Raw genomic sequence first — 70,017 nt, forward strand, 5'->3', positions numbered from 1 at the left:
CCATCTGATGGGGAACCAGAGGAAGATGGCCTCTGGCTGGGGGTGTGGACCCAGCTGCCCTCCAGGACAGCTAGCCAGGAAGCCTGCTCTCTTTCAGGAAGGTTCTGCAGAGGGCAGAGAGCCTTGCGTGGCCTCGGCCATGACCTGGTTACCCTCCCCAGTCCTGAGTCCATTGGCGGCCACAGTCACCTAGGGAAGGAGGGCTAGCTTCCAGCAGGACAGCATGGTTGGTCCTGGCCCCTGGGAGATGGGACCCACTCACCTGGGGGATGGAGTCAGGTGTGCCCCAGGTGCAGTGCATGTCTAGGGCACCGCTTAGAGAAGAGGATGCCTCAGGCACCCCTGCTGTCCCCGCCTGCTCTGAGCACCCGAAACACCTAGCTCTGGCCCCACGGGGCTCTGCCCCTGCTCCTGCCAGCTACCCAGCCCTGAGGCTGAGTGGCCTTCCATGATGGTCTCTGAGGCTGGGTTTTGATTTCTGCCCCACGCTTCCTGTCTGTACTCTGCTTCTAAGGCCTCTGGGGCTCTCTGACCTTTGCAGGGCCGGGTGTGCTCTACTGGAGTTTGGTACTGGCATCACAGGGTGCGGGGTGGTGTCAGATCAGGCGTCTGGGGTGAGGGTGGCAGAGCCCCTCGGAGGCCCGGGGAGCTGCTGCAGCCTGGATCCAATGGTCAGGGAGGCTTCAAGTCTATCCTCCTTGCCGTGAGCCCTCCCAAACTCTGCATCAGTAACCACAGTAACAGGAACAATAATAACGTCTCCTTATCTGGAGATGGGGTAGCTACAGAGGTGACCAGGTCACAGTGAGGTCATTAGGGTGGGCCTAAGCAACATGACCAGTGTCCTTATAAAAAGGGGAAATCTTGGTACAGAGTCAGAGACGCACAAAGGGAAGACGATGTGAAGAGTCACAGGGAGACGATGGCAGCATGCAAATGACAGAGAGAGGCCTGGAGCAGCTCTTCCCCCACGGCCCCCACCCACACCTTGGTCTTGGACTTCTGGCCCCCAGAGCTGGAGACGGGAAGCTGGTCTTTTCAGCCCCTGTCTGCTGTGCTTTGTTACAGCAGCTCAGCAAGCTCACATGCAACTTTGTTGAGATATAATTCACACATCACAAAATTGCTCATTTAAAGTGTACAATTCAGTGCTTTCGCTTCTGTTCAGAGTTGCGTAACTCTCACCACAATTTAAACTTAGAGCATTTTCTTTGCCCCAAAGGAAAGTCCTGTACCTGTGAAGCAGTCATTCCTCATCTTCTCTGCCCCCAACCCCTGACAACTACTCATCTACTTTCTGTCTCTGCAGATTTGCTTATCATGGACATTTCACACACATGGAATCATACAACATGTGGTCTTTTCTGACTGGCCTCTTTCACTTTGCTGTGTGTTCAGAGTTCACCCATGTGGTCGCGTGTGTCAGTACTTCATTCCTTTCTAAGGCTGCGTAATCTTCCGTTATATGGATAGACCACACTTTGTTTTTTCATTCATACGTTGATGTGTAATCTAATTTTGTTTTAGAAAGACGATCTGAAATATGGCAAAATGTTCACATTTGTTAAATCTGGGTGGTGAGAACATGGAATAGTTATGTTCCTTTATCTTTTTCTGGATGTTTGAAAGACTTCATCATTTTTAAATACTAATCAACAGATTTTAAAAATCTATATTGGAAGAGACAGAGAATGAGCCTCCAGCCATTGAAGGAAAATAATAGTTGCCAACATACCAAAGGAAAAGATGGGCACCACTAAGAAAAAAGAGAGGGGCCAGCCCTGTGGCTGAGTGGTTAAGTTTGTGTGCTCCGCTGCAGGCGGCCCAGGGTTTCACTGGTCCCAATCCTGGGGGCGGACATGGTACCACTCATCAAGCCACGCTGAGGCAGCGTCCCACATGCCACAACTAGAAGCACCCGCAACTAAGAATACACAACTATGTACCGGGGCCTTTGGGGAGAAAAAGGAAAAAGGTAAAATCTTTAAAAAAAAAAAGAAAAAGAAAAAAGAGAAAGGGCTCTTGAAGCTTCTTTCCCAACTTCCTGCTCCCCTGCCGACCCTGATGCCAGGGGGACCAGGAGGCTACTTACCAGCCTTGGATGTGAGCCCGACAGGGATGAGGACCACGTCTGCCCTGTCCTCAGCTGCCTTCCCAGCAGGGCCTAGCCCAGGGTCAGCACTCAGAGAAAGTTTGGACTATTTCCTGAGAATGGTGGGCCTGGCCACTGTGGGAAGGGGCCAGTCAGGCTCCCTCGGCCCTGCCCGGGTCCCTAGCCACTGCAGCCTTCCCCTGTCCCCACCTGAGGGCTCATTCCAGCCAGACTTTGATAACCTGCCTTGTGCATCGACAGGGAGCTCACTCCCTTATGAGGTGGTCATCCAACGGGCAACCACCAGGGATGGACGCTCCAGGATCTCCTCCTGCTGGAGAGATAGTCTGGCGGCAAACCCCAAAAGAGCTCAGAGGCCAAATATGTTTGGGGACCATATGTGATCTAACGCATCAGCACCATGTACTGAGCCCCAGGTGTGTGGCAGGCATGGCCCTGGGCTTTATGCTGCATGCCATCCTCCCACAGCTCCAAGTGGAGGACTCTGATTACTCCTGTTTGAAAGATGGTGCTCAGAGGGGCAAAGTCCTGACCAAGGTCCCATGGCTGGTGAGAGGCACTCTCAGGGCTCAGGTTTATTCTGCACCCACGCTCTCCCGTTAACTCACAGCACCAGCAGCAGACAACGGCCCTGGGACTCCCTGGCTCAGCTGATAATGGGATCCCGGCCCCCCTAATCCATGGGAGCAGCCTGCGGGGCCCATCCTGGGCAGTGCAGCTCTGGGCCTCCCACACCAGCTCCATCTGTCAGCCCTGCTCGCTTGTGGAAGCTTTTGCTGGGCGTCTGTGGCCAGGCGCTGAAACAAAGCTTCTCTTCTACGTTTCCTTGAGCCCATTTGGAGTTCATCCCGCTTGCGTCCCACAGCAGGAACGTCTACATTTTCACCCACGGGGATGCCTTGCCTAGCACGAAGGCTGTGACGGCGGAAGTTGCGCAGTGGATGAAACGCAGCCTCAGGCCTGGAGGAGAAGCCAGTTCAGGTCTCCTGTGGGCTGGAGGTGGTGGGGAGGGCAGTGGTCTTGCTCATCTCAGTCTAAGGCAAGGGCTGTGCCTGTCCCACCCCCACGGTGACTGAGCCCAGAAACATCTCAGCGGGTCCCATCCTTCAGGGAGAAGGAACAATTGTGTTTCTTAAGAGTGAGTTTCAGAGAGAGCCAAGATGGGGGTGGGAGGGAGGCCAGACCCATGCTTCCCTCCCACGAGACTGGCATTCTTTCCTCAAAACGTTGCAAACTAAGACCGTGTGGCCTCCCTGCTGTGGCCTCGTGCTCCACGGCATCGCCAAACTGCTGGAAGGGCAGGCGCCCTGGCCGCCCGTGGACTGAACAGTCGCCGGCCAAACCGCCCTGAGTGCATGCAGCTGAGCGGGTGGGCCCTCCCACTGCATCTGAGTCCCAAGAATGTTGTCATCTGGCCACCCACAGCCTTATCAGCTTGGCCTTTCTCAGGATTGCTGGGACAAAGGGCATGGGTGTTTTCAGGACTCTAGGGGATTCTGGGAATGCATCTTTACCTCCCCAAAATGCCCCCACTCAGGGCTGGGCAGGACCCTCATCCACCTCCTCAGTGAAGGGGAAACTGAGGCCCAGAGGGGACCGGGACTTGCCTGAGATCGTGACACTTCGTTATGTTACCCCGTTCTTTTTTTTTTTTTTCTGCTTTTTTTGAGGAAGATTAGCCCTGAGCTAACATCTGCTGCCAATCCTCCTCCTTTTGCTGAGGAAGACTGGCCCTGAGCTCACATCCATGACCATCTTCCTCTACTTTATATGTGGGACACAGCATGGCTTGACAACCAGTGCCATGTCCACACCTGGGATCCGAACTGGTGAACCCCGGGCCACCGAAGCAGAACGTGTGCACTTTAACCGCTGCACCACCGGGCCGGCCCCGTTACCCTGTTCTTGACCTTCTCCCTGGGAGAGAGTGTGCCCCAGACCACTGGGGGCCACGTCAGGGGTCACGGCCCCTCGGAAGCCCAGTCACTGCAGCAGAGGCAAGTGGCAATGGGGCTTCAGCGGGAGGCCCCAGGTGAAGTTGACAGGGCGCTGGGCGAGGAGCTGGCCGGCTTCAGCCCCTGCTCGCCCAGACTTGCCAGAAGGATCTCTAAGGATCATCTCATTCCAGTTTAGGTGCCTGGAGGCCAGAGGGATCAAACAGGCAGTCAAGGCCGCCAGAATGAGACAGGAAGCAGGAGGAGGTGAGGTCAGCTGCGGGGTTCAGGTCCGAGGTCATCCTGTGGGCCCTGTGGGTGGATTCAGGGCCCTGAGGAGCCCCTGAGCAGAGGAGGGCCCCATCCGACTTCGTTCCTTCCTCTGCCCTCCAGTTCGCTGACTGCCCAGTTGCTGGCTCGCTGTCCTCCAGCGTTCTTGCTTCCTGGCCAGGGACACGAGCACGTTCAACAAACAAGACCTGTGAGGGCACAGGGTGGCTGTGAGACAGGGCCCCCGTGTTTCTTGCCCCAGAAACACGACCACCGGGCAGGCGTGGTCAATCCCCTTCCTTCTGTTTTCCTCTCTCTTCTTGCCCAGCATTTCTTCCCAACAGACCCAAAGGCTCTCACTGAAATGATAGGTGCCCCGGCAGCCACCCAAGGCCTGTGAGGTGGTGGGAAGACGACAGCCGTGCATCAGCTGTACCCGTCCAGGTACCATTTGAGGGAAGAAGTCCCTTCCCCTCTCTGAGCCTGTTTCCTCACACGTAAAGAGGGCAGAGGGCAATGGTGGGTGGTGAAAAGGTCACGGCAGAAAGCTGTGTGAGGCTCCATTCATGTCCACGCCCTCCCCAGGGCCCATGTCGAAGAACAAAGCCCAGCAACTGCCTATCTCCCTTCAGTTGGGCTCCCAAGTCCTGACTGCACAGGAGTCTATTGAGAACACAAATTCAGTTCTGGTCACCTTCCTGCTCAACGCGCTGCCAATGGCTTCTCAGCCCACCCAGAACTACATTTGGTTGGCCCCCATGGCTTCCTGGCCCCAAAGCTCACACCTGCTTCCCTCTGTGGCTTGATCTCTCTCCTCTACCAGTCTCCTTTTTGGGGTCTCAAAATGCCTGCTCTTTCCTGCCTCAGGGCCTTTGCACTTGCTGTCCTCCTACCCAAACCAGTCTTCGCAGGCTGCCCTCTCTGAGCCATCTGCCACACCCACCCCCCAAACTTGCCCATCTGTGCTTGGCCCTCAGAGCTTCCTGCTCGTTCCCTGCCCAGCACTCAAGGCTTTGAGGACTGGCACATGGGCTCCATGCCTGGCCCCCTACTAGCCTTGGCACCCTGTCAGACCAGGCAGCAGATCTCCACTGCCCATCACTGAGTCCTCAGCCCAGCCCTGGTGTTTGGCATGTGGGAGGTGTTCAGTGGTGACAGAAATTCTGGAGTTCATTCTGGACTTTTAGAGGAGCTGAGCACTATCCCAAGGTGTGGCACCAGGGCAGATCTGGGGTCAGCCTTGTCCAGGCAGGGGCCTGGGACTGGAATGCCTCTGCGGCCCTCTTCTGGTCTATGTGCCCCTGAGTGAGTGGGCAGGGTCCCGGGGGTCTCGCACCCAGCCAGACAGGCTCCCCAGCCAGTTGGGCAGGATTGCCATGGGAAGCACTCAGCCCGCAGAATGGCCCATCCTGACACTCGTGGGCCGGGTCCCTGGTAAAAGGCTTTTGAGCTCTGGGCCCAGGCCTGGCTGAGCCTCTCCCTGGCCTCACTCCCTCAGGCTCCCTGGCCTTCTCTGCAGGAACCACACCCCTGTAACATCCACCAGAGGCCTCCCACTGGCAGGCCCTCTGCCCGGGCTAGGGGGCAAGCAGTGAGCTGAGTGGGAAGGTTGGGATTCCTGGAATTTACAGGTCAGGCGCATCAAACTACATTGACTGGCTGGAGTGTGGGAGCAGGGGAGCATTAGTACTCTTGCAAGGGCTCCACTTTAGTTAGGGTGCCCCCAGCCCAAAACGAGACTCAGCACAGGTGGCTTCCATGGAGGTAAGCAGAAAACCTCCAGAGGTGACTGGGGAGGTGAGACGGGGAAGCGGAGGGACCCAGATGGGCTGCATTGGTGGGCAGGCCTCCATGGTGGGCACCTGAGGCCCCCTCCCCTGAAGAACTCACCCTACAGCCATCCCAGGCCCACCGCCAGCCAGCCAGGGCATGGAGCCGCCAGCTCCCACCAGGCGTGGGCCTTGGGCTGCTCTGAGATTGGGGTGACAAGGTTAATTCTGCAGTCCCCCCCTGGGGTGCCATGTATCACAGAGAAACACCTTCCCGGGTGAGGCCTGGGGTGGGCTCTGTGACAGCTTCTGCTACAATCTTTAAGGCCCTTTCCAAGGCCATCTGAGGAGTGGCGGTTTCTACGATAAGGCACACCTCTCCCCCCACTACAACATGCACACGTAAGACTTCCGAGGGACATGCAATTATCCCCAAGAATTCTCAGAATAAAAGCAGCCTCTCTGGCCGGGGCAGCCAGCAACAGCGGCACCCTCACTTGGCCTCTTCCCGCCTGACTTTGCAGCTTCTGGGCCTTCACACGCCATTCCCTCTGCCTAGAGTGCACTTCGACCTGTTGTTTCCGCTCTTGCCTGGTCTTGGTCAGGGCATGGTCCCCCCAGCCCTCCCCACTGGGCAGTCTCCTGCCAGCACCTTGCTCCCCGCTCGGCAGTTATCAGGGCTGTGCTTCAGATGGGGTTGGGTTCTTGCTTGTTGAGTGGCCCTGTCTGCACACTGTAGTGCCCAGCTGCTCAGGAATGCTTGCTGCAAGAGTGAATGAATGCTCAGCAGAGATCCAGAACTGGAGTCCAGGCCTGCAGCATCTCTAACTCAGTGTGTAACCTGGATGAGCATTTCCTCTGCACAGTGTCTGCTGTCCATGGAGGTGTCGGTCCCCAGGCTCCCTGAGGGCCCTGTGGGCTCAGATCTTTGGGGTTCTGGGACAGAATTATCAAGGGAGAATTGCTGTCCACAATCCCAGAACTGGAAGCACCAGCAAAGCCTTAGACCAATGACTGCCATTGCCCTCCCAACGAAGAGAGAGGGACCCCTGGCCTGGATCTAAGACGGCGCAGAGGAGGCTGCACGTGCTGGGAAGGCTTACTAGTCGCCTTGGCCTGAAAGTGGGAGAGCTGCAGAGAAAGCAGGGAGTCCAGGCTGGAGGAAGGAGAACACCCCACTCAGACCCTCCCCCTGGAACCTCGACCTGGTGGGGGAGGGCATATCCATCAAGATTCCTTAAATGACTGAAATCCATGCTGCTAAGTTAAGCCAAAACAAAACATGCAAAGAATGCACTGAGAGTACATAGGCTAGCTCACAGGAGCCAAAGAATAAGTGAAGAGTCAGACACTGGAAAAGACTGGTCTGGCCATGAGCTTTAGGTAACAGAACTCATGGGCAGCCTTTGGGATGAACATACTTTCTCTGCTTCCATCTTTGCGTCATTCCGCTCCAGACTCAAATTTCTTTAATATGTAAAGAGTTCCTACAAGTCACTAAGACAAATCAAATTGCAATAAAAAATGAGCAAGAATACAAACGAATAGTCCACAGAACAGGAAATACAGACGACTCTTAAACTTATGAAAAGATGTTTAGTCTTATTCACAACAGAAGTGCAAAAGGAAACTACAGTCCAATACCATTTTTTACCTATCAGATTGCCAATGATTCAAAACTTCGATAATACTGTGCTGGAGTGGGTATGGGAGATGAGTCCTCTCAACGTTACCAGTGGAAGTGTAAACTGGTAAAGTTGATATAAGAATTTTTTAAATATGCACATGCCTTGACCTAAAAACTCACTCCTAGGAATTCATACTTCCCGAGATATTTGCATGTGTACAAACGACACTAACACAAGGATATTTATTACAATTTTTTTTTGCAATAGCAGAAGATTGAACACAACTTAAATACTCATCAATAGAGGACAATAAACTCCATAATAACATATCCACTCAGTGAACACTGCAGCTGTTAAAAAAAAGGGATGAGGCAGTTTTATACGCTTTGGTCTGGAATGATCTCCAGACCAACTATTAAGTGAAGAGAGCAAGCTGGAGGACAGAGCATTACGTGTGCACGTGGCTGTGTCAAAGCCTCAGTCTCCTGTCCCCTAACTCAGGACACTCCCCTTCGGCCTGGAGCAGGTTCCCACGCACCCCTGCTTTGGCTTCCAACTGTCTGCACCTGAAATTCCTTGGAGCGGACGGTCCTCAGGCTACTGGAGCTACTGTTCCTCCTTGCAGAGAGCTAGAAGTGTCCCCCCAGATGGCCTTAACTGGCAACTGCCAGTTAACTTAACTGGGAGAGTGTGAAAGCTCAACATCCTAGCTCAGTCTGGGAAACGCTGGCATGCGGCTCAGTGCCCTGCGGGGTCGGCGAGCTCCCCGTGGTAGGACTCTGCCTGGGCTCAGAGCCTTGCCTGGCTGCTTGCCTTCTCGGTGTGCTGCCCCCGCTTCCTCACCGCTCCCCCTGGGGGCACTTGCTGAATGGTCAGGCCACATAAATCAGGGCCTACTCCTGGGGAATGTGACCAAGACACCTCCTGTCTTCAACTGCTCCCTCTCTCCTGCCTTCCCACATGCACGAGGGCTAATGTGCTCGATGTCTCCTCGCAGGGGGGCTGTGAATAATATTAGTAAAAATACTAGCGCAGTAACGTTAAGAAAAATAGCTAACACGTGCTGAGCAGTTTTCAGGCGCCAGGCCTGGGTTAAGTGCTGCACCTGCCGTCTCCTGCCAACCCTCCAACAGCCTTTATGACATGGGTGTTAGGACTGTTCTCGGCCTACAGGCGGGGAAACTGAGGATCCCAGAGCTAGGGGACTTGCCCCAGGTCCCGGTTAGGAAACGGCAAGTGGTTTTGAAGTCTGGCTCCACTGCCAAACTCATCTCCACTATGACATTGAAAATAACCCAACAGGGTGAGCAGGAGAGCTCCGTGTGTGAGAAAAATCTGCATTTTCAAAGCAGAGAAAGACCAGGAGATTCTCTGCTTTGCGGCATTCCCTTCATACACACACACCCCAGTCTCAGAAGCAAATCCTAGGATGACAGTTAAGCCATTCAAGGTCGGCAGAGCCCCTGGAGCAGCCACGTCTGCAGAGGTGGGAAGGGAGCCACTGAGAGAGGTGCGCTCAGTCCCACTGCAGTGAGCTGTGGCCTCCCGATTTCCCAGGACCTTGGGTGTGGGAAAGAGCAGGCAGACCGTCGGCAAATTCACATACTTTTACCAGCCAGACTACATGCATTTCAACTCTGCTTCTTCTCCATGAACCAAATGCCACCTAGAACTGCAGGACCCCACCCCTAGCCCTGAACCTCAGTGTCCTGATGCCAGGCGGTGAGTCAGCCCCAGGAGGAAGGAGGATTCCTGGAAGCCAATCCCACACTGGGGTGACTAGAAACAACTTACCTGTACACCTGTGCACTAGACACCTATATGCCATAGGAAGCACCTATGAGCCACGTAAGTACAGCCCATTCAGCCCAAAGGAAGCCTAGCCCAGCTCACCTCCCCACAGCACCCATCCATCCTCCAACGCGCGTGGCCACTCCACCCGCCACACCCGGAGGAGTGTCACAGAAGGGAAGACAGACTGCACAGAGACGGTGGGCTTAGCCCACTGTGGTTAAATATCTCACTTGTGCAAAGTTTTATACAGCACCTGCCCACGTGAACACGTGGCTGGAGGTCTTGGCAGGCCGGCACCCCTGCTGAGGAAGGAGCCACAGGTCAGGCCTTTTTACACAAATCCCAGTCTTGATTCTTGACCCTCCCTTACCACCCTGGCCACAAGACAGACCAGCCAAAGGTGTCCAGCAGTTGGTGGGACCAGCTTCCTAGGGGGCGCCCTGGCCTGGGAGCTCTGCCGGAGAGGACCCTCCCTATTGGACGAATGACCCACTCGCCACCCTCCTTCCTGTGGCATGGGGCTTGAGTTTGAGTCCCACCAAAGACAGCTGGAAAAACAAAGCCCACCTCAGAGGAAGCCGAGGACCCAGGGAGATGTGGAGAAATCAAGAAAACTGCAGGGGTCAGCCCCATGGCCGAGTGGTTAAGTTCACACACTCTGCTTCGGTGGCGCGAACTGCTTTCACCGGTTCGGATCCTGGGTGCGGACATGGCACCGCTCATCAGGCCACACTGAGGCGGCGTCCCACATGCCACAACTAGAAGGACAAGTGAAATATGCAACTATGTACTGGGTAGATTTGGAAGAAAAAGCAGGAAAAATAAAAAAGATTGGCAGCAGTTGTTAGCTCAGGTGACAATCTTTTTAAAAAAAAAGAAAAATGTAGTTGTATTTTGGCAGGGGACCCTAAAGTGATGTCAGCTCCTGATAGGGCCAGGGGATGGGTCACCCTGAACTTGACCCTCTTTCTCCTGGAGGCCCTGCCATGTGGCTCCTAGGAGGAATCTGGACCCTGAGCATCGGCTCTGAGCATCCCTGTGATAAGGCACCTGAGTGCACCTGAGCTGCCACCTGCAACCAGTTGGCTCCGGCACCCAGAGGATCTGAATAGATGTCCCTTGCACTTTCCACTTATTTCACTGCTTTTCTACATCCGGGGTCTTGTATTTAACCCCAGAACTTATGAGTAAATCAGTGGCTTTTGTCACATGGACTGATAACAAATCTCACTAGATTGTCAATTGCAGAAGAGTGAGGACTAGTCTTGTGCCCGCTGGCTCCCCATCTAGAAGAGCGGCTGACAGTAAGAGGCTTCAGGTGGAGGAAGGACAGTGACCGTTTGTTGGGCCCTTTGCAAAAGGCACGGGTACACCCTTAATGTGGATCATCTCCTTCAGCTCGCAGGACAGCCCCATTTTCCAGACGAGTAAATAAAGACTCAGAAAGGAGAACATGCTTGTCCAGCATCACGAGCAAGCAGTGAGGCTGGAATTTGAACCTGTCTGTTAGACTAAATACCTCCTCAGAAAAGGTCAGAAAAGGGAGCTGCCCGAGCCTGCATTTGGGAACCTGGCCGGGAGGGCCAGAGTGGGAGCTGGGGCCAGGCCTCCCTTGCTCTGCCGTGCGAAGCGTTCTCATGGGCCTCTCCTCCCTTCAGCTTTTCTTCTCTGCCCCCACTCTCCTTCCTGGGGGCACAGAGGAGTGAGCAGAAAAGCATGCTGGAGGGCACAGTGTGCACAGAGGGCCCCCAAACCTGTGCCCCATATGGAGAGCAGCTCCCTGCAAGCTGAGTGTCTGCCAGCCAAGAAGTGATGTGGGCATCCAGGGAAGAGACTGAGGGAGGAAGGAAGGAGCCGCTCCTCTTCAAAGGGGCACCTGCCCTCAGTTCCTGAGGGACCCTCAGTGTTTCTGTCCATGGAGACCAGTCCCAAACACGCTGGAGCGCAGGCCTTCCTCAGACCCGGGGCCATCCTCAGAGAAGCCAAGAGGACAACCTGTTCATCCCTCGCCGTGGGGCAGGACTTCTGGCCAGCCATCTCTTAGAGCCTCTGAATTACTGAGCATCGAATATAAATATAAAAAACAAAGTAACTTGTGTTCTTTATAGCAGATTTAAAAACACAGAAAAGTATAACAGAATGATAAGATAACCCTCCACTTAGGAATAAACACTTTTCCCCCCACATTTTACGACAAATTTTGAACATCCAAAGCAGTTGGCAGAATCCCACAAAGACCTCCCAGGCTCTCACCTTGTGACGCTGCATTCGCGAGCCCTCCGGTCTTCAGACACCTCTCTCCATCCCCCCCCACCTCGGCCTCTAGCCGTCCTTCCATTTCCCTTATGTTTTCATGCATTTCAAACTAAGTTGAAGACAATTTTAGCATGAATACTATTAATTAGTGTAAAATAACTTTTTAAAAAGCTTTTAGTATAGAAATGTTCAAATACACGAAAGTGGAGAAAAATAGAATAACTATACGAGAGCATGCATCTCTTAGCCTCACCAACTGTCAACATTTTTCCAATCTTGTTTCATCTATCCCTCACCTTTTTTTATGAAAAATCACGAGTTTTCTAAAAGTAAGTTTTACTTTAAATTGTGAAAGTAACACACACTTGGAATCATCGGGATAATAATTGTCAGGCCTTTGATGGATGCTAAACTATGAGTAAAAGCTTGGTGGGGAATAGGATATTCACACAGAACATCACTCAGAAATTACTTACTAATGACATGGGGCCGACCCGGTGGTGCAGCAGTTAAGTGTGCACGTTCCGCACCTTCTGCTTCAGCCAGGGTTCGCCGGTTTGGATCCCAGGTGCGGACACGGCACCGCTTGGCAAGCCACTGCTTGGCTTTATATGTGGCAGGGGTCCCACATATAAAGTAGAGGAAGATGGGCACAGATGTTAGCTTAGGGCCAGTCTTCCTCAGCAAAAAGAAGAGGATTGGCAGCCGTTAGCTCAGGGCTAATCTTTCTCAAAAAAAAAAATTTACTTATTAATGACAGAGGGAACAATTACCTCCACACTGGAGGACCTGGCAGACACTACCCTAACCAAGAGGTCAAGGTCAACAACACCAGTGATGAGAGAAGCCGACTTTGGGTGACTCCTGATAGGATGCACAAGGACAGACACAGTGTCACTGCTGTGAGATCCCAAACCCGCACAGCATGGAGCTAATCACGCGAAAACATCAGACGAACCGAAAGCAGAGACAATATACAAAGCAACCGTCTACACACGTTAAAAAAATCAAGGTCATGAAAAACAAAGACAGGCTGAGGAATCGTTCCAGGGTGGAAGGAAAAGAGAGATGTGACGCCTGAAGGCAGTGCGAGGTCCTGGTTTGGGTGGTGGATCAGGGGGAAAGTAACACAGAGGATGCTGTTGGGACACATGGCAAAGTTTGAATACGGTCTGAGTTTGACCACCATAGAGAATGCCCTTGATCCTAGGATCTTAGGAGATCACACTGAAGTAATTGCGGGTGAAGGGCATGAGGTCTGCAGTCTATGCACGGATGGCTCAGAAGGCAACTTCCCATACATGTACATACGATGTATCACTATGTATAACCAGAGCATATTATATATAACATAACTTAAAAACATTTTTTTTAGGAAGACTAGCCCTGAGCTAACATCTGCCACCAATCCTCCCCTTTTTGCTGAGGAAGACTGGCCCTGAGCTAGCATCTGTGCCCATCTTCCTCTACTTTATACGTGGGACACCTGCCACAGCATGGCTTGCCAAGTGGTGCCATGTCCACACCCGGGATCCGAACCGGTGAACCCTGGGCCACCGAAGCGGAACATGCGAACTTAACTGCTGCACCACTGGGCCAGGCCTATATATAACTTATAATGTGCAATATATAATATATTATTATACCATGCATTATTACAAAGAGTGAGGGAGAAAACAAAGGTCATAAAATGTTAACAACGGGTGACTCTAGGTGAAGGCTATAAGAACGTTATTTTTTAATGCTTGTAAATTTTCTGTAGGTTTGAAATTATTTCAGGATAGAACATTTAAAGGTAACGTGTGCACACAGCAGAGGTTCCAGCTGCTCACACGGCACGCGCAGGGAGGCAGGGGCCCCACCACCCAGGCCCCAGGCCCTTGTCCGCTCACGGAGGCAGCCTCATCAACCCGCTCATGGGCAATCTTGGCATCTTTTCCAAAATACGCATAGTTCTGTATCCTGCCCTTTTTGTGTAACATCATCTCATGAGCATTTTCCTGTGTTACAAAAATTTCCTCAAAAATACCACTTTTAATGGCTCTCTAGCAGCCTGCCCAAGGTTTCTTTGGGTATTCCCCTCTGTCAGAATGTGTATATTTTTCTGCCTTTTCACCACTGTGAATAATGCTGCAGTGAACAACTTTAAATGCTCATCTCTGCTGCAGCTCTGACCAGTCTCTTCAGGAAGATTCTGAGGAGGGAGACCCGGGGGAGTCTTCTAAAGGCATTCTGCAGGTCCCGCCACGCGTGGCCAGGATTCCAGAATGCTCTGCCGGCGGGAGAGCCCCAGTGCAGGGCGCCTGCTCGGCAGCTCCCGGCACGCTCGGAGCTATTAGAAATCATTCAAACATTTGCCAGTTCAAGACGTCCCTCATGGCTCTCATTGTCTGCTTTGATTACGGATATTCCCAGCTTTGTTTTTCCCTTTGGTGCAATGTCTGTTTGCCTCCTTTGCCCATTGTTCTCAGTCTGTCCCTGTGTTTTCCTTGTCAGTTTGTGGTGGCTGTGAGGACCCACAGGGGCCCATGCTCATGAAGAGCTGCCGCAGCAGAGGGGCAGCATCCAGCTTGTGCGGGCAAGGGCGCCACAGCACCGCCTGGGTCAAGGTCTGGTTCTGCTGCCTGCTGGCTCTGCCACCCTGGCTGGGCTGCTCACCCTCAGCGTGCCTCAATTTCCCCTCTGTGAAAGGGGTTGTTGTGAGGGTTTCGGGAGCTCCTGCATGTGAAGTACTCAGACTGTGTCCTGCACACACCAAACACTCCATGAAACTTGCCATTATTTGTACATGAACAAATTGAGCCCTTCGTCCCTTTTGCTGCCAGTGGCTACCTTCCCCTGTCTGGAAGCTCTGCGATGTGGCTAACCCTGCAGGCTCCCCAGGGAGCCGGGCGGGGAGCCGAGGCTAGTGTTCACTGAGTGCTGTCTTGGAAACAATGTCTACCACTTGAAAACGTTCTCAGAGCCGTAAAGATAGGCCTGGTTGGCCCCAAACCAAAACCCAAATTAGACCCAAGGAAGATGTCGCAACTTCCTTTGAGAGATGGCTCCCAGCGATGCCTCCCAGCGTCCCAGGCTTGGGTGGGAGTGTCTTGCTTGAGGGCTAATCCAATTTCTTCCTGCTCTCCTAGCTTCTCCCCAGTCTCCTTGGGTGGAGGTGGCAGGCACTTTACCCCCAAAGAAAGCCCTCCCAGGGTTTGGCAGGTTCGATTCACCTCGGTGCCAGGTGAGGCCCTGAGAGGGCAAGACTGGGGCCTCTCAGCTTCAGCCCACGCCCTGCTTTCATTCCCTTCTTGTGACTCAACAGGGGAGGGACCCTGGTGCCACTCACCCCATCTTCTCAACCTGCCCCTCATCTCTGGATTCCTGGGGCTTCCTCTGCTCTGTATGGAGGAGCTGGGGCAACCTGAGCCAGAAGTGGGCGTCAGGTTGGGGTGGTTTGAAGAGGCCACAACTGCCTGGCATTGGCCTCCTGGCCTCTGGAGAACAGGCTGAGCTTGCAGCCGCATCTCAGCCCAACCTCTGTGCCGCATCACCTGACCTCCAGGGTGACCCCCTTGTGGGCATGTAGGCAACTCCACCCACTGCTCCATACACACGTCTGCCGCCCCTGCTTGAGAATCAGCTAGCTGTGTGATGTTTTAGAAACTTTTCCCGTGTTTGGAAAACATGCAGAGAAGGGCACCACACCACCACACCGTCACAGGAGAAAGCATTTCTTACACCACTGCTCTGTGCAGAGCAGGGGTCCCGACGCTGAGGCCCCAGCCCCCCAGAGAGGACGCCAACAGAATGCCATCAGCCTCGGCACCCAGCCTGTAAAACCACATGCCTCAGGCCTTCTGGGTGACAGTGCCCAGAGCTCAGGCCTGGCGTTGCCGCCGTGGACAGGACTGTCCAACTCCTGGCTGAGCTGGAAGAAGACCTCCCTCAGCTGGAGGCAACCTGGCCCTGCGGGGACTTGGCTCCCAGGAAGCACTGCCCATCAGGCTGCAGAGGGACAGAGGAGAGCACCGTGCCCTCGCAGAGCTCGGAGGAGGCCGCAGAGGGACAGAGGAGGACACCGCGCCCTCGCAGAGCTTGGAGCAGGGCTCAGAATGCGCGGGAAGGGGTCTGGCATCCAGGCGAAACAGGTGCTTATGTCCACGCAAACGATGCCACCACATTCTACAACCACCGTAAACAAGCCCTCCGCACAGCAGCCTGGACAGAGTGTGCTGTGTTCACACCAGGAGACACCACGCAGCAAAGAAAAAGAGCGAATCCTCCCTCACGCGGCAACTTGGACGAATGTCACAAAGTGGGACAAGAGCATGCAGACACACAAAGAGTGCCAACTGCATGACTCCATTTACACGCAGGTCGCAAACAGGTCAAACTAATCAATGGTGATGGAATCAGGGTAGTGGCTTCCTGGGGGGTTGTTGGCTGGGAGGAGGCGTGAGGGAGCCTTCCGGGCTGCTGGGAATGTTTTAGATTCTCATCTGGGCTGTGGCTACTGCGGGGTACACGTTTGTAAAAAGGCAACACGTTGTACCCTAAGTTTGTGCACTTTGCTGTAAACTATACCTCAATTAAAAAAGGAGAGAAAGGAGGAAGGTGAGACCTGTGAGAATCTGTTGCTGCCGATCCTCGAGCGTTGATTCATTCGGTCCTCCCAGAGCCCAACGAGGTTCAAATTGGAACTCTCCCTGCCAGTGAAACAGATTGCCGGCTCACCCCGGGGCAGAATTTGGGGGCAGAGTTCCTGAGTCAGGAGGTCTGGGGCAGGACCCAGGAATTTGCGTTTCTAACACTTCTGTCGATCAGTCTATCCACAGGCAGCACCGAGGCTCCTGGCGCAGGCAGGGTGCTCTGAGAACCAACTGCTGGTCTGTGCCTCAGAACAGAAGGCAGGAAGGGGGACACGCTACCGTGGTACCATGGGATCTCTCCAAATTGGGAAGGACCCAGGCAAATTCAGGAGGAGTTTCCCTTGAAGGATTAATAAGATCCGAATATGCCAAGTGAGCAGGAGCTGGGGGGTCCAGGGAGGGAAGACAGAGCTAGCCGAGGCAAGGAGGCAGCCGAGTGAGCAGACAGCGTCCAGTGCCCGGGTGCAGAGTGGTGAAGAGGACATTGGGTTTCTGCTTGTGGGGGTTTCTTTTGAGTGATAAAGCCTGAAACTAGGAGGAAGCTGAGGACTCCTCTGGAAACATCCACATACACACCCACTGGGGGTTTACATTTCAGTCAGAAGGTATAGCAAGTCACCTGTGGTTGTTTACCTGTGACAACCTATCCATGGCCCATGAAGGGGACACTGGAGCCTGGTCACAACACGTGCTGTTTCACTGGTTGGGTACCAGATGAAAGCATGCATGTGCACTGAGGGGTCATGTGGGGTGACAGCCTGGACGAAGAGGACCCTAGCAGTTCCCTGTAACCTGTGGGAGCTGGGCAGGTGGGCTGAGGCCGAGGGCAGCTGTGGGTAATGTGGGGAGCAGATTTGGGGGCAGCTGGGGTAGGGATGTGGGGGCCTGCACCTGCTGGTAGGTGGGAGGATGAGCTCATTATAAAGGGCTGCCCAGGACCACCTTCCTCCAGGTGTACCAGCTTCTCTCACAGGCTTCCCCGGAATGTTGTCTTTTCAACTTAGTCTTAGAGCTCTCATCCTGAGACACTATATTCATAACTCATTAAAAGTCACTTGTAGAATTAACATGTCATCCAGTAATTCCACTGCTGGGCATACACATAGATTCTCCAAACAACCAAAAGCAGGGATTCAAACAGATATTTGTACCCTTGTGTTCACAGCAGCATTATCCCAATAGCCAAAAGGTAGAAATCACCCAAGCGTCATCGACAGGTGAGTGGATAGACAAAATGTGACATGTGCCTACAATGGAACGTTATTCAGCCTTCAAAAGGGAACACCGACACCTGCAACAACGTGGGTGAACCTTGAGGACATCATGCTGAGTGAAACGAGCCAGACACAAGGAGACAAACTCTGTGGGATTCCACATATATGAGGTCCCTGGAATAGGTAAATTCATAGGGACAGAAAGTGGAAGGGTGGCTGCCAGGGGCCGGCAGATGGGGGATGGGGAGTTAGTGTTCACTGGGTACAGAGTTTCAGTTTGAAAAGATGAAAAATTTCTGGAGACAGATGGTGGTGATAGTTGTACAATAATGTGAACGTACTTAATGCCACTGAACCATACACTTAAAATGGTTAAAATGGTCAATTTTACATTATACATATTTTATCAATAGAAAAAGTCATCATACCCAAAGGGAGTTCCTCCATCTGCTTCCCCCACCCCCAACTAACCTCCCCTGCTGAGGTGGGGGCCTGCGGCCTGATCCGATCTTTCTCCAGCCGCTATTTGTTGGACAATGTCCTGTTCTGGACAAAGAGATGGGATCCCCATATTCAGGGTCCAGGTGCGTGGAACAGCAGTGGCGTGAGCAGAGGGAAGTCCATTTCTCCCGCATGCAGCCTGCAGGTAGGCAGTGCAGGGCTGGCGTGGCGACTCTGCTCCTCGCAGTCTTTCAGGGACCCGGGCTCCTCTCTGGCTCTCCCTATTTCTCTCACCCACGTGGCTCAAGGTGTTTTACCACCACATCCTGTCCTCAGCAGTGGAGGGAAGAATGAGCATGTTTCCTTCCTTTAAGACACTGTCCCTGGGTCTCTGTATTAGAAGGGGAGTGCGACTGCTGCTTGCTGTGTTGTCTGTCCCCTGCATCCCCCAACAAGATGCCAGCTGCACCCATCTCGCCGTGGAGGTGGGCTGCTCAGATCACCTTTCCAGAGAAGCTGACAGCCTCCAGCTGCAGTGCCTTCGGGAACTTCGGCTATGACAGGCTTTGCCCTGGAGCACCCAGCAGACTGGCCGAGGCTCCCTGCCCACCTCCTGCCCACCTCCTCTGTGGGCTGGCGCCTCTCCATGCTTGCTCATGCTCCCTGTCCACTTATTACAGACATTTTCCATCACATTTCTTGCACGTGTAACTCTGTCTTGTTGCTGGCTTCCCGAAGGACCTAAACTGACACCTTTGCTCAAGGTCGCATCCCCAGCACATAGGAGAGTGCTGAGCACACAGTAGGTACTCAATAAAATCTCCCAAGTGACCCAAGAAAATGCAGTAGGAACTCAATAAATGTGTGTTGACCTGAGCAGACTGCAAAGCAGCCAGGACCCAGCCATCTTCCTTCATCTGAGTGGAGTTCCTCTGTCACATTAGCTGGGGCCCTTTGCCAATGAAAACAGGAATGGAAAGTTAGAACCAGATTGGCTCCAGCCACCGGGCCCCCTTCCTGCCACCTGCAGGGCGGGGTCATCCTGAGCCCCAGAGGGCCCAGAGGGAAACATCTGCTCCTGGCCATGCAAACCACCCTGGTATGGGCACCTCGAGAGTCCCGGTCCCAGGAGCCGGGGACAATAAGGACGCTGCCAGGGCTGCCTCCCTGGGACGAGGGCCCAGGGCAGAGAAGGTCCCCCTGGCTTCCTGGCCACAAAGCCGATTGGACTGGATGGGGTTTGTTGGTGGTGACCCTTTTTTCCCTACAGTAGCTCCCCTGTGGACATATTTTCGAGGCCCCTCATGCCACCTACTTCCCCTGCTGCTGGCAGGAGCAAGGAGAACAGCCTCCTAATGGCCTGTGTGTTTATCAGAGGGCCACAGAGTCTGTTGCAGGAGCTTACCTCACGTCTTCTCTGGTCTCCTGGTCTGTGAGAGCTGTGGTGGCATGTGACGAGCTTGGTCTGTAGGTGGTGGCATGTGACAAGTTTGGTCTGTAGGTGACGCACCGCACGAGGCTCAGTAACGGGCAGTGGAGGGGCCAGTGAGGAGCTGCAAGTGGCTCAGGCCACAGGGACAGACAGAAGGAAGTTTGGTCTGAGAAGGCAAGAAGGAGGCACCAGCAGCTATAGATGGTTCCAGGTCATTCCAGAATCATCTGGATGACTGGATGATTCCCTTCCGGTAGAAATGAGGACCTTGTTGGCTCTCTTCTCACCTTTGCTCCCTGGGGTCGCCTCTCTAGAAGGCATCGTCTCAGCCCAGATTCTGGGGTGGAGCACTGAGGGCAGAGCCCCAGGAAGGGACTGTGCAGGTGGGCACCCTGCTCAGGGGCTGGCAGGGCCCTGGCCCCTGGAAGGTGAGGTGGTGATCACCCCGTCATAGCTGACATCCCATTTACAGAGAATCTCGGTGGAGGGAGTGGGAGGGGAGCCTGGGTTTCCTGGTGATGTAGACGGCTGGGCAGGTGAAGGGGCTGCATGGTGAAAGACTGTGGAAGGCAGCTGCAGAGCCTTGAAGACAGAGCATGGCATCCCTGGGGGCCTGCCGTGAAGGCTGAACAGCTGCAGCTGCTCCCCTGGCATGGCCAGCGTGTGGCTGATCCACGGGGTGGTAGCTGTGGGCCCTCACGGCCCTCCACATCGCGGTCAGTACCCACAGGCAGTGAGGGTGCCCGGAGCCTGGTCAGGGAGGTTCAGACAGGCGCCCCTGGAGTCCTGGGCTCTCTGAGCTGGAAGGGGCAGTCCCTCTCCCTGACAGAGGACAGAGGCCCCCTTACCTGGAGGCCAGAGGTCATGCCAGGCCTCCCAGGCCTTGTGTAAGCATCGTCCTCCTCACCTCGGCTGGTCTCCCCCCGCTCTTCTAGAATAATGACCAGGGTCAGATCCCAGCACAATGCCAGACAGAAATCCTGCAAACAGATTAAACCCCGAGAACACAAACCATCAGGACCCAGGGAAACGGGGCGGGTGGACCCACAAGGACTGGCACAGGGTAGGTGGTGATGAGGGCTGGTGACACGGCTGTGCTGGCCCAGGCTCCCTACTGAGGTCCTGGCCCACAGAGGGTGGTCTTCAGTGAGCTAGGTGGAGGTGAAGCGTGGCTGGTCAGTGTGCAGAGAGGGTCAGCTGTCCTCTGGAGACCAGAGCTGACACCGTGGAGCTGGGCCCCTCGAGTCAGCGAAGGCGACTGCAACCCCAGTGGTGGGGACTGGCAGCTCCAGCCACTGAGGCAGGGACAGCTTCTCCAACTAGCTCGCTGGCCACAGGCAGGACCACAGCCCAGGAGTGGGGAGTCACATCCTGCCACCGGGGACCTCGCTGCCCGTGGCTCCCTGCGGCTGTTTGGGTGATGGTGCTGAGAGGCGGGTGGTCCACATGCCAGTCAGCAGGCATGAGGGATGGAGGCCCAGGGCCTGTGGGGGCCACCACTCAACTCACAGCCCCACAGAGCTTCTGCCTCCCCGTCTTTACCTGGTCCCCCTGCCTCTGGGATCACCTTCCAGGAGCTACAGCCTCCCTCAGACTCCGCCTCGAAGAGTCAGAGGCAAACACACTTCGTTAAACTTATTGCTAAGTCACTACCTGCACAACACGCATTTCTCTCTAATTCAGAGTGGCTGGTGCCAGGAGTCATCACTGCATCCTCGGCTGTGCCCGGGATGCTGCAGACCCTTCGCCGAGCTCTCCTGCAGGGCTGGGATGAGGCCCCAAAATCCTCCCCACAGGCAGCAGATGGCCACCCCAACATGACCTGGCTCGGCAAAAAATGAGGGAGCCTGAACACGGGGGAAAAGTGCAGAATTAGCACGGAGCATGAGGACAAAGTCACAGACACCTGGGGAGATAGCACATCCTCAGAGAGGGCTTAAGAGGTCAGACGATTTGGGCCCTTCAGAAAATGCCTCAAACCAAGTCTCAGGGCAGCGTCCTGCAAACAGCACTGTCCCCCCTTTTTGGGGTGAAGATGGGGCTGTTCCAGCACCAGGCCCTCACCGTGGGTTCTTGTCTGTAGCTGCATCCCATCTCCCCACAGCTCGGAGGCTAAAACCACACACGCCAATCATCACTGAATGTCACAGCCGGGCTCCCACTGGGGTCAGGGTGACCGGTCTCCACGGGGCTCTCCCCGGGGTTGGGTGGGCGGCCGCAGCTGGCTCTTCTCACTCTTGCAGGCTTGGCTTGTGGCTGGTGGTGGCAGGATGACATGGGGAGGAAGGAGTGGCCCATAACTAGGTAACGTGAATGATAATAGAGTTCCCTATGGGACCGCTGCACTTCTTGAGGATTGATCCTCTGACACTCCTGCTGAGGCCCTTAGTCACCTAAGGACTCCTTTTGGTAAAGGCCAGGAGGAGCAGGAGTCCCTTTTCTTCAGAGCTGAACCCCTGCAGCCTCTCATTTCTCTATCAAGCAGTTTGTTCAGACTTTACAGATGCAATTCTTTCCAATTTTAAAGCCAAATTAAAAAGGTCAGCCTTCCCCATTCACTCCAAAGTTCCTCAAGGCTGCTCTGGCCTAGCAAATTCCTCCTAGGTTCCTCTTACCGAGGGTATGTACCGGTACCCCTTAAGACAAATAGTCTTAAGACCTTAACGAGCTCATGTAAGCTCTTGGACTGTCAACATAAAATCAGGAGGTCTGGGTTTCAGGAGAATTCACCAGGGTCACCTGAAGAATGCAGTGATCCAGGGGGGCTCAATGGGCCCCTATTGGTACCAAATGCTGGTTCAGTGTAGATTTCCAGTGGTCTCCCTTGGGTTTCTTTGACATCCTGCCACGACTATGCCAGGAAATGTTGACGAAAATAATCCGTAACCAATCTATAAATGAAAATTTGGGTGAGTTTATTCTGAGCTAAAATGTGAGGACCATGGTTCAGGGCCTTTCTTCCCAGTGGAAGGAAGGGCACCAAAGAAGTGGGGTGTACAGAGCGGTTATATACCCCCAAACAGGATGTTTCACATGTGATTGAAATGTCCCTTTTACAATGGTCACGAGACTGCTCTGTCGGCACAGCGATTGATGGACACAGCAGGTAGGTCTGCTGTCTCAGTGGACACAGCAGAATGGCAGGTCTGTTGTTTTGAGCTGAGTGGTCACAGGTGAGCTGGGTGGTCAAAGATGAGCACAACAATCAGCTCCTAGCCTAAGGAAAGATGCTTATCCTTAAGGAAACGCCAGTGTTGGGGGAAGTTGCACCTTTATCTTAAGGGCATTTGTTCTTGCCATAGGAAATGTTTAAAGCAGATATGCAATGCATGCTTGATGACCGTGTCAGGCCCCTGTGGAGAAAGAAAGTCAGGCCGATTAGGTTTACACCAAATGGCTTCCTCATATACTCCAATATATCCTATTGCTCGCCATTTCCATTTGTCAGGCCACATGTGACTATTGAGTACTTGAAGGGCGGCATTGTCATTGGTTTTTATGGGTACTGATTTTTAATGTTACTGAGGTACTAGACTTTTAATTTTATTTAATTAGAATTAATTTTAATGTAAAAAGGCATTTGCCACTCCATATTGGACAACACATCTCTAAGAAGTGACCTGGAGAGAGGTTGCACAAGTAGGGGGACCTGCAACCCTCCCCCGGTGCCCAATGAGTGCTCTGTGTCTCTACCCCCTAGAGTAGATGGCGTAGTTGGCAATAACAGGAACAGATGATTGAAAGTTATAAATGATTTGATGCGAGCCATTCCATACTTGGGATTGGTAATCAGAGAAGACATCCTGAAGGAAATTCCACTGTAGGTGAATCCTGGCATATGAGTATGAAACACATGGTAAAGGAGAAGGGGAGGAATGTGCTTCTAGACAGGGAAGAAATCATTTGAGAGGGAATTTACAAATTTACCCATGGTCTTGCCAAGTGATGGCCCATGCTCCCCCTCACCATCATAAGATGGCCTGGTGCAATTTCAGTCCTCTGTGCCCAGAGGTATAAATTTGATTTAATTTGTTACACTCTTGTAACGTGATCATGGCCTTGGATTATGTAGCAAAGTGTCCTAATTTTTCAGATATGCAAACTGAAATGGGGTGAAATATCAGGATGTCTACTTGACTTTAATATTCCAGTGAAAATATGGGAGAAAGCATGGGTGGCAGGTCTGAATAATTTACACATTGGATGAAACATGGTTTAACTGGATGAAGTTTACATTGTTAAATCAGGTCATGGATGTTTCCAATATTGTTCTCCTTTTCTACCTGTTTCAAAAATTTTATTTAAAAAAGTAAAACACATTCACATGTATTCTCCATTTTATTGACTTCCAGGGTACTTTGCCAACAGAAGTGATGCCTTGACTGAGAATTCGAGTGAGTCTCAAGGAAGTCCTAGCCCAGGTGGGGCTTGTGCTTCATATCTCAATGCTGTGCCTCATCAAAGGGCACCTTGCACACAGGGTCTTGGCTGATGATGAAAGGTGGCCAGACCATGTGAAGGACTGCTGAGCACAGTGGGCAACAGCAGAAGCCCTGGGAGAATAGCAGGAGGTGGCTCAGCCCAACATTTGTCTCCCCAGACCTCCCCTTCTGGGCCATCGTCCTCATCTGCTTGGCAGGACTCCTGGTGCTCATCACATGCCTGAACTGCTGTCTCCTAGTAAGCAGGGAAGTGTCACTTGTCTTCTTAAACTATTGGATTGTAAGAGTCCTTTGGATATTATAAACATATGTGCTTTGCTAAGGATCTGTTGTGCAGATAGTGTCTCCCATTGACCAGCTGGTGTTCATAGCTCCTTTAGAGCTTGAACCAGTTGTGAAATTGTCATCTGCCCAACTCTGAGTGACTGACTCCCCTGTCCCACATGTTTCCATCAACCCAAAGGATCATGTTCAAAAATAAATAATTCAGAAACGTATTAACCCACACAAATCCCTGATGGCCGGATTTTGGTCAAACACTCATACAACAGATACCCATTCCTCAAGATCGGAAGTGATGCCACATCACCGTGTTCTCAGCTTAATTTCTCTTCTCCTACCCAGCCATTCCTGCAATCTGTGGTCTGTGATCTCAGTAATTCCCTTGGAGCCGTCCAAAATTTCTTACTGCTCATCATATGTGTCTTGTAAAATTTCAACCCCAGAAGATCCTGATTATCAGCCAGGCCTTAGCTGCTGCCAATCTTATGATCTTATGACAAAACAGGATTTTTTTGGTACCAGTGTAAATGCAAAATCAGCTGCATCAACTGGGAAGCATCCCTAATGCCTGGAAATTCTAATTTCTTTTATGGATTGGCATATTTATGCCTTGATTTTCCACAAAGCCTGTTTTCAATGTTCCCCACATTTCTTTTTCCTTCATACATATTCAGGGTCCCTTAACTTGCCTGATATTTCACAGAGAAATTGCTGTCTCTTCTCCTTCCCTTTTGACATGAACCAGTAAGAAAAGGTCATCTACCTTATGTGTTTCTGTGGCCTCACCTGCAAACACCTCCTCAGAAAACCCCATGCTCCATCTGCCCTCACCATTCTATGGGTTGTTCCCTTGTAAGGCCACACTGACTCCTTTCTTACTAGACCAATAGGGGCTTTTCATCATTCATCTGACATGCTTGTTCAGTGGGAAACTTTGATAAGCTTGGAGCTCCTTAGATAAGTGAATCTTATGTTACCTCTGTGAGCATTATAGTATCTCAACACAGATACTGCAGATGAGAAAATATACAACTGACGAATGAAGACTGTGCTCTAAATGGATTAGTAGATCCCAATTAAAACAAAAAAGAATGTGAACTATTTCATTGTTAATTTTTATATAGATTGCATGGACAAATGGTAATAGCTTGGTTATAATGGGTTTAAATATACTATTAAAATTAGTTTCACCTGTTTATTTTTACTTTTTTAAATGTGGCTACTAAAAAAAATTAAATTCCATAAGACAGATTGAGAAATTCTACTGTTGTACAGCACTGTTCAAGCCATGAGAATAAAGCCCAGAGAACGTGGTTAGGGACAATTTTTCCAAGGAAAGGAGTCGATCTGAATGCATGGCAAGATGCAGAAAACAGTCTCATACACACACACACACAAACACACACACACACACATAGAAAACAAGACCAACGTCATCATAGAGTTGCACTACTCTTCTCAAGTGGCAAGAGGTTGCAGTCCTACATTGTCCTAAGTGGACGAACCTCAGGAAAGCAGCCAGGAGTCAAGAGAATTTACCAACCAGGAAGATCTAACACCAGAGAGTAAAGATCAGGATCTTTCGAGAGGTTCCCAGCGGTGGATTCTGTTAGTGATTCAATACATTAGGGAGAACTTTGTAAGAAGCGTTGTTACAGAACTCACCTTTCCTTTCCTATGTAAAAATATACAAGTTTTGTAAAGAATAATAGCTCCTGCCAATCAATGAAAAGATGCTAGAACACGAATATCACTCTTGTAAATCACTCCTGGATTAGTGAGCCAGTCAGGGAACAGATGAACGTGGATTGAGCTGGACCTCATTAGGCTGATTCTGACTTGAAGACCATCCTATGGATCGTCTTGTGCCAGGACCTCTGAAACATGCTGCCCCCGCCACTCTTTCGCCACCAAGGTCCACCAACCAGACAAGTCCTTGCTGAAAAATGCCCTGGCTGACCACACCTGGAGGACTCTCCCCAAATCCCACTCCTTCACGGTGCTCTTCCACCTGCCACCGGCCAGGGAGACATTCCCTCCAAGGCTCACACTGTGTGTGCCCAGCTCTGGGGATGGCACTTCTCCCTCAAGTGAAGAAAAGGATCAGAGTGAAGAGCCTGTGGGCTGCAGCCATTAGGACAAGGCCTGGGGTTTGCTGCCAGAGAGAAGAGAACCTGTAGTGGGTGTGGGTCCCAGGGTTCAAGAAGCCCCCGTGATTCCTGGATAGAATCCCAGAAGATGATGCAGGACAGAGGAGGGATGCTTGGGTGTGATTGTGCCTGGGAATGTCCATAGGGAGGTGGATGTGCCATTGGTAATGCCTTCAACAGTGTTGTTCATTCATCGATACGTGCTGTCTCAGGGAGTGCTGTCTACCTCCTTCCAGCCCCTAGTCTCCCGTCTGGAGCAAACAGATAGCGTCAGAAGAACATTTGCATTTCATTCATAATGTATGCGTACAGGGCATGCAATGTGCTGGATGTTGCAAGCGTTTTGAATCATTAACTCCTTTAATACTCTCCGTATTCTCACAAATTAGGTACGCTTATCATTCTTGCCGACAACAGATGAAGAAAGGGAGGCACCGATGAGGTGAATAACTTGCCCTCTACCAATATCAAGGAAGTGATTGAGCTGGAATTTGAACATAAGTTGTGGCTCCATATTCTCTGCTCTCAACCATGTTCTTTGCTCCCTATGACTTCACACCATGAAGACGTTGGCTCAGTGTATCCATTTTCTTGTTATACCCAGTAGCCCCACTCTTTGATCTCTGTCTGAAAAAGATGCTATTTGCATCAAAACTCTTGCACATACACAACCAAAATGACTTCTCCCCATATCCCATGTCCTGGAAAATACATGGAGAACATTTCAAAACATTTCTTGCCCAGTCTGGGAGTGCTTCTGGGAAATCCCACTGTTCCTCTAAGAAGCCAAGGGCAGGCTGGGAGCTGGGTGTGAGGGGAAAGGTGAGCTCAGGAGTTCCCATGGGATTACAAAGTGGATGGGAGGCCTCAGCAGGAACTGACTTCAGGATCTGGTGGTGTTTCAAGCTGGGTGCTAATTTTCTGGCTTTGGGTGTAGGGGCTGGTGCCGCATTCCAGGGAGAGGCCAGTCTCCCTGAGTTCTTGGGGAAACCAGACCCTTGAAAGCAAGGGAATGAGAATTTCCTTTCACAATGGACTTGGGAGGGGAAACATTCAGCCCAGAAGAGACAGTCATGATCCTGAGGAAACCGGAAGAAGCTGCCTCCTCGTCCGCCAAGCAGAAAGCCCTCCTTCATGGACTCACTTTATCCAGATGAGACCAAGAAGGAGGACATGATGATATGCCCTTGCAGGTGGGAGACCTGTGACAGTGGAGCCTGTGCCTGGGAGGCTCTGAAAGGCCTCACAGAAGTGACATTTGCTGTGAGCAGAGTGACAGATGAGAGGCACGCCGGCCTGTGTCTGGGAACAGTTTGAGAGTCAGGGAGAAGGCACCGCTGGTGCAGAGACTCACAGGAAGAAGTGAGTGTGACCAGAGAAGGGCAGAGGGTGGGGGTGTGGCGAGAAGGAGCCTGAGAAGGGAGTGGAGGGCAGATGGGGGCACGGCAGGGCCATGTGGTGGGAACTGGTAGGCTGTGCTTTTTGCCATCGCTCTCTGACGACATTGCTCCAAGAGGTTGCACCCAAAAAGTACAAATCCTTAACATCTCACAAATTCTGTGTGCCAGGAAGAGGGCACGGCTCGGCTGGGTGCTTCTGCCTCAAGGTCTCTCTGAAGCAGGGCCTGTGTCTCTACTGGGGCTCGACTTGGGGAGGGTTTGGTCCCAAGTTCAGTCACATGCGTGTTGATGGGTTTTGTTTGGACTGAAAATCTGAGATCCTGCGTGTCTGTTGGCCGATCATTCCCTCCATTCTCTCCTATGGAGCCTCTTCATAGGGCAACTGAAAACATGCACACTTGCTCCCCCAGTTCCAGAGAATTAAGAGGCAGAGAGAGAGACAGAAAGATGGAAACAGGAGGAGGGAAAGAGGGAGGGGGCTGGAGAAAATGAGTAAGAAGGAAGGGCCAGGCTTTTTATTCTTAACCCTGGGTTGCGTGCCATCCCATCACCTTGGCTGCATTCTGTTCAGAAGCCAGTTTCTGACCACTGTGTGTTCCACAAGGACGCGCACAGCAGAAGACAGTGAGCACCAGGAGCCATGGTGGAGGCTGCCCACCACATAGGCCGACACGAGGCACTTGGGTCTGATTCTGTCAAACAGGAGACCGTGCAAGGTTTCATGCCAGTGAATGGAAGTATCTGAATTTCCCCTAATTTCCACCTCTTAAAGGTGCAGACCTGGGAATGAGGCCCAGAGGGGCAGTGACTTTCTCAAGGTCACACAGCTGGAACCCAGTCCTGTTTTGAGGGGTACTCCACACTACATCCCACCCCTTCTTGTCATTCTTTCATCTCTAAGTGTGTGCATCAGACACATGCAAACCAGACCACAGGTGTTGTCGCTATTGTCTCTTCTACACCTGAGGACGTCCTGAGGGAGCTATTTCTTGCCTCGCCCCCATCGTGCAGGTTGGGTGATTGAGGAGGCCCTGGGAGGCCCATGGGCATTTCCAGGACACAGAGCTTGTAGGAAAAAAGAGGTCGGAACTCAGCTGCATGTCCTCAAGCTGGAACCTTGGTTCCATCACAAGGTCCTGTGTTGGGATCTGTGCTGGCTATTTGTGTACAGTTCTGGAGGTGACATGGGCAAGGAGGGTGAGCAGCCAAGATCCCAGAGAGGTTTTTGGTGGGTGTGATTGAAGGAAGGGGCCCAGGTAAGGGAAACTTGAGGAAGTGACCTCACTTCCTTGGAGACAGACCCCAACACAACTTAGCACACTGGTCTCCAGGCGCCCACAATCTAGACATAGCATCCTATCGAGCCCACTTGAGTGGCGACACTGAAGACAAGAGGATGTTCTCCTGCTGTCTCCCGAGTTGTGGAGGCTCTGGCTTCAGGAAGGCCAAGAAAAAGAGCCTTTTCAGTCACTATAGACACTGACTTGCCCCTCACCTGCACCACCTCTGTCCAATTGGCAGGAGGAGGACTCAGGTAACACAGGGAAAGCCAACAGGGTTAGGCCACAACTGGATGCCACCCGCACAACAATTTGAGCCTCCTTGTGTGTCGGAGGGGAGTGAGAGAGGGACGGCGGTGCTGAGCGGGGACCCACCCTGGGCAGGAGCCATTTGCTCGGTGTTGGAAGCCTGGCAGTGTGTCGTGTTCCCAGCCTAGGTGGTGGCCAGCAGGATGGGAGAGTGGGTGCTGGGAACCAAGCTCCTCTACCCATAGGTTAGTCCCGAGCCCTCCAGGTGTCATCTCATTCCCTCCCTGGCTAGAGGTCTAGGCAGATGCTGCTCGGTACCTGATCTGTGCGGGGGTTTCCTCCTGTGGCCAAGTCGAGGCAGGTGCCTGAGACATCCCGGCCCGGCTCTCGGGCACTGTCTTTGCAGAGCTGCACGCAGGAGGTGGTGGAAGATCTGGCGGATGGCTTCGGGTACTCCATCTCCCTGGACAGGGACCAGCTGCACCGCGCCATCATCAATAACCAGGGCAGCTCTGAGGTGAGAGTGGGCACGGAGGGGTCTTCCCACCCAGGCCCCTGAGATGACCAGGGCAGGCCCAGAATCCAACCTCAAATTGCCGTTCTCCTGGGACCCTAACAGGGCTGTCCCCCATGAATGTCCCACAGTCCCATTCCCAAAGGAATCTGGACTTCCGCTCCTCCCCATCAGCTGCATAGGAGGGTAGGAGGGCACTCTTTGCATTTTCCTAGGAAGATTAGAGAAAACGTTGCTGTCGTTGTCGCTTCCCAATAGGCCCTGAGTATCTTTGAATTTTGCCTTTTTTTGAAAATGAAACCTTGATAACGAGGGTCTCCAAACTCCCTTTAATGTAAAAGAAATAACCATCAGCGTGTTTGGAAGTCAAAGGGATTCTCAGAACGTGTCACTGCCCTGTACACTGTTTCCAGACCTGGGAGGGGTGAGGTGGCCACATAACATTTCCCTCCGGGTCAGGGTCTGATGAAGCCTCAGGCAGTTAGAGGGGATGTCCCTCAGCCCTCACTTTGGGCGGTTCTCAGTTCTGAGCCACAGGACCTAGAGAAGCCACTTGGCATGCCAAAGCCTCTGTTCTCCTCTCTAGAGAGGGGTGTCTGTTGAGGATTCACTGGGCTGGTGCTCTTCACAGAGGGAGCTCTGTTGTCCCTCAGCAAGCAAATGGCCTTGAGGGAGATCAATGTGGAATCCTTCGCAGGACCAAAGTCAGATTGTACTTTGAGAGCGCAGAACTTTGCTGAGTTGGGACCCCTGGCTCTCCTGTCGCAGATGTCTGGAAGGGCTAGGAGTTCCTGGGTCAGCTGCAGACCCCGATAACACTGGTGGTTCGCAGTGGTGACCCTGACTCTGTGTCCCTCCTCGTCCCACCCAGAGTGAAGATGAGTCCACTCTGTCTGTCACTGAGGCCTGCAGGATGCGTGGCCTCCAGGCAGGCATGATGCAGAGGCTCTCAGAGACTGTGCTGCCAGCCTTCCCCAGCAGAGTCCTCTGCAGTGTCATCACCTCCCTCTGCAGCTACTCAGGCTCCAGCACAGCCCACCAGGTGCTGGACCAGCTGTTTCCCAGGTGACTGCCCACCTCCTCCTCAGCACAGTGGTGACTCTGCCCACTGCCAGCTGTGTGTCTTGCCTTGGGAATGTCACCGCATCTCTCTGAGCCTGAGTTGGCTCCTCTGAAAGGTGGGGTGGCAGAGGATGAACTTGCTAGGCTTCTCCCAGGGATGAATGGGATCAGCCCTCCAGGTGCTGCCCTGGTGCCCGGCTCTGCAGAGAGGGTGGTGGGCCATGCTGTGGTTGTTGGTGGTGATTATTTCTCTGTCCCCCACGGAAAGTAGTCTTCCTCTCCCTTCACTGGCTTGTGGCTTTTTGAGTTTGGAAAAGCACCTGGAGAGCACCCTGTCAAGGAGTTTGAGATGCCATCCAGCTGGTCCTGGTGCTTGTCCTTGGTGTAGCCACTTAGGGATCTCTAGGGCCACAGAGGGGACCCGGCCCACTCAGACACCCGGGGTGGTTCTGGTTGGAGATCATTCAACAATGTCTATGAAGGACCTACTCTGAGCAGGACTTCTGGACACACTAAGTGTCACTCAGTGACTGAAGCAGACAGCCTCCCTGGCCCTCCCCTCTAATCTGAGAGTCAGACAGTCACACTTGACATCATTCACAGGTCCCATCTACCCTCCATCCCGGGCGATGCCCTCATCCCCTTTGGGACACATGGAGGCAGCTTGGCCCAATGCGTGCGGGATGCTGGAGGACAGGACCACCTCCCAAAGTGAGTGGTCTTTGGGTCGAGAAGGACGGCCTCCTGTCTCTAGCAAACAGGGTGCAGGGAGAGGATGGAGGCTGTGGCCGGGTCAGGCCTGGGAGAACCCTGCATCTCACCCATCTTGTGATTCCCATGGGAGGGCTGAGTTCTGGTGGCTTCCACTCCGGCAGGACTGGACTCAAAGAGAGCTGTGCATGGGTCCCAGGCCCCTTGAGAATTGGAAGGGAGGCTGGGCTGCGTTGTTCACTAGAGACCCACTCCCAGCAGAGTCCCAGCCCCTCCTGCCTCCCTTTCTCCACATCCACCCCTTGTGAGCACCACCGCCAGGTCCATAGTAGGAGGTGTGTGAGCAAGCTGCTCCCAAGTCTGCTGGAGTCTTCATTCCAGTGGCCCACATTCATGCAGGGCTTGGGTGGGCTGTGTCCAGACCCTTGGGGAGGAGAGTATCGGTGGGAACAAGAGACTCTCACAGACTCTGTGTTCAGCCTGCTGGATGAGCAGGCCTGCCACAGCCAGGACAGCCAGCCAGGGCTCAGGGCTGGGATGGGGCCCTCCTCTGGAGGGGGAGGGTCTGGCACAGGGGCACAGATGCTAACATGAGTGCCTTGGGAGGGCAGTGTTTAAGGAAAGGCCAGGCCACTGACTCTCTGGCCCATCTGCCTCCACGCAGTGCTATCTATTTCCTGCTGGGAACCTGGCTGGGCCAAGGGCAGGATTGCAGGGAGCCCCTGCGGTTTCCCTCTTGGACCCTGCAGCTGGCCACTCTGCACGTCAGCTTTGGTGGCTCCCACGTGGAGGGCCATGCCTACCTTCTGCCAGGCCACCTGGAGCATCTCAAGGCCATTGAGGCCGAACGGAAAGGTGAGGGGACTGGAGTCTGGGAAGACTGTCTGTGTTGAGGTTCATGGGCTAGCGTTCCCTTAGAGGCAGTGGAGCCCTTCCTATCTTTGGAAAGGCATAGAAACTGTCAGGTGTGTGGGTGAAACTTTCTCTTTATCCTCCTCCAGAGCAAGCTCCAAAGCTCCTGCCACTTCCAGAGCCAGAGCCAGTGCCATCCCCCGGGCTGGAGCCAGCTGCACCTCCAGTCTCACCACGTGTGGTAGAGCTGGAGCCAGCAGCCCCTGAGTCAGCCACTCCAGGACCAGAGCAAGGGCCATCATTAAAGGCAGCTTCAGAGCCCAGCTGCCCCTGGGCCGTGACCACCGAGGACCAGCTGCGGGAGGAGAAGCCGAACATCTTGGACTTCCCTCCCCAGCTGGTGGCAGAGCAGCTGACGAGGATGGCTGCGGTGAGCAGAGGAGCTCGCGGGGTGGGTGGCCCCTGCCTTCCCGGTGCCATGAGCCGCCCCACACCTGCCATTCCCTGCTCGGGATTCCGATGATCTGGGTCCAAATCCCTGCTCCCTCCCTTATCAACACTGTGACCTGGGCAGCTTTCTTTCTCCCCAAGCCTTCGCTGTCCCCTAGCGAACAGGGGACGGTAGAGACGGACACTCAGCACCTGCTGTACAGGGTGGCTGTGCCGATGAATGAGGTGGGAGAGAGTGGAAGGTGGGCAGAGTCTGGCCCTTTGGTGGGGGATGGGCACTCACTGAAGTGCTGCCAGGTCCTTGGGTGGATCCCCCATCTGCGCAGGTGGCCCGGACAGCCTCAGCACTTACCAGGAAGGTGATGTGTATTGACTCCAGTGGAGACAGTCAAACAAAGCTGGGGGTTGTCCCTGCCTCGGGGGGAATGTGCATGGGAATGGGGAGTGGGACCCGAGGGGCACTGGGATGGGTGGATGATGGCCCTTCTGGTGGGCATGTGTGGGCTGCCTTCTGGAGCTTGGAGGAAGTGAGACAGGGCTGGGAGCAAATGTCCCCTCCCTTCCCCACAGTCCTGAGTCCGGGGTCATCCTGGACTGGGTGCATTCAGTGGACACAGACAAAACCCAGGGACTCCCACAAGCCTCAGGCCACATGCTCTGCTTCCTGAGCTCCAGTTCTGATCTCACCCTGCTGGTCCTATGGGGGACTGTGGACGCCGAGCTGGGGTGCGGCAGGACCGGGTGACACTCCGAATCTTCTGCAGGAGCTGTTCAAGACGTTGGTGCCCGCCCACTGCCTCGGCTCCATCTGGTCCGAGCGCGACAACAGGGAACGAGACTACCTGGCACCCACCGTCCGTGACACTGTGATGCACGACAACACCGTGGCCAATTGCATCCTCGTCACCTGCCTTGGGGACGCGAGCATGACAGCACAGGACAGGGCCAGGGTGGTTGAGCTGTGGATCAGGGTGGCTGAGGTAAGCCTTGGCACGCCCTGTCTGGATGCGTGAGAATTGCCTCTTGTTTCTCTGCTCTCAGGATTGAAGTCTGGGGTCTTAGTCCCTGGACTGTCCCTTGACCCTCATGCCAGGGCCACGTTGACCTTGACTTGAGGTCCCAGTGGGGACAAGCTCACTTCCTCCCTTGTGCTGAGCTACAAATCCTTGCGCCTGGCAGTGTTACTCGTCGGGTGGCAGGTGTGCCCTCCCTGGCTTCCCTGGACATGTGTCTCCTCCAGGACAGGGGAAGTCCATGAGGGGACAGAAACCAGAGGCAGCAGAGCTTCAGCTCCCCCTCACAGCTCCATCTCTTCGCTTCCCCAGGAGTGCCGATGCCTCGGGAACTTCTGTTCCCTCCACACAATCCTTTCTGCCCTGCAGAGCCCTGCCATTGCCCGTCTCCAAGACACCTGGGGACAAGTTTCCAGGTGGGTAGTGGGTGGTCTGCTCTCCAGCCAAGCACCATGAGGGTGAGGTGGCCCAGGCAGCCTGATTTGGGCCGGCATGTCCCCCAAAGTCAGCTGAGACCACCTGGGAGACAGCGAATGCCGGGCACAGGGACTGACCTGGGTGCTGGGTCTCTGAGTCTCTCAGTGCCCTTCGGCCAGCAGTTCCGTCCCAGGGATTCATTTCCTTCCAGACCAGATCCTGGCTTGAGCCCAGGTGGAGATTCTCAGGTGTTTCCTTTGCAGCAACAGAAGCCTCTATGCAGCTGAAACCAACACTGTTCCAAAGAGATCTGTTTGGGACATCTGGGAATGGAGGCCCCAAGGGACAAGAGGAGAGGCCCCTCCGCAGTCCCATGGGGACCTTAGAGCTCAGAGCACCCCAGAGAAATCCCTCATCCAGGTCCCAGGCAGTTTGGATCTGCTGGGTTCTCAAATAAATGGGACTTGCCTTCAAGCATCCCACAGTTTTTCTTGCTTGCTTTCTTTCTTTCTTTCTTTCCCCACCCCGCAGGGAGAGTTCTCGAACCTGGAAGAAGTGGGTCAGGAGAGAGAAACGCGTGAGCAGGGAGCTGCTGGTGCAGGTAACCTGGAGGCTGGAGATCTGGAAGGAGGCCAGAAGGAGAGGGGAGGGGGGCATCCCGAGGGGATCCTAGGAGGTGAGGCTATGGCAAGGCTCGGCCCAGGCTGGGGGTCAGAGAGCCCCGTGAGGGTGGGGCAGGCCGGGGCCACTCGGCCAGGTCCCCCAAGACACCCTGCCCTCCCCCTCCCTGTCTGTTCAGCTGGGGTCTGGACACACCCCTGGAGTCCAGAGGTCGGGGCCTTGGTCAGATTTGGAGCCAGGGCTGGGGTGAAGGCAGCGGGGACAGGGCCTGTAGCTGGCACGGGGAGCGGCCTCTCCCAGTGGGTCCTTGAGCCAGTCACTGCCCCTCTGGGGGCCTCCGTCTCCTCCTCTGGGAAGTGGAGGGAAATGATCAGCGGTGCAGGCCTCCCAGCGGGGTGCTACCATCCAAGGGAGGACAGGAACGGGAGGAGATTTGTGCCGGCTCCTCCTCGAGAGGTGAGGGGAGAGCAGTGATGACACGCAGATGACTCTGAGTCCTCAGGAGACTCCTGGAAGCAGGTGACGTTCTCCTCACACTTTTCAGCTGAGGAAAGAGGGCCAGGGAGGCCTGGGCAGGCCCAAGGTCACACAGGACTGAGTCCTGGAGCCAGGACTGGTCTAGAATCAGAGCACCCTGGAGGTGGGAGCAGCAGAGGCAGCAGGGGACTGGAGCCGATGGCCAGGGTCTGAGATCAGGGGCCTTGGGGGACATGCGGAGGGGAGTATGGGCGCACTGACCCTGTCCTCGGCCCCGACAGGAGGCGACCTCCGTGTTAAAGACTGCAGAGAGGGCCCGCCAGGGAGCCCAGGAGAGGCAGCGGCAGCAGGTGAGGGTGACTGTGGGGGAGGGGCCCAGGAGTCAGAGGAGAGGGGGCTCCCCCTCCCAGCTGGAGACCTCCCTCAGGAGAGGGGCCTTCCTCCTCAGGCGAATCTGCTGTGGCTGCCAAGCATGACGGGCCTGCAGTGGCAGTGAGCAGGAGGAGGCCTGGAAGGGCTGGCAGCAGGGCAGATTTGGGGTGGGGAAGGGCAGGGGCCACTGCCCCTGGGAGGGGCCAACAGCCAGCCCTGGGACTTGACTGATGGAGTTTGGTGTTCCTGGACGGAAGCGGGGGAGGGAATTGTGTGTGTTGGGGTGTCCCGACGATCCTAGGCTGCTCTGTGTGGGAGCGTGGGGTGGGCAGCAGGCTGGGCTGAGGGGTTTCAGGGGAAGGTTCATGGGGGCACCTGAGAGCGGGAGCTCATCACCATGCCCATCCCGATGGCGGCACAGGGTGTCGTCCCCTCCCTGGTGACGTTCTTCCGTTCCCTGGAGCTGCTGGACGCTACGATGGAGGATTATGTGGAGGTGAGTGAGCCTGGAGGTGGGTCCGGGGGCTCAGGCTCCTGAGGGTGGGGAGGAGAGAGTCCTGTCCTGAGCCCTGAGCTCTCTGCATTTGGCAAAGGTCCTCTCAGCAGGGCCTCCAGCCTCGTGTGGGAGTTAGGGTGTCAGGCCCATCTCCCCAGTGGGTGATGCAGGCTCTGCATAAGCCACCGTCCAGGTTCCCTGGGCTGCTGAGGCTCAGAGCTGCCTGACTGTGTGGCCGCAGGAGGTGGTGTCTGAGCTGGACTCAGCCTCTCCCTCTGGCCCTGCCAGTGAGGGAAGAGAAGTCGGGCCCCTCCCAGTCAGGAAGCACATCAGAGGCTGAGCTGTCCCTTCCTGCCTGAGGCCTCAGTCTCCCCACGTGTCATCAGAGAGGGTTGGGTCACAAGGTCTGTTGCCTCAGTTGCTCTGCGCCCCCTGCTCTGGAGCCCAGAGACTGGCCCAGGTCCAAGTCCGGGCTCTGGATGGGCCTGCCCACTGGCAGTAGTGCAACATTGCAAGAGGTGTGGACGGGGGCTAGTGCTGGCCCAAGGGGGCTGTTTCTGATGGACTGCGGCTGTCTGCTTTCCAGGGCAATGTGCTCAACTGTCGGAAATGGAATGAGGTAAGCGGCTGCGGCCTCCCGGTGGGGAGGGTGGGGGTTGGAAATCAGAGACCCCCCCGCAGTGGGCAGGACCCCCTCTGGCCCAATCCCCATTTGGATTGGGACATTTATTTGCACAGTTCGATATACAGAGCTAGGGATCCTATGGCATTGGCGGGTGGGGGAAGGGCTGGCATCAAAGACTCCTTCCTGGAGGAGGAGCTATTTTGGGCCAAGTGTGAGAGCAGGCAAGCCCTGACTGGAATCGCAGGGAGGGAGGGTTCCCAAGTGGGCAAAGGCCCCAGACTGGCCCCTTGCCCCCTTCCTCACCCCCTCCACGAGCCCTGCAGGGTCCCCCACTCAGGCCCTGTGGGCATCCTGTGCTTGCTCTGTCCTAGCAATTCAAACTGATGGACGAGATCGAGCTGCTCCAGGAGGCTGCAAATCTGTACACCGTGCAGCCCGACGAGCACTTTGGGGCCTGGTTCCAGGCCGTGGAGCCCCTGAGCAAGGAGGAGAGGTGAGTCGGGTCAGGAGTTGGGGGAGGGCAGGGCAGCCTCTCTCTGCTGACCAGCTCCAGAGCCCATGGCCGTTGCTCCATGGTCAGCCCCTGATCCGATTGCATGGCGACCCCTGGGGCCCTTCGACCCCAGCTGCTGGCAGGCTCCAGGATGCACATGTGATGTGTGGCTCCTGAGAGCTCCCAGCTCCGCTCTGTCCTGTAGCTACAGCCTGTCCTGCCAGCTGGAGCCCCGATACCACTGGGTCAGAAAGATTCGACTCTTCTTCAAAGGCAAGAAGAACCGCTCAGGCCAGAGTGAGTGTCCAGACCGGCAGTGGCTGAAACCATGGGCTCAGGAAACATTCAGGCTGAGCGTGGGCCTGGGGAGGCAGACAGCTGGCCCTGGGTTCCAGCTCCACTGCTGAGCAGTCCCGTCCTGGGCGATTGCACTCACGTTTCTGGGACTGGTTTCCTCCTCTGTGAAGTGGGTGATGCTAAATATCAGCCCCTGTGTCAGGGACAGATGGGGTGCTCTTGGCTGACTGAGCACTGAGCACAGGGCTGGAGCACAGAGCGCAGTGGGGGCCGGGATGGGGTGTGCACTGTGGTTCCAGGGCAGGTCGCTCAGGAAATGCCTCTCTTTCTCCAGACACCAGACCCCCAACCAAGGGCCCAGTGGTGGTGGTCGATGACCCTCCTGAGACCAGCTGAGCTACAGCGGGGACACAGCATTGACACTCAGGGTGCACAGGGCCACCTCCCCTGATTCTGATGAGGAGAACTTTGTGATCCGTTTCTTGGGGTCCCCTGTTGGCCACGAGAGAAGGCACCAACCCCTCTTCCCCCTCCCCCCTTTTGCCCAGCACCTATTTCCCTATTTGGCGGGGCCATATTTTGTTGTCAATGGTAAATGCTCCGTTTGAGTATTATATTAAATTGTTGCTTCTTTCTAATCCTGGGAGTGGAGGTGTGAGTCTTTCGCTCGCAGCACTCATGGAAACCAGATCCAGAAACTCACATTCCTCCTCGAATTTAGAAATCTCCCAGAGTGAGCGGCTCAGTTTATGTGGAGAAGGGAGAAGTGCCAGTCCCCTCCCTGGCTACTGAAGGACTTGCCCAAGTGCCCCTCCCGCCGAGGACAGGATCATTGCAGTGTGGTTCACCCTGTCCAGGAGCAGAGATGGCCCCTCCGACCTCTTGGGACTAAGCGGTTGGAGGCGTTTTCTCAGCCAGAGCCACAACCACTAAGCTGGGTGTGTCTGTCAAAGTAGCACGTGCCTGTCCCTAGCACACGTCCTGCCCAGGACAGTGGCTGCCTTTTGACACTCTGCCGGAAGAGGGAACATTTTCCCGGTTTCTCTTGCACACAGATTAGGACCTTGTTTTCTGATTCAGTCTCCGCAATGGCTTCAGCTCTAAGTGGGGAAAATACCGTCAAAAGCTCAAAACGTGCACATAGAGAGGATGAGGCCAGAGGAAGGTCCTGTGGACATGGACCATGGGCAGGCAGGACTCTTCCTTCTCGGGCCCACTAGGGGCTCCCTGTTCACCTCTGACCTAGACTGGATCCCCCTGGGCTTCTGGTCCCTGACTCCGAATACCATTTCCTGCTTGTTGCCTGTCCAAGGGGAAAGCTGTGGGATGCAGCTTTTAGGGCCTCAGCCAGGTCTCCCTCCATAAACCTAGTGCTGCCTGTGAGCTAGGATTTTCAGCATCTCTGCACTTTTGCATACAATTTTATCTTGGGGCAGAAATTCCCTAGATGCCCCCAGCCTTTCTATTCATCATCCTGACCAGGAATGACCCTACAGTCTCCCTGCTGCCGAGGGTGACTTCTGCGCCTGTGTGCTTCCCAGGCCCGTGGTGTCAGACAGTCCCAAATTTACACAATCTGGAGTATTTTTAGTGATTTTCCTAAAGTCGTTGCTGTGCCTGAGCCCAGCAAGTGTGCAGACCCTCGGCTGGCTGTGTTCTTTTCCACAGTCTTGTGCTGTGGTTCTGTCATGGGGATGTGTGCCTTTCCTGTTGGGAGCTTTGAAAGAGGAGGCCTAAGAAGGGTGTGAGTTGGGGGTCCTGCGGGGAATGTCAGTAACCTGATGATCTGTGGATGTGCGTGGACACAGCCTTACCAAGGGAAATGCTGAAATGCTTCCCATCTGGGTGCTAAACAGACACTGCTCTGAGCTCAACAGGAGCACCGGGTCCAGAAGCAGGAGCGAAAGCGTGACCACCCACCCTTTGCAATGTCGTCCCTTGGAAAGAGCCTGAAAGACAAGGGCTGGGTGAAGCGCTTGGCACTTCTGAGTTATCCCCTCCTTCCTGGTGGCTGCAAGTGTCACTCAGACACAGGCAGGCTGGGCTCTGCCAGGGAGGCCGTCTCAGCACAGCGGGAAGCTGAGGATCAATCCTGGTCCCTGGCAGCCCAGGTCTTTGCTGATGCGGCACAGCCACCCAGCAAAGAGACTTGCCAGAGGAAGGTGGGGAAGGCTGTCCAGTCCCTCGGAGGAGAAAGAGTCATGGCAGGTCCCAGGGCTAGCCCAGGGCTGGGATGAAGGCATGGGTGTCCCAAGAGAGTCTCCTCCGGGACTGGGGTGCTCCTGAGAGCCGACCCAGCAGGTAGCAATATTTAGTTTGTTGTGGGAGTACAGCTGTGGACACAGGAGGCACCATTCATCCCATCTTTGGGTTTCCAAATTGGAAGTAGGTTGTGGAAGTCCACGAGGAAAGAAATTAGCAAATCTGGATGAAATGTTTCTTGTTCAAGGCACACAGAAGTTACCAAAACTGGCTTCCTAGAAGCTGACTTAGGGGAAGAGAAAGTAACAATGTGAGTCCCTTGAAATGCCTCAGGTGAATATGGTCTTGACAGGAAATGCTCAAAATGTTTGAGGAACTGGTAAGTTGGGTGCCATTTAAACTATTCCAGGTCTAAGGTGGGGATGGATGCTTGCATCTTGGCTTCCACTGCAAGCGAAAACAAGGCCACGTTGGGATTCAACTCAGTCTTTCCAAAGTGGTCGATGAGACGGCGTTTGTACTCCTCACTCACGGACCTCGAGAACATCTTGCCGTGTGGTCCATGCACAGATGCATCTTCCATTTATGGGAGCTAACAAAAAATCTGTCCAGTTGACAGCCATACCATCCAGCCTAAAGCCGTCTCCCCCTACTCACAGTGCCCTGAACACCTGTCTTGCTGATTTGGACACGATTTGCCTCATCACAGTGAGAGAGCCATGCCAGGGGGTTCTAGAGCCCCGGGAACCATGTTCACACCCCCTCTATCTGCCAAGAAAGGAGCATCTCTGGACGGGTAACCTGAGTCCAGAACCCTGCCTTTCCCTAGGCTTGGTTTAGGATTTGTCCCTGAATGGCATGACTCGCCCATTCTCCTGAATGCTGCCCCCTGGCTTAGGTGTGTCTGGAAGAATTACCAGCATAGACTGGCCTTTCTTTCACCCTTGAGGAGACCAACGAGGACGCCCCTCGACTCGCCAAGCTGCCCCTGGGTTTCGATGTCTACCAGGCCTGTCCCTGTGATGCCAAGACCTTGGAGAGCACACTGTTCTGGCTCTCTGGAGGGAATCGGACTCTCCCTAACTACAAGCGCCCGACTACAGCAAATCCGTGGCCACTGTTACAGGAACAACTTCAGCACTGTCAGCCGAGGTCGGAACCCTTCTGGAGCTCTCCAGAAGCCCCCAGGTAAGAGGGTCTGAATGCTGGAGAGAGAGATTCTGGTCTTCCCCCATGCCTTTCTCTCAGCCAATCACAGGGAAAGGCAGAGCTCTACATAAGTCCTCCCAGGGACATCCTCCCATGGGGAGATTGTTAACTGGGTTGGGAAGGAAGACCACGGTGAAGGAGAAGTGCCGTTGAAACATTGAGACTCAGCCCAGACTCATGCTCAAGGCCAAGGCATCCACCCCACAGCTCCTGGGAATATTGGCTGAGGACAGCTCACAGCTCTGTCCCTCACAGGACATTCCCACAGTGTAGGAAAGTGCCTAATCCGAGGATGCAGCCCTCCCCAGGGACAGCCAGGGGCCCATGTCTGGCAGATAAGAGAGTAAGAAGCCTGGTTCCCTTGTCTCAATTTGGGACAACACCAAAGGGCCGTCCCAGCTCCAGAGATCCCTGAGGGTTGGCTGAGACCCAGTGGCAGCAGGCTTGGGCTTCAGCTTCTCCTGCGACCATCTCTGCTTTGCTACCTTCCCATAGGGATATCTCTCCAGAACACTTCCATACACTTTCCACATGCAATACTCCCCATCAGACTCAGAGTCTCTTGGCAGGGCCCTGATATGTGACAAGCAGCCGTCAGCAGACACGACTTCTGACCATAGCAACATGAGATTCACGAAATTCTGCTTTGGGAGAATCACCTTTTAGACAATCTGAGAGGGTAGGTCATCGTAATCTTCAGGACAACCTTAGGTAATGCTCTGGTAAGAAATTAAATGCAATGATTAAGAAATCCATGACTCAAGATGTATTTCTCCTCAGATTTACATCAAACATTGGTCGCCGGGGTGAAGGGAACCCTGCTTCCCAAGTCTCGTTGGGCAAGGCTGATGGAGACCCCATGACCTTGTTGCTACACCATCTGAAACTCACGCCTTCTTCCATTGCCACTGAAGGACACAAAGAGCACCTGGGGCCTTACACACCCTCCTTTCTCCTTTGGCCTAAAAGTGATGCCTTGGGCAGAAGTAGCCACACATCCATTCGAAAACCAAGAGGGCTAGGAAACCTAGTCTTGTGTGTGCCAGAATGAAAGGAGAACTGGATGCAGTCTGCCACGCTCTTTCTCTACACCAAAGCAGACAGTCGCTCTCCCCGTCACATACAGTGTTCCCTCGCCCTGTTTCCCCAGGAGGACATCCGAAGACCCACTGAACTCAGGATCTCTAGAAGATCCTTAGGCTAACAGATCCAAGTGTTCAGTGGCCACACATGACAAACACTACAGAACTTTCAGGGTTGGATCAGAGTATCCCCTAAAGAAACTATCACCATCGATTGCAGTCAGCATCCCCCAGAAATGCTGGGGAGGGGGAGAACATGATTTCCCTAGTTGTCACGTCATAATATTCCAAATGGTAAGTTTTCTGCCAAAAGTCCCAGGGCATACAAAGAGACAAAGAAGGATGGCTCCTACCTAGGAAAAATCTAAGAACACATGGGGTCCCTGAGGAAGCCCTCAGGGGCGAGCACACAAAGCTTTCTCTGGTTGTTGCTGTTCACATTCCTGTGTCGAGCCTCTGTCTTCCTAAGCAGCAATATGCTGAAAACCTCTGTTTTAGGGTCAAGACAGAGTCAGAGGTCGTGGATGCCGGAAATGGATTTGTCTCTTTTCTTCTGTCTTTGTCCGGGACTGTACCTACTGCCTCATCTCGATTTACAGGGAAAACCTGGGAAACCTACCCAAACAAGTGTGTTTTGGTTCCTGCAGGCAGAATACGGAAAATACTGCAGTTATTTTGGGTGACGAAACTCAACTTCGTGGAGCCACTTTCCACCTCAAGGTGAATTTTGCTTAGAAAAAATTAAACATAGAGTTATCAATGATCTAGCATGTTCATTTGAGATTTTCTGGCATGGAGGGCTGTGGCATCTGATCCGAAGGTCCGACTGTGGACCACATTTCCCAAAGGCCAAGGGGCAGAGACACGCAGCTTCTCTGTTTCCAGTAAAAAAAGACTCCATTTCCCAGCAGGCAGCGGGCGGGAGGGGCGCGGCTCCAGGAGTTTGTGAGCAGGCAGTTGGCCAGCCTGGGCTCCGCCCCCACGGGTCGTCCTGTTGGCCACGCCTCCTCACACGCTCTGCTCCCGAGGGGGCACAGCCTCTCCGCTCACACTGCTCCTCGCGCTCCTGCTGTCTCCCCTCCCAGGGCGGCTCGACTGCCCCGCCTCCTCTGTGGCCACGCCCCCTGCTCGCCACGCCCCCCTCGCCCCGCCTCCCCGCTCTGCCTGTCACTCAGAGTTATGCTCTCTGGCCTTCCCCTGTGAGGCTGCAGGCTGCAGCCCCGGCTCCTCTGTCTCCGCGCCTCCCCGCTCGCCCCGCCTCCTCACTCGCTCCGCCCCCCGCCCCTGAGCCAATGGGGAAGCCCCAGACGTCCGCGTCAGGCGTGGCGGTGCCACCGTGTGGAGCCGGTGAAAGGGGCTGCAGGTTCAGACCGGCGTGAGGGGCGTGCCTGACGCGGAGAGCCGGCAAGCTGGGGCCTCGCGGGCGTCCGCGACGATCCGGTTCCCCTCAGCCCAGTGCGCGCGGGGCTGTCCCGTCCAGGCCTCGTCCCTCCTGGGCGGGAGCGGCCGGTCCAACGCGCGCCGCGTCGGGCGCTCGGCCGGCGGAGGACGGTCTGTGCCGCCCTGGCCCGCGAGGCCCCCGGGGTCCGTGCGTCGCTTCCGCGGGGAGCTCGGGCGGGAGCGCTTTGACGGGGCTCCGCGGAGACGAGGAGGCCCTCGGAGGACGGCGGGCAGGGCCGCAGCGGGGCGGGAGGGCCGCTCCGAGGGGAGACGCGCCCTGAGCCCGGGCACGGATCCCCGACAGCCTTCCGGGCGGCGGCGCGGCCCTGGCCCGCCGTGTCCGCTGAGGCCTGCGGGGCGCTGTCCTCGAGGGCCGGGGCGCGGGGCTCGCGGGCTGCACAGGGCTCCTCGGGGCCTCCGTCCCCTCCGTCCCCTCCGTCCCCGCTCCCCAGCGATGGCGGGGCCGTCCTGGCGGCTGTCTGAGGCTCAGAGAGGCAGCCTGCTGAGCTCCCCGCTCTCAGGGGCTCGAGGGAGGGACAGCCGGCTGAGTCCGGGCGGAGGGAGCGGGAGGCCGCCTGCTTCTCTACCTGCCTCCCCGCGACTCACCTGGTTGTGTCTCGCCTGGTGTGGACGCCTCCAGTCTCCCCACAGCTCCCTGTCCTGGAACGACCGGGATGCCCTGCTTGGCTGTGGGAGGGCGGTGGGTTGGGGGACAGTGGAAGAGCCTCCTGAGTTCTTGTTCTTGTTCTCTGTTTTACTGGGATCGCCTGTAGAGGCTGAAATTTGCAAGCGTCGGAGGAAACACAGGGCAGCATTTCTTTGTAGGAGTTCAGAGCGACAGCCCCTTGCTTTTGAGGCCATGCTGAGCAGGATGGTTTGGGGAAGGATTTGGTCTATGATCATAAAGCAGTTGCAGAGGGAAGCAGAGTTATTTCCTGTCACCATTGGGTCCTGCTGCTGTTTATGCTGTTGCAACTGGCGTGTCGTGATTGGCATTAAGTTTCTGAGTAGACGAGGCGATGTTCCTCTGCTCCCTGGAGAAGGGAAGGTGTCTCGGGAGGTCGCTTAAAGGCTTTCTCTGCAGAAGGGGCCGCAGGTGGTGTTCTCTGCCTCCTGACGGTGCCGCTCAGATTCTGGGTCGGCACCGTGACCAAACTTTTGGACTTAATAACAGGTCACCATGTGAAGCACTCCTGTCACTTCAGCGCTAGCATCTGCGTGAACGATCTGCACGGATATTTACAGGGTAACGGCTTGCTGTTGTGTTCAGCGCTGCAGCAGTTGTGAAGCCAATGAGATGATGCAGGGCTGTGTCAAGCGTAGAACCTGGCTGACAGCAAGTGAGAAAGGGCCCAGGAGGGGCCATTTGACCTTCGTAGAGGCGTGACTTCCAACACGATGACTCGTCCACGGAGGAAGGTGGATCGGTGCTCTCAGGCTGTTCTGTGATGACATCTAGGTGAGCACGGCATTTTCACAAGTGCTGAGGGGACGTGTGATGGTGTGAGGGAGCCTTTTTGTTGGTAGTTACTTTGGGGGCATCACTAGGGAAAATAAGTTAGAGAGAATGTAGTAACACCAAGTCCTGCCAGTACAGACTGATTCTGGAAGGAAACTCAGGAATCAAGCTTCTTTCTCTGTTCTGTTTTTCCAGTGTCTGTGCTTCATCACGGGGTCTTCATTCCTCAATAGTATTTCCGTCTTTCATGGTTTATTCTTTGTCTCCCATTTTGGGAATGTCTGTTTATCCTCCTTCAATAGTTTGTTTTTGCAGTCATTAAAAAAATCTTTTTTTTCCCAGCAATTGATGTATGGTAGGCACTAAATCTTATTCTGGATATTAAGTAATGACTAAGACACTGTTTATTCTCACAAGGCACTCATTGGCTAAACATGATGGGAGATGTAAAAAACTGTAATATCCAGAGGTGACATTGAACTCTGGTGAAGTCTATCCAAAGAAGTTGACTCTTCAGTGAGAGTCTAGTGAAAGCTTCACAGACAAGCTTGTGACTGTGCTCAGCCTTGAACAAGGTGTTGGAATTCTCCCAGGTGATCGAGAGGTGGGAGCACTCCAGGATGAGCCGGGAGAGGAGGACGTTTAGGGGGTAATTAGACTGGAAGTTGTGTGTATAAAATTGCAATACGACATTGTAATGCAGATTATTCCTATTTGACCAATACTGCATAGCAGAGGGTGGGAAATGAGCCTGGTCAGAGAGAACACAGTCAGGTTAAGAAAGAGCCTTATATTTTGGCCACAGGATTGTGGTTTGATTCTGAAATTAGTGGACGGTAAGTGCAGGTTTCCTGCGAGGGGACAGCCATGATCAGGTCTGCTCTGTGGAAAAGTCACCCAGGTCAATGTGAGGAACAGACTGTTGCTGCTTTCAAAGTGTGAGAGAGACTGAGGGACGGAAACAGCACGGGAACCCTGGGAGTGGAAGGAGAGGAGCGGGTCTCTGAGGGGTGAAAAATAATGTATCCCAAAATTCCAATTAATTTTTCCATTAAGTAGTGAATTTTTACTAGAAACAATGCCAGAAATGTTATATTCATTATTTAAATCTCCCAGAAACTATGAATTTGGTATCATTATCCTATTTCATGAAGAATGTGACTGTAGTGACAGTGCTTGTGCAGGGCACATAATGGAGTCTGGAGACATGTTCAGAACTCATGGTTTCCAGGTATTTTGCATTTCGCTAGTACTCTGATTTTTAATTCACTTTATTTTTTGAACAGTTGTACAGTTACAAAAACTTGCTGTGATAGTACAGAGAGTTTCCCTCAGCTCCGCTCGCAGTTTCTGCTCTTATGAACACATCCTGTCTGCTATCCTACACTACATTTAGTCCTTTCTGCCTAGCCTCCCCTGGCTGTGACAGGTTCTTGGGCTTTCCTTGTTCTTGAAGAACTTGGTAGTTTTAGGGAGTAATGGTGAGGTGTTTCGTAAAATGTTCTCCAACAGAATTTGTTTTATTCTCATGATTAGATTGGGATTATGGATTTGGGACAAGAAGATCAGAGAGGTAAATTGCCATTTTCATCTCATCATTTCAAGGGTCCATGCTCTCCCTGTGACTTCCCCCCATTGATGTTAATGTTGGTCACCTGGCTGAGGCAGCGTTTGTCAGATGTCTCCCCTGCACAGTCACTCTGTCCCCTCTGTCCACACTGTGCCCTTTGTAGGGACTTTTGTCTGTGCAGCCCGTGCCTAAGAAGCGGAGAGTTAGCCTCGACCTCCTTTAGAGCAGAATGTCCGAGTGAATCATTGGTATTCTCCCGCACAGGAGATTTGTGTCTTTTCATTTCCTTATTATTCAGTTATTTACATTGTTACAGTATTGATATTCATACATTCTCCGGATTATAATCCAACAACTTTATTTATTTTGTTTCTCAGGTTGTTCCAGCTTTGGCGATTGAGAGCTCCTTCAGTTAGTCGATGTGTCCCTTTGGTGTCCCCCCAGCATTCTTGGCTTTTTTTGAGTAGCATTTCATGACTTTCTTATGTTGAATGACACTTTAGTCTCATTTTCTTACATTTCCTTCTCGAATCCTAGAATTGGTTATTTCTACAAGGAACCCTGTTTCCTTTTGTTGGACTGTGGTATTAGAATTAAGACCTGGGTACCAGGTGTGTTTGCAGCTGTCAGGGCATTAGGTTCTTTCAGCGGACATAGCAGGGAAATATATCTGTGTGTAGTAGCCTGTGTGTATTCAAACACCTATAAATATATCTATACACAGCCTTCTGTGTCTATGTTCAGCTAAAGTAAGTTCATACTGATGTCTCCAACTCTATCACCACGTGGATCATTCTAGCCTCTTCTCCTTGCTTATCTGTAAACTCCTACTCCAAATAATAACCTTGTGCCCACTGTTCACTGTCCATTTACTTATCTGCTCATTTTCAGTCCACATGGATAGAAGTATCAGCATTGTTAACAATACCCCCCGGGTCACAACTTTATCAGCTACAATACAGTGCGTCTGCACAGTTTCTTTCATCTTCAGTTTTACAGACTCGACTCACTTCCCAAATTACATATTTCTGCACCTTTTCACCCACTCCCTTCATTCAGACTGTTTCATACATTTGTAATACAGTTAGATTTTTTCCACAGTTTTCATTCACTTTGGGAATTTTCTTGGACACATACGTGGCTTTTTGCTTGCACACATTGTTTCACTCTCTGTGCTATAAAATTCAGAGTTTTGATAACTATCTAAGGTTTTTTCCATATTTACAGTATTATGCAGAAGAGTTTCACTGCACTAAAAAATCCCTTGTGCTTTATCCATTCGACTCTCCTTCCTCTTCCATGAAGACCGTGCTACTACTGACATTTTATTGTCTCTATACATTTGCCTTTTCTAGAATGACATAAAATTGGTGTTCTACAATAGCCTCTTCAGATCGCTTCTTTCACTTAGAAATAAGCGTTAAAATTCATTCATGTCTTTTTGTGACTTAATGCTTTGTTTCCTTTTATCACTAAATAATAATAATCCATTTTATAGCCGTACCCCGGTTCTTTCTCCACTCACCTATTGAAGAACATCTTGGTCATTTCCAGTGCTTAGAAAGTATAAATAAAGCTACTATCTATATTAGCCCACAGGTGTTTTGTAAACCTATTTCCAAATTACTTGGGTAAATACCTAAGAATGCAGTTGCTGGATTGTGTGGTAAGACTATGCTCATCTTTGTAAGAAACTGCCAAACTGTCTTCTGTTATGGCTGTACCATTTTGCTTTCCAGATCGCAATGAATGAGAGTTTGCTTTGCCCCACATCCTCACGTGCAGTTGGTATTGTCAGTTTCCTGCATTTATCAGTTCTAATAGGTGTGTAGAAGTGTCTCATTGAGGTTTTATTTGAAATTCCCGAATGACCTGTGGCGGTGGTTGTCTGTCCTCAGGCTCGTTTGCCATCTGTATGTCTTCTTTGGTGAGGGATATATTCAGGTCTTTTGCCCATTTTTCAATAAGGTTGTTTATTTTTTTGTTGTGGTTGACTTTTTTTTTTTGAAGATTTTATTTTTTCCTTTTTCTCCCCAAAGCCCCCCAGCACATAGTTGCATATTTCTCATTGTGGGTTCTTCTAGTTGTGGCACGTGGGACACTGCCTCAGCGTGGCTTGATGAGCAGTGCCATGTCTGCACCCAGGATTCGAACCAGCAAAACACTGGGATGCCTGCAGCAGAGCGCGCGGACGTAACCACTCAGCCACAGGGCCAGCCCCCTGTTGTGGTTGACTTTTAAGAATTCTTTACATATATCTTGGACATATTTTCTTTATCATATATCTGTTTTGCGAATATCGTCTGCCAGTCTGTAATTTGTCCTTTGACTCATCGATTTTGCCTTCCACAAAGCAGGAGTTTTTAATTTAATAAAGTCTAACTTGGGGCCAGCCCGCTGGCACAGTGGTGAAGTTCACGCACTCCACTTCGGCAGCCTGGGGTTCACAGGTTCGGATCCTGGGTGTAGACCTACACACAGCTTGTCAAGCCATGCCGTGACAGCATCCCACAGGACAAATAGAGGAAAATCGGCACAGATGTTAGCTCAGGGTCAACCTTCCTTACCAAAATAATAAATAAAGTCTAACATCAGTTTTTTTTCATAGATTACATTTTCAGTTTGTATCTTAATAACATAATTCCAGATTCGAGTCCACTTAGAGTTTGTTGCATAATCTTTTTAGAAGTTGTATTGTTTTGCATTACATTTAGGTCTCTGTTCCATTTTCTAAAAGTTTGTGAAAGTGTAAATTCTAATCTATGTTCATTTTTGTAAGAGCTTTAATGAGGTGCAATTGATAGAAAAAGAACCTGACATTTCTAATATGTACTATTTGATGACTTGCCCCCCCATATCAACTGACAGATATGTATAAATTTCTCCTTTAGCCTGTGACAGGGTGGATCACATTGATTTGATTTTGGAATGCTGATACAACCTTGCATACCTGAATAAATTTCCTCTTTGTCCTGGTGTATGATTGTTTTACATTGTTGGCTTCAGTTTTCTAATATTTGTAGAAGACAGTAACTGCTCATTTCTGAGACTTGCTGTTCTCAAGTTTTCCCTACTTTTAAACCCTAGTTTTGCTTTTAGGGTACTGCTGGGCTCATAAGATGAGTTGGAAAGTGTTGTCTCTGGTTATATTTTCTGGAACAGATTGTTGGGAGCACTAGGTTTATGGAGGGAGACCTGGCTGAGGCCCTAAAAGCTGCATCCCACAGCTTTCCCCTTGGACAGGCAACAAGCAGGAAATGGTATTCGGAGTCAGGGACCAGAAGCCCAGGGGGATCCAGTCTAGGTCAGAGGTGAACAGGGAGCCCCTAGTGGGCCCGAGAAGGAAGAGTCCTGCCTGCCCATGGTCCATGTCCACAGGACCTTCCTCTGGCCTCATCCTCTCTATGTGCACGTTTTGAGCTTTTGACGGTATTTTCCCCACTTAGAGCTGAAGCCATTGCGGAGACTGAATCAGAAAACAAGGTCCTAATCTGTGTGCAAGAGAAACCGGGAAAATGTTCCCTCTTCCGGCAGAGTGTCAAAAGGCAGCCACTGTCCTGGGCAGGACGTGTGCTAGGGACAGGCACGTGCTACTTTGACAGACACACCCAGCTTAGTGGTTGTGGCTCTGGCTGAGAAAACGCCTCCAACCGCTTAGTCCCAAGAGGTCGGAGGGGCCATCTCTGCTCCTGGACAGGGTGAACCACACTGCAATGATCCTGTCCTCGGCGGGAGGGGCACTTGGGCAAGTCCTTCAGTAGCCAGGGAGGGGACTGGCACTTCTCCCTTCTCCACATAAACTGAGCCGCTCACTCTGGGAGATTTCTAAATTCGAGGAGGAATGTGAGTTTCTGGATCTGGTTTCCATGAGTGCTGCGAGCGAAAGACTCACACCTCCACTCCCAGGATTAGAAAGAAGCAACAATTTAATATAATACTCAAACGGAGCATTTACCATTGACAACAAAATATGGCCCCGCCAAATAGGGAAATAGGTGCTGGGCAAAAGGGGGGAGGGGGAAGAGGGGTTGGTGCCTTCTCTCGTGGCCAACAGGGGACCCCAAGAAACGGATCACAAAGTTCTCCTCATCAGAATCAGGGGAGGTGGCCCTGTGCACCCTGAGTGTCAATGCTGTGTCCCCGCTGTAGCTCAGCTGGTCTCAGGAGGGTCATCGACCACCACCACTGGGCCCTTGGTTGGGGGTCTGGTGTCTGGAGAAAGAGAGGCATTTCCTGAGCGACCTGCCCTGGAACCACAGTGCACACCCCATCCCGGCCCCCACTGCGCTCTGTGCTCCAGCCCTGTGCTCAGTGCTCAGTCAGCCAAGAGCACCCCATCTGTCCCTGACACAGGGGCTGATATTTAGCATCACCCACTTCACAGAGGAGGAAACCAGTCCCAGAAACGTGAGTGCAATCGCCCAGGACGGGACTGCTCAGCAGTGGAGCTGGAACCCAGGGCCAGCTGTCTGCCTCCCCAGGCCCACGCTCAGCCTGAATGTTTCCTGAGCCCATGGTTTCAGCCACTGCCGGTCTGGACACTCACTCTGGCCTGAGCGGTTCTTCTTGCCTTTGAAGAAGAGTCGAATCTTTCTGACCCAGTGGTATCGGGGCTCCAGCTGGCAGGACAGGCTGTAGCTACAGGACAGAGCGGAGCTGGGAGCTCTCAGGAGCCACACATCACATGTGCATCCTGGAGCCTGCCAGCAGCTGGGGTCGAAGGGCCCCAGGGGTCGCCATGCAATCGGATCAGGGGCTGACCATGGAGCAACGGCCATGGGCTCTGGAGCTGGTCAGCAGAGAGAGGCTGCCCTGCCCTCCCCCAACTCCTGACCCGACTCACCTCTCCTCCTTGCTCAGGGGCTCCACGGCCTGGAACCAGGCCCCAAAGTGCTCGTCGGGCTGCACGGTGTACAGATTTGCAGCCTCCTGGAGCAGCTCGATCTCGTCCATCAGTTTGAATTGCTAGGACAGAGCAAGCACAGGATGCCCACAGGGCCTGAGTGGGGGACCCTGCAGGGCTCGTGGAGGGGGTGAGGAAGGGGGCAAGGGGCCAGTCTGGGGCCTTTGCCCACTTGGGAACCCTCCCTCCCTGCGATTCCAGTCAGGGCTTGCCTGCTCTCACACTTGGCCCAAAATAGCTCCTCCTCCAGGAAGGAGTCTTTGATGCCAGCCCTTCCCCCACCCGCCAATGCCATAGGATCCCTAGCTCTGTATATCGAACTGTGCAAATAAATGTCCCAATCCAAATGGGGATTGGGCCAGAGGGGGTCCTGCCCACTGCGGGGGGGTCTCTGATTTCCAACCCCCACCCTCCCCACCGGGAGGCCGCAGCCGCTTACCTCATTCCATTTCCGACAGTTGAGCACATTGCCCTGGAAAGCAGACAGCCGCAGTCCATCAGAAACAGCCCCCTTGGGCCAGCACTAGCCCCCGTCCACACCTCTTGCAATGTTGCACTACTGCCAGTGGGCAGGCCCATCCAGAGCCCGGACTTGGACCTGGGCCAGTCTCTGGGCTCCAGAGCAGGGGGCGCAGAGCAACTGAGGCAACAGACCTTGTGACCCAACCCTCTCTGATGACACGTGGGGAGACTGAGGCCTCAGGCAGGAAGGGACAGCTCAGCCTCTGATGTGCTTCCTGACTGGGAGGGGCCCGACTTCTCTTCCCTCACTGGCAGGGCCAGAGGGAGAGGCTGAGTCCAGCTCAGACACCACCTCCTGCGGCCACACAGTCAGGCAGCTCTGAGCCTCAGCAGCCCAGGGAACCTGGACGGTGGCTTATGCAGAGCCTGCATCACCCACTGGGGAGATGGGCCTGACACCCTAACTCCCACACGAGGCTGGAGGCCCTGCTGAGAGGACCTTTGCCAAATGCAGAGAGCTCAGGGCTCAGGACAGGACTCTCTCCTCCCCACCCTCAGGAGCCTGAGCCCCCGGACCCACCTCCAGGCTCACTCACCTCCACATAATCCTCCATCGTAGCGTCCAGCAGCTCCAGGGAACGGAAGAACGTCACCAGGGAGGGGACGACACCCTGTGCCGCCATCGGGATGGGCATGGTGATGAGCTCCCGCTCTCAGGTGCCCCCATGAACCTTCCCCTGAAACCCCTCAGCCCAGCCTGCTGCCCACCCCACGCTCCCACACAGAGCAGCCTAGGATCGTCGGGACACCCCAACACACACAATTCCCTCCCCCGCTTCCGTCCAGGAACACCAAACTCCATCAGTCAAGTCCCAGGGCTGGCTGTTGGCCCCTCCCAGGGGCAGTGGCCCCTGCCCTTCCCCACCCCAAATCTGCCCTGCTGCCAGCCCTTCCAGGCCTCCTCCTGCTCACTGCCACTGCAGGCCCGTCATGCTTGGCAGCCACAGCAGATTCGCCTGAGGAGGAAGGCCCCTCTCCTGAGGGAGGTCTCCAGCTGGGAGGGGGAGCCCCCTCTCCTCTGACTCCTGGGCCCCTCCCCCACAGTCACCCTCACCTGCTGCCGCTGCCTCTCCTGGGCTCCCTGGCGGGCCCTCTCTGCAGTCTTTAACACGGAGGTCGCCTCCTGTCGGGGCCGAGGACAGGGTCAGTGCGCCCATACTCCCCTCCGCATGTCCCCCAAGGCCCCTGATCTCAGACCCTGGCCATCGGCTCCAGTCCCCTGCTGCCTCTGCTGCTCCCACCTCCAGGGTGCTCTGATTCTAGACCAGTCCTGGCTCCAGGACTCAGTCCTGTGTGACCTTGGGCCTGCCCAGGCCTCCCTGGCCCTCTTTCCTCAGCTGAAAAGTGTGAGGAGAACGTCACCTGCTTCCAGGAGTCTCCTGAGGACTCAGAGTCATCTGCGTGTCATCACTGCTCTCCCCTCACCTCTCGAGGAGGAGCCGGCACAAATCTCCTCCCGTTCCTGTCCTCCCTTGGATGGTAGCACCCCGCTGGGAGGCCTGCACCGCTGATCATTTCCCTCCACTTCCCAGAGGAGGAGACGGAGGCCCCCAGAGGGGCAGTGACTGGCTCAAGGACCCACTGGGAGAGGCCGCTCCCCGTGCCAGCTACAGGCCCTGTCCCCGCTGCCTTCACCCCAGCCCTGGCTCCAAATCTGACCAAGGCCCCGACCTCTGGACTCCAGGGGTGTGTCCAGACCCCAGCTGAACAGACAGGGAGGGGGAGGGCAGGGTGTCTTGGGGGACCTGGCCGAGTGGCCCCGGCCTGCCCCACCCTCACGGGGCTCTCTGACCCCCAGCCTGGGCCGAGCCTTGCCATAGCCTCACCTCCTAGGATCCCCTCGGGATGCCCCCCTCCCCTCTCCTTCTGGCCTCCTTCCAGATCTCCAGCCTCCAGGTTACCTGCACCAGCAGCTCCCTGCTCACGCGTTTCTCTCTCCTGACCCACTTCTTCCAGGTTCGAGAACTCTCCCTGCGGGGTGGGGAAAGAAAGAAAGAAAGAAAGCAAGCAAGAAAAACTGTGGGATGCTTGAAGGCAAGTCCCATTTATTTGAGAACCCAGCAGATCCAAACTGCCTGGGACCTGGATGAGGGATTTCTCTGGGGTGCTCTGAGCTCTAAGGTCCCCATGGGACTGCGGAGGGGCCTCTCCTCTTGTCCCTTGGGGCCTCCATTCCCAGATGTCCCAAACAGATCTCTTTGGAACAGTGTTGGTTTCAGCTGCATAGAGGCTTCTGTTGCTGCAAAGGAAACACCTGAGAATCTCCACCTGGGCTCAAGCCAGGATCTGGTCTGGAAGGAAATGAATCCCTGGGACGGAACTGCTGGCCGAAGGGCGCTGAGAGACTCAGAGACCCAGCACCCAGGTCAGTCCCTGTGCCCGGCATTCGCTGTCTCCCAGGTGGTCTCAGCTGACTTTGGGGGACATGCCGGCCCAAATCAGGCTGCCTGGGCCACCTCACCCTCATGGTGCTTGGCTGGAGAGCAGACCACCCACTACCCACCTGGAAACTTGTCCCCAGGTGTCTTGGAGACGGGCAATGGCAGGGCTCTGCAGGGCAGAAAGGATTGTGTGGAGGGAACAGAAGTTCCCGAGGCATCGGCACTCCTGGGGAAGCGAAGAGATGGAGCTGTGAGGGGGAGCTGAAGCTCTGCTGCCTCTGGTTTCTGTCCCCTCATGGACTTCCCCTGTCCTGGAGGAGACACATGTCCAGGGAAGCCAGGGAGGGCACACCTGCCACCCGACGAGTAACACTGCCAGGCGCAAGGATTTGTAGCTCAGCACAAGGGAGGAAGTGAGCTTGTCCCCACTGGGACCTCAAGTCAAGGTCAACGTGGCCCTGGCATGAGGGTCAAGGGACAGTCCAGGGACTAAGACCCCAGACTTCAATCCTGAGAGCAGAGAAACAAGAGGCAATTCTCACGCATCCAGACAGGGCGTGCCAAGGCTTACCTCAGCCACCCTGATCCACAGCTCAACCACCCTGGCCCTGTCCTGTGCTGTCATGCTCGCGTCCCCAAGGCAGGTGACGAGGATGCAATTGGCCACGGTGTTGTCGTGCATCACAGTGTCACGGACGGTGGGTGCCAGGTAGTCTCGTTCCCTGTTGTCGCGCTCGGACCAGATGGAGCCGAGGCAGTGGGCGGGCACCAACGTCTTGAACAGCTCCTGCAGAAGATTCGGAGTGTCACCCGGTCCTGCCGCACCCCAGCTCGGCGTCCACAGTCCCCCATAGGACCAGCAGGGTGAGATCAGAACTGGAGCTCAGGAAGCAGAGCATGTGGCCTGAGGCTTGTGGGAGTCCCTGGGTTTTGTCTGTGTCCACTGAATGCACCCAGTCCAGGATGACCCCGGACTCAGGACTGTGGGGAAGGGAGGGGACATTTGCTCCCAGCCCTGTCTCACTTCCTCCAAGCTCCAGAAGGCAGCCCACACATGCCCACCAGAAGGGCCATCATCCACCCATCCCAGTGCCCCTCGGGTCCCACTCCCCATTCCCATGCACATTCCCCCCGAGGCAGGGACAACCCCCAGCTTTGTTTGACTGTCTCCACTGGAGTCAATACACATCACCTTCCTGGTAAGTGCTGAGGCTGTCCGGGCCACCTGCGCAGATGGGGGATCCACCCAAGGACCTGGCAGCACTTCAGTGAGTGCCCATCCCCCACCAAAGGGCCAGACTCTGCCCACCTTCCACTCTCTCCCACCTCATTCATCGGCACAGCCACCCTGTACAGCAGGTGCTGAGTGTCCGTCTCTACCGTCCCCTGTTCGCTAGGGGACAGCGAAGGCTTGGGGAGAAAGAAAGCTGCCCAGGTCACAGTGTTGATAAGGGAGGGAGCAGGGATTTGGACCCAGATCATCGGAATCCCGAGCAGGGAATGGCAGGTGTGGGGCGGCTCATGGCACCGGGAAGGCAGGGGCCACCCACCCCGCGAGCTCCTCTGCTCACCGCAGCCATCCTCGTCAGCTGCTCTGCCACCAGCTGGGGAGGGAAGTCCAAGATGTTCGGCTTCTCCTCCCGCAGCTGGTCCTCGGTGGTCACGGCCCAGGGGCAGCTGGGCTCTGAAGCTGCCTTTAATGATGGCCCTTGCTCTGGTCCTGGAGTGGCTGACTCAGGGGCTGCTGGCTCCAGCTCTACCACACGTGGTGAGACTGGAGGTGCAGCTGGCTCCAGCCCGGGGGATGGCACTGGCTCTGGCTCTGGAAGTGGCAGGAGCTTTGGAGCTTGCTCTGGAGGAGGATAAAGAGAAAGTTTCACCCACACACCTGACAGTTTCTATGCCTTTCCAAAGATAGGAAGGGCTCCACTGCCTCTAAGGGAACGCTAGCCCATGAACCTCAACACAGACAGTCTTCCCAGACTCCAGTCCCCTCACCTTTCCGTTCGGCCTCAATGGCCTTGAGATGCTCCAGGTGGCCTGGCAGAAGGTAGGCATGGCCCTCCACGTGGGAGCCACCAAAGCTGACGTGCAGAGTGGCCAGCTGCAGGGTCCAAGAGGGAAACCGCAGGGGCTCCCTGCAATCCTGCCCTTGGCCCAGCCAGGTTCCCAGCAGGAAATAGATAGCACTGCGTGGAGGCAGATGGGCCAGAGAGTCAGTGGCCTGGCCTTTCCTTAAACACTGCCCTCCCAAGGCACTCATGTTAGCATCTGTGCCCCTGTGCCAGACCCTCCCCCTCCAGAGGAGGGCCCCATCCCAGCCCTGAGCCCTGGCTGGCTGTCCTGGCTGTGGCAGGCCTGCTCATCCAGCAGGCTGAACACAGAGTCTGTGAGAGTCTCTTGTTCCCACCGATACTCTCCTCCCCAAGGGTCTGGACACAGCCCACCCAAGCCCTGCATGAATGTGGGCCACTGGAATGAAGACTCCAGCAGACTTGGGAGCAGCTTGCTCACACACCTCCTACTATGGACCTGGCGGTGGTGCTCACAAGGGGTGGATGTGGAGAAAGGGAGGCAGGAGGGGCTGGGACTCTGCTGGGAGTGGGTCTCTAGTGAACAACGCAGCCCAGCCTCCCTTCCAATTCTCAAGGGGCCTGGGACCCATGCACAGCTCTCTTTGAGTCCAGTCCTGCCGGAGTGGAAGCCACCAGAACTCAGCCCTCCCATGGGAATCACAAGATGGGTGAGATGCAGGGTTCTCCCAGGCCTGACCCGGCCACAGCCTCCATCCTCTCCCTGCACCCTGTTTGCTAGAGACAGGAGGCCGTCCTTCTCGACCCAAAGACCACTCACTTTGGGAGGTGGTCCTGTCCTCCAGCATCCCGCACGCATTGGGCCAAGCTGCCTCCATGTGTCCCAAAGGGGATGAGGGCATCGCCCGGGATGGAGGGTAGATGGGACCTGTGAATGATGTCAAGTGTGACTGTCTGACTCTCAGATTAGAGGGGAGGGCCAGGGAGGCTGTCTGCTTCAGTCACTGAGTGACACTTAGTGTGTCCAGAAGTCCTGCTCAGAGTAGGTCCTTCATAGACATTGTTGAATGATCTCCAACCAGAACCACCCCGGGTGTCTGAGTGGGCCGGGTCCCCTCTGTGGCCCTAGAGATCCCTAAGTGGCTACACCAAGGACAAGCACCAGGACCAGCTGGATGGCATCTCAAACTCCTTGACAGGGTGCTCTCCAGGTGCTTTTCCAAACTCAAAAAGCCACAAGCCAGTGAAGGGAGAGGAAGACTACTTTCCGTGGGGGACAGAGAAATAATCACCACCAGCAACCACAGCATGGCCCACCACCCTCTCTGCAGAGCCGGGCACCAGGGCAGCACCTGGAGGGCTGATCCCATTCATCCCTGGGAGAAGCCTAGCAAGTTCATCCTCTGCCACCCCACCTTTCAGAGGAGCCAACTCAGGCTCAGAGAGATGCGGTGACATTCCCAAGGCAAGACACACAGCTGGCAGTGGGCAGAGTCACCACTGTGCTGAGGAGGAGGTGGGCAGTCACCTGGGAAACAGCTGGTCCAGCACCTGGTGGGCTGTGCTGGAGCCTGAGTAGCTGCAGAGGGAGGTGATGACACTGCAGAGGACTCTGCTGGGGAAGGCTAGCAGCACAGTCTCTGAGAGCCTCTGCATCATGCCTGCCTGGAGGCCACGCATCCTGCAGGCCTCAGTGACAGACAGAGTGGACTCATCTTCACTCTGGGTGGGACGAGGAGGGACACAGAGTCAGGGTCACCACTGCGAACCACCAGTGTTATCGGGGTCTGCAGCTGACCCAGGAAATCCTAGCCCCTCCCAGACATCTGCGACAGGTGAGCCAGGGGTCCCAACTCAGCAAAGTTCTGCGCTCTCAAAGTACAATCTGACTTTGGTCCTGCGAAGGATTCCACATTGATCTCCCTCAAGGCCATTTGCTCGCTGAGGGACAACAGAGCTCCCTCTGTGAAGAGCACCAGCCCAGTGAATCCTCAACAGACACCCCTCTCTAGAGAGGAGAACAGAGGCTTTGGCATGCCAAGTGGCTTCTCTAGGTCCTGTGGCTCAGAACTGAGAACCGCCCAAAGTGAGGGCTGAGGGACATCCCCTCTGACTGCCTGAGGCTTCATCAGACCCTGACCTGGAGGGAAATGTTATGTGGCCACCTCACCCCTCCCAGGTATGGAAACAGTGTACAGGGCAGTGACACGTTCTGAGAATCCCTTTGACTTTCAAACACGCTGATGGTTATTTCTTTTACATTAAAGGGAGTTTGGAGACCCTTGTTATCGAGGTTTCATTTTCAAAAAAAGGCAAAATTCAAAGATACTCAGGGCCTATTGGGAAGCGACAATGACATCAACGTTTTCTCTAATCTTCCTAGGAAAATGCAAAGAGTGCCCTCCTACCCTCCTATGCAGCTGGTGGGGAGGAGCGGAAGTCCAGATTCCTTTGGGAATGGGACTGTGGGACACTCATGGGGGACAGCCCTGGTAGGGTCCCAGGAGAACGGCAGTTTGAGGTTGGATTCTGGGCCTGCCCTGGTCATCTCAGGGGCCTGGGTGGGAAGACCCCTCCGTGCCCACTCTCACCTCAGAGCTGCCCTGGTTATTGATGGTGGCGCGGTGCAGCTGGTCCCTGTCCAGGGAGATGGAGTACCCGAAGCCATCCGCCAGCTCTTCCACCACCTCCTGCGTGCAGCTCTGCAAAGACAGTGCCCGAGAGCCGGGCCCGGAGGTCTGAGGGGCCTGCCTCGACTTGGCCACAGGAGGAAACCCCCGCACAGATCAGGTACTGAGCAGCATCTGCCTAGACCTCTAGCCAGGGAGGGAATGAGATGACACCTGGAGGGCTCGGGTCTAACCTATGGGTAGAGGAGCTTGGTTCCCAGCACCCACTCTCCCATCCTGCTAGCCACCACCTAGGCTGGGAACACAACACACTGCCAGGCTTCCAACACCGAGCAAATGGCTCCTGCCCAGGGTGGGTCCCCGCTCAGCACCGCCGTCCATCTCTCACTCCCCTCCGACACACAAGGAGGCTCAAATTGTTGTGCAGGTGGCATCCAGTTGTGGCCTAACCCTGTTGGCTTTCCCTGTGTTACCTGAGTGCTCCTCCTACCAGTTGGACAGAGGCGGTGCAGGTGAGGGCCAAGCCAGTGTCTATAGTGACTGAAAAGGCTCTTTTTCTTGGCTTTCCTGAAGCCAGAGCCTCCACAACTCGGGAGACAGCAGGAGAACATCCTCTTGTCTTCAGTGTCTCCACTCAAGTGGGCTCAATAGGATGCTATGTCTAGAATGTGGGCGCCTGGAGACCAGTGTGCTAAGTTCTGTTGGGGTCTGTTTTCAAGGAAGTGAGGTCACTTCCTCAAGTTTCCCTTACCTGGGCCCCTTCCTTCAATCACACCCACCGAAAACCTCTCTGGGATCTTGGCTGCTCACCCTCCTTGCCCATGTCACCTCCAGAACTGTACACAAATAGCCAGCACAGATCCCAACACAGGACCTTGTGATGGAACCAGGGTTCCAGCTTGAGGACATGCAGCTGAGTTCCGACCTCTTTTTTCCTACAAGCTCTGTGTCCTGGAAATGCCAATGGGCCTCCCAGGGCCTCCTCAATCACCCAACCTGCACGATGGGGGCGAGGCCAGAAATAGCTCCCTTGGGACATCCTCAAGTGTAGAACAGACAATAGCGACAACACCTGTGGTCTGGTTTGCATGTGTCTGATGCACACACTTAGAGATTAAACAATGACAAGAAGGGGTGGGATGTAGTGTGGAGTACCCCTCAAAACAGGACTTGGTTCCAGCTCTATGACCTTGAGAAAGTCACTGCCCCTCTGGGCCTCATTTCCAGGTCTGCACCTTTAAGAGGTGGAAATTAGGGGAAATTCAGATACTTCCATTCACTGGCATGAAACCTTGCAAGGTCTCCTGTTTGACTTAGAATCAGACCCAAATGCCTCGTGTCGGCCTATGTAGTGGGCAGTCTCCACTATGGCTCCTGGTGCTCACTGTCTTCTGCTGTGCACGTCCTTGTGGAACCACAAGTGGTCAGGAACTGCCTTCTGAATAGAATGCAGCCAAGGTGATGGGATGGCCTGCAACCCAGGGTTAAGAACAAAAAGCCTGGCCCTTCCTTCTTACTCATTGGCTTTAGTCCCCTCCGTCTTTCCCTCCTTCTGTTTCCATCTCTCTCTCTCTGCATCTTATATCTCTGGAACTGGGGGAGCAAGTGTGCATGCTTTCAGTTGTCCTATGAAGATGTTCCATAGGAGAGAACGGAGGGAATGATTGGCCAACAGACAGGTAGGAACTCAGACTTTCAGTCCAAACAAACCCCGTCAACATGCATGTGAGTGAACTTGGGAGCAAACCCTCCACAAGTCGAGCCGCAATATCGCCGCAGCCCCTGCTTCACAGAGACCTTGAGGCGGAGGCACCCAGCTAAGCTGTGCCCCATTCCTGGCACACAGAATTTGTGAGATGTTAAGGATTTGTATTTTCTAGGTGCAATGTCTTAGAGCAGTGTCATCAGAGAGCGACGGGAAAAGCACAGTCTGCCAGTTCCTGCCCTCTGGCCCTGCCTGTCCCCATCTACCCTCCTCTCTCTTCTCAGGCTCCTTCCAGCTCCACTGCCCTCTTTCGGACATTGTCTGGTCAGACCCACTTCTTCCTGTGAGCCTCTGCGCCAGCGGTGCCTTCCCCCTGACACTCAAACTGTTCCCAGACACAGGCAGGCGTGCCTCTCATCTGGCACCCTGCTCACAGCAAATGTCACCCCTATGATGCCTTTCTGAGCCTCCCAGGCACAGGCTCCACTGTCACAGGTCTCCCACCTGCAAGGGCATATCATCATGTCCTCCTTCTTGGTCTCATCTGGATAAAGTGAGTCCATGAAGGAGGGCTTTCTGCTTGGCGGACGAGGAGGCAGCTTCTTCTGGTTTCCTCAGGATCATGACTGTCTCTTCTGGGCTGAATGTTTCCCCTCCCAAGTCCATTGTGAAAGGAAATTCTCATTCCCTTGCTTTCAAGGGTCTGGTTTCCCCAAGAACTCAGGGAGACTGGCCTCTCCCTGGAATGCGGCACCAGCCCCTACACCCAAAGCCAGAAAATTAGCACCCAGCTTGAAACACCACCAGATCCTGAAGTCAATTCCTGCTGAGGTCCCACATCCATTTTGTAACCCCATAGTATCTCCTGATCTCACCTTTCCCCTAAGACACAGCTCCCAGCCTGCCCTTGGCTTCTTAGAGGAACAGTGGGATTTCCCAGAAGCACTCCCAGACTGGGCAAGAAATGTCTTGAAATGTTCTCTATGTATTTTCCAGGACATGGGATATGGGGAGAAGTCATTTTGGTTGTGTATGTGCAACAGTTTTGATGCGAATAGCATCTTTTTCAGACAGAGATCAAAGAGTGGGGCTACAGGATGTAACAAGAAAATGGATACACTGAGCCAACGTCTTCATGGTGTGAAGTCATAGGGAGCAAAGAAGATGGTTAAGAGCAGAGAATATGGAGCCACAACTTATGTTCAAATTCCACCTCAATCACTTCCTAGATATTGGTAGAGGGCAAAGTACTTACCTCATTGGTGCCTCAGTTTCTTCATCTGTTGTTGGCAAGAAGGATAAGTGTACCTAATTTGTGAGGATATGGAGAGTGCTAAAGGAGTTAATGTTTCAAAACACTTGCAACATCCAGCACATTGCATGCCCTGTACGCATACATTACAAATGAAATGTAAATGTTCTTCTGAAGCTGTCTGTTTGCTCCAGACGGGAGACTAGGGGCTGGAAGGATGTAGACAGCACTCCCTGAGACAGCACGTATCGATGAATGAACAACACTGTTGAAGGCATTACCAATGGCAGATCCGCCTCCCTATGGACATTCCCAGGCACAATCACACCCAAGCATCCCTCCTCCGTCCTGCATCATCTTCTGGGATTCTATCCAGGAATCACGGGGGCTTCTTGAACCCTGGGACCCACACCCGCCACAGGTTCTCTTCTGTCTGGCAGCAAACCCCAGGCCTTGTCCTAATGGCTGCAGCCCACAGGCTCTTCACTCTGATCCTTTTCTTCACTTGAGGGAGACGTGTCATTCCCAGAGCTGGGCACACAGAGTGTCAGCCTTGGAGGAAATGCCTCCCTGGCCAGTGGCAGGTGGAAGAGCGCCGTGACGGAGTAGGATTTGTGGAGAGTCCTCCAGGTGTGGTCAGAAGGGGCCCAGCCAGGGCATTTGTCAGCAAGGTCTGGTTGGTGGACCTTGGTGACAAAAGAGTGGTGGGGACAGCATGTTTTAGAGTTCCTGACATGAGACAATCCACAGGATGGTCATGAAGTCAGAATCAGCCTAGTGAGGTCCAGCTCAATCCACTGTCATCTGTTCCCTGACTGGCTCACTAATCCAGGAGTGATTTACAAGGGCGATATTCGTCTTCTACCATCTTTTCGTTGATTGGCAGGAGCTAGTATTCTTTACAAAACTTGTGTATTTTTACATAGGAAAGGATAGGTGAGTTCTGTAACAACCCTTCTTGCAAAGTTCTCACTAACGTATTGAGTCTCTAACAGAATCCACCGCTGGGAACTTCACAAAAGATCCTGACCTTTACTCTCTGGTTTTAGATCTTCCTGATTGGTAAATTTTCTTGACTCCTGGCTCCTTTCCTGAGGTTCGTCCACTTAGAACAATGTAGGACTGCAAGCTCTTGCCACTTGAGAAGTAGTGGTTCAACTCTATGATGTTGGTCTTGCTTTCTAAGTGTGTGTGTGTGTGTATGTATGTGTGTATGAGACTGTTTTCTGCATCTTGCCACGTGGGTCAGATTGACTCCTTTCCTTGGAAAAGTTGTCCCTAACCACTTTCTCTGGGCTTCATTTTCAAGTCTTGAACAGTGCTGTCCAACAGTAGAATTTCACACTCTATCTAATGAAATTTAAACTTTTTTTAAATACTGACATTTAAAAAACTAAAAATAAACAAGTGAAACTAATTTTTAATGGTATATGTAAACCCATTATAACCAAGATATTACCATTTGTCCAGGCAATCTATATAAAAATTAATAGTGAGATAGTTCACATTTTTTTTTAATTGGGATCAACAAATCCATTTACATAGTCTCCATTTGTAAGTTGAAATTGTTTACATACGTGGTTTCTGTGTCCCCCACTCAGAACCTGGGCTGACGTGTTAGAGAGGAAAGAAAGCAGAACAGGCATAAGTAACGATCACTGTCAATCCAGCTCAGCACGAACACTCACCACTGACAAAAAGGCTGTCCCTGAGCAGGGAGTAGAGGCCCCTCGGGGTGACATGGTGGATCAGCTGGTTCAGCACCCAGGAATGCTGCTCTCTGTCACATGGGGTCTCTGTCACACTCTCCATCATGAGCCATGGGGTCAGGGTGGTAGGTGCAGGCAGCTTCCATGCTGGAGGCTGCCCCTTCCTCCGCAGGCCCGGGGAGAGAGGAATGTGGGGACTCTAGAGAGATGTCCTGAATCCTCTGATAATGGGGGCCAGAGGGAGGGAGGAGCAAATTGGCAGTCAGTGGAAATTGAGTCAGTGAAAATTGGAGCAAATTGAGTCGGTGAAAATTGGGGTGGTCACCGAAAGTGTTCATGACTCTCAAATGCTCAGAAAAGGGACTTCCCTGAGGGAGATCAGTCTACAGCCCAAGACAAGGGGCCCAGGCTGCTCTTCTTGAACAAGGATCCAAGCAGGGGAGGAGGCAGGAGAAGGACGAGCAGGAGAGACAGCAGGTTGGGTGCGGCTGGCTGGGACTCATCCTGCCGGGAGCTGCTGGCACCAGGGTCTCATCAGGTGCTGCAGGACTCTCTCAGTGGAGTTCAATGTGGCTGAGCTCTTGCTCATGTCTGTCAAATACTGGATGTTGGAGATGGTGGAGTTGAGTGTGAGGGCCTTCAGGTCGTGCCCCTTGGCTGCAAGAAGAGAGGGAGAGAGATGGCCATCACTGAGAGCTGGGCTGAGACCAGATCAGAAGCCTGAACTCAGTATCATCTGTTGCCTTTGCTCCCAGTGGAACCACCACCCAATGCTGCGCTCATCCAAGTTGAAGCCAGCATATCTCTCAGCTCCTCCTCCCTCCCCTGCCGGTAACACCAACTGCACCTACAGATTGCTCCTCAATGCATTCCTTCTGTTCATTCACGTCCCAGGTAGGTCTTATCTTTTCTCACCGGAACCAACACCCTAACATGCTCACTGGATGCATTGTCTAAAGGATGTTCTCTGCCTTGAACATTAGAAGCATTTTTCTGAAATGAAGATCTCACTAGAACACTCCTGCTCTAGCATCACCCGTGGCTCCCTAAGGCCTTCAGGGTTAAGTTCAAACTTCTTGACCTGGCACTCAAAGCCCTTGCACATCTGGCTCCTGCTGACTCTTCAGCCTCATTGATGCATTCACTCTGAGTTAGGCTTTGTGCTTCAGGCAAACAAAATTCCTGTCACTTCTCCCATACACTATGCTGTTTTTGCCTACAGGGCCATTGCTCATGCAATTTCCTCTGCCAGGAACACGCTCCACACCTTATTTCCCTATATAACTCCTACTCCTTCTTAAAGACCCCAATTGGGCAAAACTTCCTCCAGAGAGCTCTTCCAACCCAAAGGATGCCAGGTGCTTCTCCTCAAAACATCCCACCTTGTATTAGAATTTTCTGTGACTTTCACAAGACCAGGGGCTCTCTGAGGGCTGCATCAGATTGAAATATTGGTATAATCCTTGTGATCAGCATGCTTGCCCTCAAAGCAGAATTGCACACCTCGGCTTCCCAGCTGCCCAGTAAGAATTGGTCAGTTGAGGTGTGGGGCTGGAGAGCTCCTCTGGGGAAGGAAGAGGGGCCCCCTAGGCCTGTGGTGGCTTCTGGTTGCTCAAGCAATGAGGAAGTAGGCAGGAACATGCTGCCCGGCTCAGGAGCTGTGGAAAGGGCTGTCGTCTGGGAGACACAGAGACCCCACACAGTGGGTGAAGCCCCACAGGCTCATCTGCACTCCAACAGTGGCTGTCCCAGGACAACCATTCACAGGTGAGCCATAAATGTGAGTGACAGAAGGAGGGATTGTGTGAGTAGCGGGATGTTCGAGCCTGTGAGTGAGATGAACCCAAGAGAGACAGTGTGCTTGAAGAAGAGAGAGACGCGACAAAGAGACAGGTAGAGGCACAGATAGAGGGGATACCTGGATGGACAGAGGAAGAGCGGACAAATGGAGGGTCACAGGGAAAGCAGGAAGAACAAAGACAAGGAAGAGAAGTTGAGACATGGGAGGAAAGAGGATGGAAGGAGAGAAGAAGGACAAACCGGCGAACAGGCAGGAGGACAGTTGGACAGATTGATACCTGGACAGATGCTCGGGTGGATAGATGGAAGGAAGGAAGGAAAGAATGGAGGGAGCGAGGGAGGGAGGAATGAAGGATAGGAGGAAGAGAGGAAGGAAGGAGTCTGAGAGGAGGGAGAACTGGGAAAGTCACCTGCCCACGTTCAGAGGGTGCTTTAAAGGGAGGGTAAGGCTGAGAATACAGGACCCCTAACTCCCAGGCTTGTGTCCACCTGTCCCAATGCTGCCTGTTATTACTCGTAGAGACGGGCATATGGATGTAAAGGAAACCTTGAGCCCTACCCTCACAACACACAAAACTCAATTCCTGGACACTTTGACCTAAAGGGGAAAGGTAAAATAATGAAACTTCCAGAAGACAACATAAGAAAACATCCTCGGGACCACAGGGTAGAAAAAACTTCTCAAAGAAGACACACACACACTCTCCATACAAGAAATATCGGTAAACTGGGATTCACTAAAATTTAGGCTTTCGGTTCATCATAAGACACATTACAAGAGGGAATTTGCAAGTCACAGGATGCGAAGAGATTGTCCCAGTTCCAATATTCAACAAAGGATTCACATGCAGAATACAGAAAATCTTCAGCATATTTATTAGATAAAATGCCGTGAAAGAGATACATATTAATGCTGCTTATTTTAATGAGCCACATTTATTTGACAAGGACAGTGAACAAAGCAATCTGAAAAGCAGGGGGTGAAAAACGAACAGTAGATAAACAGAATCCCAGGAGGGTTTGGAAAAAGCAAGAGAAGCCCCTTACATAACAGTTCATTGGCCTTAGAAAAGGAAAGTACTACTGGATTCTGTTAGGAAGTCAGAAAGATTGAAATATCTAGTGGCTTCAGCGGAAAAATAAGATAGGAAAAAATAACTATGATAGTTATTTGATTTTCCTCCAAATGACTTTATCCCTTAGAGAGCAAGGCACTTTCCTTTTCAATCATCAACACATCAAAGTTTAATTTCCCTCCATTTAGCCTTTTTCGTGGCCATAGGTTAGAAGCAGCAAAGGGGCTCAGCAGGCTGAACCAGTCTGCAGACATACTCTGTCCTGTTCCACACTGGCTCACACATGTGCAAAGTGGTCGCTTCTCACAAGGGAAAAGCCTGCAGGGCTGAGGGGCAGCCACCCCTTGGACCCTGTTTGTTAGTACCATTGGAAATTTCTCCTGAGTCCCTACTCAAAAAGGAAGTGGGTGGGGGGTAGAATAAGAAGGCCATATATTTGAAGGAAATAGGAGAAAATATTTCATTGTGAAAGTAATAAATGTTGCTTTTCAGAAGTCATGTGTATGTTGAAAGTCTATGTCTTAAGGTACCACAATGAAACAACGTACACCTCATCTTCTCCCTGTTTTATCTGAGCATTAGGTTAAAATCCATGAAATTCCTAAGCTTAAAAAAACACACAAAAATCACAAGGAAAGTTTTGGAGGTCATGGATGTGTTCAGCACTTGGTTGTGGGGATGATATGATGGGTGTATGCATATGTCCAAACTAATCAATACACATATAGAAAACGTGTGCATTTTTTGTCTATTACTCATACCTCAACAGAGCTAAAAATTCAAATAAATTCCTAAGTTTACTTTTTGAGGGTGCATAAAAGTCAAAATTTCTAATAAAATTCAGATTCTTAATTTCTGAACATAAATAGCATTCCTGCTTTGATGGGTGACCCCACGACTCTCAAAAAAATCAAGAGCAATTGCTACTGTCAATCTCAGTGGAAGTTATTTTCAACACCTCACCCCCTCCTGTACACCTCATTATTTAAAAACCAAGGAAATAGTCTTCAGCTTTTAAAATGAAGGAGTAAATGAGTCAGCTTGACATTATACTTTATTCAAGATTTAATGTTAAGTAAAGGAAATAACTGAGCATGAGCAGAATCCCTTCCATAACTCATCTTTTCTCCTATGCTGATAATAAAAATGACACTCTACTGAAACATAGTTTGCATGATATATTCTCAAGTAAATACACTTAACTGCTGGACATTTTATTTTGAGATTCTTATTCAATTTCTTCATATTTATCTATAAAACTTATTTGGCATCTTTCATCTTTTTACCATTTTCATCTTTTTAACTTTCGAAGGTTTAACTTTCCAAGAGACTATTTTTTAATGACGAGCTAACTGATGAATTTGTGCACCAACTGTTTTTTTGAGACTGAATATACAAATGGACAAAGGACAGATCATATATGACAGTATAACTCTGACCCCCCAACGTGGGAAGCAAACATCCCAAGAAGCCAAATCACAGCCCCTGCAGCATTCAGCACAGAACAGTCAGCACTTGGTCAGTAACTGCCAGTTTCCAAAACTCTCGTTCTGCTTTCAACACAGGACCGCCAGAGAAAGCCACATGTGCTCCCTAAACCATCACATAGGATGCCTGCCTTCTACTTAGTGAGCTCCAGCTTCCCCATGTCAACAAATTCCAATCAGGCCACCCCTCCCCCACTCCCCTGACCTCTGCCACCCTCTCCCCTCCCTTTCCCTTCTCTCCTCTTCTTGTGCATGCGACAATCCTCTCCTGTCGCATTACAGTCTCTGCAATATTTTTAACGTGTGATAGACCAGCTCCTCCCTCAGAGTTCTTCCTGGTCCATATTTTCCTAGCTTAGCTTATGCGTTTATTTTTTCCATGTAGGATCATTTATCTAACTCAACAGAAAAGCTCGTTAAAATTTTTATTGGCATTGTATTCAATTTATAAAGTAATGGGACTGACCATTTAATGAAACTTCCTAACTTAAAACATAGACTGACTTTCCATTTGCCAACTATTTTTAATTGAAATTTATAGTGTGATCATTGTAGATTCTACACTGCTGTAAGGAATAACTCCAAAAGTTCCAGTGTACACTTTACCGAGTTCCTTACAATGATAACATTCTGCAAAACTATAGGACGATACCACAGCCAGCTTGTTGGCATTGATGCAATCCACTATCTTATTCAGATTTCTCCAGTTTCACTTGTACTAATTTGTTCCTGTGTATTTAGTTCTGTACAATTTTATCAGATGTGCAAGTTTCTGTATCCATCACAGCTAAAATAATGACCAGTTTAATCACTACAAGGTATTCTTGCATTGCCTATTAAAAAATCAATGGATGTTATTTTTTAGAGCAGTTTTACGTTTACAGCAAAATTTAATGAAATACACAGTGTTCTCATATAGTCCCTGCCCCCACATATGCATAACCTTTCTGTTGTCAATACCCCTCATCAGAGTAGTATACTTTTCACAATTGATGAACATACATAGGCACATCATTATCACTCAAAGTCCATAATTTACATTAAGGTTCACTCTTGGTGTCAGAGATCACTAGGGTATAAGTCTGTGGTCCATTTCTGGATTCTCTACTCTGTTCCATTGATTTATGTAGCTGTCCTACAATGAAAATGATGATGCTGTGATTACAGTATGTACAAGGCAATACTAAATATTGTTAAAGTGTTTACTGCCACATTATTCTTCCTGTCATGATTGTTTTAGCTACTCTCAGCTATGTGCCTTTCTATATAAATTTTAGAAAAAGGTGTCTCTGTCTACAAACTGTGGTGGAATTTTTATTAGAATAATATTAGACCTATAGATCAATTTGGGGATAATTGAGACCTGTCCTCATTATTCTATCCAGTAACATGGTGAGGACTGCAGAATTCTCAGCACATAACAACTCCTTCCAAACCCCCACACCAGGAGGAGACTCAACCAAACTCTGGCGTGGCTTCTAGCTGCATAAGTCTGTGTAACCGGAATGACTCCAGCCCACCATTAAAATGCCTTCCTGAGAGCTCAAAGCTGACAGAAAAATTTGCTATTTATTTTAGTCAACACCCAATTATAGGCCTCTGATCCCCCTTCTTAGAGTATTTGCTAAAGAGGGCTTACAACTGTAGATATGTATCTCTCACAATTCTCTAAAGGACCTAAGAGCCACTCCTTTGAAATACGATCATTAAGACAGATAGAGCCTCTTTCTCTCAACTTCTGAGTGAGGATAGAATCCTAACTTTGATAACTGCAAAGTAACGAACACAGTGGGTCTAATCACAGTTACACTGACCAACCTTTGTACTTTTTTACTTCTTTGACTCTACTGAGCCCCTGAACCCTGCTCC

General features: G+C 53.0%; 2 protein-coding genes across 2 annotated transcripts; one reads left to right on the plus strand and one right to left on the minus strand.

Moving 5' to 3' along the window:
- Positions 1 to 34,881: 34,881 nt before the first annotated feature.
- LOC139043814 (ral guanine nucleotide dissociation stimulator-like) lies at positions 34,882 to 38,324 on the plus strand. Its single transcript, XM_070503611.1, has 7 exons — positions 34,882 to 34,908; positions 35,687 to 35,755; positions 36,199 to 36,273; positions 36,860 to 36,892; positions 37,270 to 37,391; positions 37,597 to 37,688; positions 38,023 to 38,324. Exons 3-7 carry the CDS (start codon positions 36,256 to 36,258, stop codon positions 38,082 to 38,084), a joined length of 327 nt encoding a protein of 108 aa, XP_070359712.1. The 5' UTR covers positions 34,882 to 34,908; positions 35,687 to 35,755; positions 36,199 to 36,255; the 3' UTR covers positions 38,085 to 38,324.
- Positions 38,325 to 50,560: 12,236 nt separating this feature from the next.
- On the minus strand, positions 50,561 to 54,003 carry LOC139043815 (ral guanine nucleotide dissociation stimulator-like). Its single transcript, XM_070503612.1, has 7 exons — positions 53,977 to 54,003; positions 53,130 to 53,198; positions 52,612 to 52,686; positions 51,993 to 52,025; positions 51,494 to 51,615; positions 51,197 to 51,288; positions 50,561 to 50,862 (listed from the first exon to the last, which is right to left on the minus strand). The coding sequence occupies exons 3-7, from the start codon at positions 52,627 to 52,629 to the stop codon at positions 50,801 to 50,803; spliced, it is 327 nt and encodes a 108-aa protein (XP_070359713.1). The 5' UTR covers positions 52,630 to 52,686; positions 53,130 to 53,198; positions 53,977 to 54,003; the 3' UTR covers positions 50,561 to 50,800.
- Between the last annotated feature and the right edge of the window lie 16,014 nt (positions 54,004 to 70,017).

The sequence above is a fragment of the Equus asinus genome, unplaced genomic scaffold (genome assembly GCF_041296235.1).
Source record: "Equus asinus isolate D_3611 breed Donkey unplaced genomic scaffold, EquAss-T2T_v2 contig_378, whole genome shotgun sequence".
Lineage (NCBI taxonomy): Eukaryota > Metazoa > Chordata > Mammalia > Perissodactyla > Equidae > Equus > Equus asinus.

What these genes read in the sequence shown, in the direction of transcription:
- LOC139043814 (XM_070503611.1), top strand. An exon ending in ACTGTCGGAAATGGAATGAG is followed by an intron (nt 36,893 to 37,269) that starts GTAAGCGGCTGC and finishes GCTCTGTCCTAG; the next exon opens with CAATTCAAACTGATGGACGA. An exon ending in CCCCTGAGCAAGGAGGAGAG is followed by an intron (nt 37,392 to 37,596) that starts GTGAGTCGGGTC and finishes TCTGTCCTGTAG; the next exon opens with CTACAGCCTGTCCTGCCAGC.
- LOC139043815 (XM_070503612.1), bottom strand. An exon ending in ACTGTCGGAAATGGAATGAG is followed by an intron (nt 51,616 to 51,992) that starts GTAAGCGGCTGC and finishes GCTCTGTCCTAG; the next exon opens with CAATTCAAACTGATGGACGA. An exon ending in GAAGAACCGCTCAGGCCAGA is followed by an intron (nt 50,863 to 51,196) that starts GTGAGTGTCCAG and finishes CTCTTTCTCCAG; the next exon opens with ACACCAGACCCCCAACCAAG.